General features: G+C 46.4%; 1 protein-coding gene across 1 annotated transcript; it reads left to right on the top strand.

Annotated features, from left to right (window-relative positions):
- The first annotated feature begins 12854 nt into the window (after positions 1-12854).
- Positions 12855-39958, top strand: LOC139266269 (succinate receptor 1-like). The gene is made up of 5 exons (XM_070884100.1): positions 12855-12876; positions 14667-14781; positions 14880-14975; positions 15571-15685; positions 38993-39958. The coding sequence occupies exons 1-5, from the start codon at positions 12855-12857 to the stop codon at positions 39956-39958; spliced, it is 1314 nt and encodes a 437-aa protein (XP_070740201.1).
- The last annotated feature ends 27225 nt before the right edge of the window (positions 39959-67183 follow it).

The following is a 67183-nucleotide window of genomic DNA, read 5'->3' as shown; positions in this document are numbered from 1 at the left end:
AGAAGGCTAACTTTGAAGGTATGAGGCGTGAATTGGCTGAGATGGATTGGCGAATGATACTTAAGGGGTTGACTGTGGATGGGCAATGGCAGACATTTAGAGACCGCATGGATGAATTACAACAATTGTACATTCCTGTCTGGCATAGAAATAAAAAAGGGAAGGTGGCTCAACCGTGGCTATCAAGGGAAATCAGGGATAGTATTAAAGCCAAGGAAGTGGCATACAAATTGGCCAGAAATAGCAGCGAACCTGGGGACTGGGAGAAATTTAGAACTCAGCAGAGGAGGACAAAGGGTTTGATTAGGGCAGGGAAAATGGAGTATGAGAAGAAGCTTGCAGGGAACATTAAGACGGATTGCAAAAGTTTCTATAGATATGTAAAGAGAAAAAGGTTAGTAAAGACAAATGTAGGTCCCCTGCAGTCAGAATCAGGGGAAGTCATAACGGGGAACAAAGAAATGGCGGACCAATTGAACAAGTACTTTGGTTCGGTATTCACGAAGGAGGACACGAACAACCTTCCGGTTATAAAAGGGGTCGGGGGGTCTAGTAAGGAGGAGGAACTGAGGGAAATCCTTATTAGCCGGGAAATTGTGTTGGGGAAATTGATGGGATTGAAGGCCGATAAATCCCCAGGGCCTGATGGACTGCATCCCAGAGTACTTAAGGAGGTGGCCTTGGGAATAGTGGATGCGTTGACAGTCATTTTCCAACATTCCATTGACTCTGGATCAGTTCCTATGGAGTGGAGGGTAGCCAATGTAACCCCACTTTTTAAAAAAGGAGGGAGAGAGAAAACAGGGAATTATAGACCGGTCAGCCTGACATCGGTAGTGGGTAAAATGATGGAATCAATTATTAAGGATGTCATAGCAGTGCATTTGGAAAGAGGTGACATGATAGGTCCAAGTCAGCATGGATTTGTAAAAGGGAAATCATGCTTGACAAATCTTCTGGAATTTTTTGAGGATGTTTCCAGTAGAGTGGATAAGGGAGAACCAGTTGATGTGGTATATTTGGACTTTCAGAAGGCGTTCGACAAGGTCCCACACAAGAGATTGATGTGCAAAGTTAGAGCACATGGGATTGGGGGTAGTGTACTGACATGGATTGAGAACTGGTTGTCAGACAGGAAGCAAAGAGTAGGAGTAAATGGGTACTTTTCAGAATGGCAGGCAGTGACTAGTGGGGTACCGCAAGGTTCTGTGCTGGGGCCCCAGCTGTTTACACTGTACATTAATGATTTAGATGAGGGGATTAAATGTAGTATCTCCAAATTTGCGGATGACACTAAGTTGGGTGGCAGTGTGAGCTGCGAGGAGGATGCTGTGAGGCTGCAGAGCGACTTGGATAGGTTAGGTGAGTGGGCAAATGCATGGCAGATGAAGTATAATGTGGATAAATGTGAGGTTATCCACTTTGGTGGTAAAAACAGAGAGACAGACTATTATCTGAATGGTGACAGATTAGGAAAAGGGGAGGTGCAAAGAGACCTGGGTGTCATGGTACATCAGTCATTGAAGGTTGGCATGCAGGTGCAGCAGGCGGTTAAGAAAGCAAATGGCATGTTGGCCTTCATAGCAAGGGGATTTGAGTACAGGGGCAGGGAGGTGTTGCTACAGTTGTACAGGGCATTGGTGAGGCCACACCTGGAGTATTGTGTACAGTTTTGGTCTCCTAACCTGAGGAAGGACATTCTTGCTATTGAGGGAGTGCAGCGAAAGTTCACCAGACTGATTCCCGGGATGGCGGGACTGACCTATCAAGAAAGACTGGATCAACTGGGCTTGTATTCACTGGAGTTCAGAAGAATGAGAGGGGACCTCATAGAAACATATAAAATTCTGACGGGGTTAGACAGGTTAGATGCAGGAAGAATGTTCCCAATGTTGGGGAAGTCCAGAACCAGGGGTCACAGTCTAAGGATAAGGGGTAAGCCATTTAGGACCGAGATGCGGAGGAACTTCTTCACCCAGAGAGTGGTGAACCTGTGGAATTCTCTACCACAGAAAGTTGTTGAGGCCAATTCACTAAATATATTCAAAAAGGAGTTAGATGAGGTCCTTACTGCTAGGGGGATCAAGGGGTATGGCGAGAAAGCAGGAATGGGGTACTGAAGTTGAATGTTCAGCCATGAACTCATTGAATGGCGGTGCAGGCTAGAAGGGCCGAATGGCCTACTCCTGCACCTATTTTCTATGTTTCTATGTTTCTATGTTTCAATGCCCCAGGAATTTGAATCCCTCCCTGCTGCACCACTGCTCAAGCCACGTATTCATCTGAGCTATCCTGCGATTCCTACTCTGACTAGCTCGTGGCACTGGTAGCAATCCCAAGATTACTACTTTTGAGGTCCTACTTTTTAATTTAGCTTCTAGCTCCTTAAATTCGTCTCGTAGGACCTCATCACTTTTTTTACATATGTCGTTGGTACCAGTATGTACCACGACAACTGGCTGTTCACCCTCCCTTTTCAGAATGTCCTGCACCCACTCTGAGACATCCTTGACCCTTGCACCAAGGAGGCAACATACCATCCTGGAGTCTCGGTTGCGGCCGCAGAAATGCCTGTCTATTCCCCTTATAATTGAATCCGCTATCACTATCGCTCTCCCACTCTTTTTCCTGCCCTCCTGTGCAGCAGAGCCAGCCATGGTGCCACGAACTTGGCTGCTGCTGCCCTCCCCTGAGGAGCCATCCCCCTCAACAGTACTCAAAGCGGTGTATCGGTTTTGCAAGGGGATGACCGCAGGGGACCCCTGCACTACCTTCCTTGCACTGCTCTTCCTGCTGGTCTTCCATTCCCTATCTGGCTGTGGACCCTTCACCTGCGGTAAGACCAACTCGCTACATGTGCTACTCACGTCTTTCTCAGCATCTTGGATGCTCCAGAGTGAATCCACCCTCAGCTCTAATTGCGCAACGCGGTCCGTCAGGAGCTGGAGGCGGATACACTTCCTGCACACGTAGTCGTCAGGGACACCAGAAGTTTCCCTGAGTTCCCACATGGTACAGGAGGAGCATATCACGTGACCGAGCTCTCCTGCCATGATTTAACCCTTAGATACACTTAATTTGGCGACAACAATGTTAACAGGTTACTTACTGATATAAAAAAGAATTGAGTCCGGACCCATTCGATGCGGTGCTGTGTGACCGGCATGCTCACGAAGCGAGAGGTCCGAGGGCAGATGGAGACTGTGCTCGCTGGTGGCACCTGCACAGGTCGCTCTCCCCCAAGTGAAGGCTTCAACTTTGAGCAACCTGCCTCGGAGAGAGGGGCTGTGGAGGGGTGTGGGAGGGGCAGCAGGCTGCAGAGTTAGGCGGCCAATTGTGACTCCTGCAAAGTCGGGGCAGCACTCCTGCACCGCCCACTCTACGGGAACATTTTGTTAAATTTGAAAAAAACATCACTACTCTAGCTCTCTTTGCTGGTTGAGCGCTGGGGCTGCTGAAGATTCCTGAGTGGGTGGGAGGCCTCGACCAGGACAGTTAAAAGTAAACCCCACCACGGATTTAGCAGTGGGACCGACATGCATATAAATCGGGCGCAGGCCGTCTCACTGCTGAATTGTCTGCTTTGGGGAATAAGAATGGGGAGAGCCTGTACTCATTTCACAACGGTCTCGCTGAAGCTTGCATGCGGGCGGCAGCTCCCGCTGCACCATTCTCATGCAGCTGGCCACAGGCAGAGGTAAACCCGTCGGATCCACTAAGACCAGGCATCAGAGATATGGCGACTACAGTCAGTTCTCAGTGCCGATCCACAGGCTACAAAAGACCCGCGTGTCAGCACCCAGCACCATTTATTCCAACATGAGAGGGAGGACATTGATCTCTGCAAACTGAGCTGCATTTGAACGCAAGTGTCTGCCAGTGGCTCAGTGGGGAGCACACTTGCCCCTGAGTCAGGAGGTTGTGGGTTTCAGTCCCACTCCATGAACCTAAGCACATAAATCTAGGCTAACACTCCAGTGCTGAGGGAGGTGCATCACTGTCGGAGGTGCCGTCTTTCAGATGAGATGTTAAACCGAGGCCCCGTCTGTTCTCTCAGGAGGACATAAAAGTCCCATGGCACTATTTCGAAGAAGAGCAGGGGAGTTATCCCCCGTGTTCTAGCCAATATTTAACCCTCAATCAACATCACTGAAACAGATTATCCGTTCATTATCATATTGCTGTTTGTGGGAGCTTGTTGTGTGCAAATTGGCCGCCACATATCCCACATTACAACAGTGACTACACTCCAAAAGTTTTTCATTGGCTTTGAAATGTCCGATAGTCGTGAAAGGCGCTATATAAATGCAGGTCTTTTTTTCTTTCTAAATCTGTAATGTTTCCAGAGGGTGGGCTCACCTAATGTATCACTTTATTACTTAGTAATCTGCCATGCTTAAATCAGTTGTGCAACAATGAATATTGCGCATTGATCTTTCCTACTGACCTATGAAAAGAAAGAAAAAGAAATATCTTGCATTTGTATAGCACCTCAGGATGACCCATTAGCGCTTTACAGCCAATGAAGTACTTTTAAAATGCAGTCACTGATGTGATGTAGGAAAACGCGGCAGACAAATATTCCAACAAATAAAAGCATAATTAATGTTTCTGTATTGAATTTATTATTTACAGAGATCTATATCTCCTTAATAACAACAACAGTTTGCATTCATATAGTGGTGTTTGCATAGAAAAATGTCTCTAAGGACTTCACAGAGGGGTAATCGGACAAAAATGGATGCCGAGACAAAGATGAACCGAGGTGGATTTTAAAGAGGACCTTAAAGCATGGAGAGGGCAGTGGAGAGATAGAAGGATTTAGGGCGGGAATTCCAAAGGGCGGGGTTAGACAGTTGGAAGGCATGGCCATCGATGGCGGCGAAACTGGACTGGGGGATGGACAAGAGGCTAGAGTCAGAGGAACAAAAAGTTCAGGGGTCGGGAGCGGGGGCTCATTGCAGGAGTAACTTAGAGAAAGGTAGGGGCAAGGTTGTGATGGCATTTAAACATGAGGATTTTAAAGTTGAGGTGTTGGGAGACCAGGAACCCATGTAGGTCAGCAAAGACAGGGGTGATGGAATGAGCGGGATAGGATAGGGGGAACTGAAGTTTACAGAGGGTGAAGAATGTGAGGCTGGATTGGAGCGGGTTGGAATACTCAAGACCCGGAGGTTACAAAGGCACGGATGAAGGTTTCAGCAGCAGCTGGGCTGAGACAGGGACAGAGGCTCAGAGTTAGACTTTCCACTTCACATCGCCCATATAAGGCCCATATATCGCCCAAAACGGACCTCTATCGCCCATTTTGAGCAAAAGGTGGAAACTAGGCCAGAAAAATCGCCAGAAAAATAAGCCCCCAAGTTTTGGCTCACTTTGCCGAACTGATCGCCGAGCTGATCGCCCGCACATCGCCCATCCCAACTTTCGGCATGTCGCTGGCACTTTGCCGGGCTGATCGCTCACCAAGAACATCGCTGGGTAATAGTTGCTTTTCCCGGCTTTACTTAAGGAAATGGGCACTACGGACGCCATTTTGAAGATCGGAGGAAGGTGGAGACAGCTAAAAAAATCGTGCTTAGATAGTTGTGAGTTATTTAATGGTCCTGTATAGATAGATCTACTCAGATTATTAATTATATTTAATTTTACTAATAGTAGCCTAATGGATTAGGCATTTTTTAGTGAAAAGTGCATTTATACCAAGTGAAAATAATTATTGAAAGTGTTAGACCGGGGCTGAAATAGAGAACGTATTAGACTGAGATTAGTATACAGTGTTAGACTGGGGCTTGTATAGAGAGGGTAGTTTAATAGATTGAAATTCTTCAGTGAAAAGTGCATTTATAGCAAGTGAAAATAATTATTGATCGTGATGGGGCCTATGCTTTCTGCACCATTCCTCGTAACTCCTCACAAGCTGGTTTCTGAAAGGATCAATTGAAGAGGTGGCAGAGTAATGCGTAGACAAAGACAGAGGAGACAGAGGAGGCGAGTGTACAGCCAACGAAGGTACTTGGAAAAGCAATCTTACCTCACCTTGTCTGAAAATTCGTGTCTTCGGAGGCTGCGCTTCCGGAAGGAGGTCATCGATGAGATTTGCCAACTCGTCAAGGGGGACCTGCAGCCTTCCAGCACCATCAGAACTGCACTGTCCATTGAGGTGAAGGATACTGCAGCCCTAGCCTTCTATGCATCGGGATCCTTTGAGGCTTCAGCTGGCGACATCTGTCATATCTCTCAGCACGCCACACACTGCTCCATTCGACAGGTAACTGAAGCCCTTTACACTCACAGGATGGACTTTATAAGCTTCCCTATGACCAGGGAGGCACAGACCGGGAGGGATTTGGGTTTCTCGAGAATAGTAGACTTCCCCAAGGTGCAGACAGCAATCGCCCTGAAAGCCCCTTTAAAGAACACGGAGGTGTTTCGTAACAGAAAGGGATTCCACTCCCTGAATGTGCAGCTTGTTGTTGACCACAACCAAATAATCATGATAGTAAATGTTACATTTCCTGGCAGCATCCATGATACACACATGCTACTTGAGAGTGCTATCCCTGACCTGTTTGTCAATCAGCCAGAAGGTCACGGTTGGATGCTGGGGGATAAGGGATATGGCCTTGCCAGTTGGCTGATGACCCCTCTGTGTAATCCAGTCACTGAAGCAGAGAAACGTTACAATGAAAGCCACATAGCAACACGCAACATTGTCGAAAAAAACAATTGGATGCCTGGACCATTCTGGTGGCTGCCTACAGTACCACCCTGACCAGGTCGCTGGGTTTATTGTGGTATGTAGCATGCTGCATAGCCTAGCTATAAGGAGAGGATAACTAATGCCAGATGGGGCTGCAGGTCCGCCTCCAGAAGGAGGGATGACGGAAGACCCAGCTGGCGAGGAGCAAGAGGAGCGAGAGGAGGAAGAGGCGGACAAGGCGGAAGAGGAGACTGATGAGGACCTGGGGAGGCAAATCAGCCTGGCGATCTAGCATGGTCCCACCCCCCACCCCCCGAAGACCAGTACCCAGTGACAGTTACACAGCTGCTCAGTGGTTGTGTCAGCAGTTCATTTATGAATGCTTTTCCTGAACTTACATTGTGGATAGTCACATTTACATTCACATTTACAGTTAAGGTTAAGCAAAAGTTGGAATTGCATCGAGTTACATTTTTGCCTTGCCTGGCATTTGCATTAATGCTAGACTTTAGTTAGAATAATAGAATGCACAACTAATGCAGAACAATTGTTAAATGTTATGCTTAACGTAACTATAAGAGAATGCACAACAATTGTTAAACTCAATAAAAAAATGTATTTAACACAACTAATTTTTAAGATTTTTCTTTTAACGGCCTCTCCACCCCCCCACCCTGCCCCATCCCAAACAACAATGAACGTTAAAAAATGTAACATTGATATAGAGAAAACAACCCCCCTCCCACCTGCGGCCGCGTTTCCATCCAGGTCCTTTACCATCCCGTGTTTTAACACCACCCGCCCGTTTTGGTTGCCGCAGACCGAGATGAAGATGGTGTGCAGCGAGCAACGGCAAGACTTCCTGCCGTGGTGAAGATGTCGTCGTGGAAGGCGAATCATGTTGTTCGTCTTCCGAGTCAAGAGGAACTGTATCCTCCGTACTCGCTTGAGTGCTCGGGGTCGCACTTTGAACCAACACGACACCTTGGGGTACAGCGCCGTGTCCATCCAGCAACGCATGCCGAAGGGCATTGGTTGCGGCGGTCTGTTCTCTGATCCCCTCCAAGGTCTGTCGTGCTAACTCCGTTTGCATGACAGACCAGTTGGAGAAGTTCGTGGAGAAGTGGCTCAACCTGTTGGAGAACTGATGGAACCCCTGGATAAACTCGCGACCTATCACGACCATCTCCCTGCACATGGAGATCATGCATGCTGTCTGCCCTTCCAAGGTAGGCGATTGCTCACCTCGCTGACCCAGCCTCCGTGGGGTCGGTGCGTGCAATATGATGCACCTTGGCGTTGCCGGCTGCACATCGCTTGGTCCCGGTGCCTCTTCCCACTCAACAGAGATGACCGCAGGTTCATCTCACCCCCACAACAATGGATGGATCCTGCAGGATCTCAGGTTCGCCGTTCTCCACCTCCTCCTCCTCCTCGAGGTGAGAAAAGTGCTCCTGTTCCTCCTCTGTTCCTGCTCTTCCTCCTCCGAGGTTGTTGGTGCAGCTGCTGGTGCCGGCTGGAGTTGTACGAGCTGTCAGGTTGGCCTGAAAAACACATGACATTTTTACAGAGCTTATTAGAACCTAACGGTGAAGATTAAAAAGAGACGTTTCATATCAATACTTTTCACTACCCCACAAAGCTGTAGCGGCTACATCCCCTGCTTTTTATGCACAAGGGCTGCACAAGGGCTGCATGCATGCATGACATGACATCATTAGTATATCATAAGTAGATCACAAGTATATTGCACATTGCATTATAATTACAGGACATTACATCAGTTACTTATTTAAGTTTTTAATACTGTTTCACACATTACACATCAGTCATGAGACGCATGGCTGGGTTCAGCCAGACCACAGGTGGTGGCCAAATGGCTCTCATGTCCAACCAGCGCAGCCGCACGCTCCTCAATTTCACTTAAAGGCTGCAGCTGAGCCGAGCCGCCCCCCCATTCGCCTTTGCTCGGAATGGTTCATAGATATCTTCTTCTGCAAACGAGAAAACATAGAAACATAGAAACATAGAAAATAGATGCAGGAATAGGCCATTCGGCCCTTCGAGCCTGCACCACTATTCAATAAGATCATGGCTGAGCATTTACCTCAGTACCTCTTTCCTGCTTTCTCTCTATTCCCCTTGATCCCTTTAGCCGTAAGGGCCATATCTAAATATATCCAACGAACTGGCATCAACAACTTTCTGCAGTAGAGAATTCCAACTCTCTGAGTGAAGAAGTTTCTCATCATCTCAGTCCTAAATGGCTTACCACTTATCCTTAGACTGTGACCACTGGTTCTGGACTTCCCCAGTATCCGGAACATTCTTCCTGCCTCTAACCTGTCCAATCCTGTCAGAATTTTATATGTTTCTATGGGATCCCCTCTCATTCTTCTAAACTCCAGTGAATACAGGCCTAAGTCAATCCAGTCTCTCCTCATATGTCAGTCCTGCCATCCCGGGAATCAGTATGGTGAACCTTTGCTGCACTCTCTCAATAGCAAGAACGTCCTTCCTCAGATTCGGAGACCAAAACTGAACACAATATTCCAGGTGAGGCCTTACCAAGGCCCTGTACAACTGCAGTAAGACCTCCCTACTCCTATACTCAAATCCTCTAGCTATGAAGGCCACATGCCATTTGCCTTCTTCAACACCTGCTGTACCTGCATGCCAACTTTCAATGGCTGATGTACCATGACATACAGATCTCATTGCACCTCCCCTTTTCCTAATCTGTCGTCATTCAGATAATATTCTGCCTTCCTGTTTTTGCCACCAAAGTGGATAACTTCACATTTATCCACATTATACTGCATCTGCCATGCATTTGCCTACTCACCTAACCTGTCCAAGTTACCCTGCAGCCTCTTCGCATCCTCCTCAGAGCTCACACCACCACCCAGCTTAATGTCATCTGCAAACTTGGAGATATTACACTCAATTCCTTCTTCTAAATCATTAATGTATATTGTAAATAGCTGGGGTCCCAGGACTGAGCCCTGCGGCACCCCACTAGTCACTGCCTGCCATTCTGAAAAAGACCCGTTTATCCTGACTCTCTGCTTCCTGTCTGCCAACCAGTTCTCTATCCACATCAATACATTACCCCCAATAGCATGTGCTTTAATTTTGCACACTAATCTCTTGTGTGGGACTTTGTTAAAAGCCTTTTGAAAGTTCAAATACACCACATCCACTGGTTCTCCCTTGTCCACTCTACTAGCTACATCCTCAAAAAATTCTAGAAGATGTTGTCAATCATGATATCCCTTTCCCTTTCCATGCTGACTTGGACCGATCCTGTCACTGCTTTCCAAATGCTCTGCTATTTCATCTTTAATAATTGATTCCAACATTTTCCCCACCACCGATAATTTCCTATAATTCCACCATCTATAATTACCCATTTTTTCTTTCCCTCCTTTTTTAAAAAGTGGTGTTACATTAGCTACCCTCCAGTCCATAGGAACTAATCCAGAGTCGATAGATTGTTGGAAAATGATCACCAATGCATCCATTATTTCTAGGGCCACTTCCTTAAGTTCTCTGGGATGCAGACTATCAGGCCCTGGGGATTTATCGGCCTTCAATTCCATCAATTTCCCTAACACAATTTCCTGACTAATAAGGATTTCCTTCAGTTCCTCCTTCTTGCTAGACCCTCGGTCCCCTAGTATTTCCGGAAGGTTATTTGATTCTTCCTTAGTGAAGACAGAACCAAAAGAGTGTGGCATGGCATTAGCTAATGGACTTGGTAGTATCTTAATAAAAATTTGCATGTATCAGTAAAATATTAAATATAAAATTTGAAATAGAAAATGCAACTTAATGTTAACATGGTTAAATTAATTAATGTAATAAAGAATGACAAACTTAAATTCAATGCAGGACACTCATTACACTAATTCATTGCAATAGCAAAAATAAATTATTAAATATAAATTATAAAATATTAAGTGCAACTTACTGTTAACATGGTTTAACTAATACATTTACGAATGACAAACTTAATTTCAATGCAGGAGATTCAATGTTCGAATGAAAAATTGCATGCATCAGTAAAATCTTAAAGTTAAAATATAAAATATAAAATACAAATTACTCTTGCTGCCACGACCAAGCTTTTCCAGTGTTTTCTGCGTTGGTCAGGCCCCCCTTGCCTCATGGGATGCAGACATTACCACGTCTGCACTCTCCCCCAACATTTTTTTGTCGACACAGGGTGGAGATTTCTCATGCACATTCTGTGTCAAGTCAGCCCACCTGGCATCTACCTCATTCACCAAGGCCTTGTTTGCTTCATTGCTTTTCCTCTCTGAGTCAAATTCAGCTGACATTTTAATAGTACTTATATTTCTTATAATACTTAGATTTATTTATTAATATAGTAATTATATTTATAGCACTTATATCTATACTTATAATTGCAATCGATCCAATTCCCTCTCCTCTAAATCACTGGCTTCCCCCACTCTCTATTTCCCCTCTCTCTCTCTTTCTTCTCCACCCTGTACCTTCTGAGCATGTGTGATGACCCCTGACCTCCCAAAACGCAGTAAAACCAGTCGGCCGGAAAAAAAAAATCTCAGCCATGCGCAGAAGGCCGTTGCTAGGGAGGCTTTTGACTTTCTCGTTCAGTGGGTGAACGCGACATTGCCGAAAAATCAGATCGCCCATTCCACATTGCCAGCCTAAGGCCGAGTAGAAAGTCGCAAAAAAAAATGGGCCATGTACCAGCGATCAGTAAGGCTGAGACATCCTACATCGCAGGAACAAGGCCCATTTTCTGGGGCGATGGCCATAGTGGAAAATCTAGCCCTCGGAGTTTAGATGACACTGTTTGAGAGATGGAAGTAGTTCAGCCGACTTTGTCACAATGACTCTTACTAATAGATTTGATAGAGGTGTTCAAAAATCATGAGGGTTCCAGACAGAGAAGATCGAGAGAAACTGTTCCGATTGGCGGAAGTCCCAAGAACCAGAGGACACAGATTTAAGGTGATTGGCAGAAGGTCCAAAGGCAAACTGAGGGAAAACTTTTTTATGCAGGGAAAGGTTAGGATCTGGAATGTGCTACCTGAGAGGGTGGTGGAGGCAGACTCAATCGTGGCTTTCAAAAGGAAATTGGATAAGAACCTGAAGGAAAAAAATTACAAGACTACGGAGAAAGAGCGGGAGACTGGGACTAGCTGAAGTGATCTTGCAGAGAGCCGGCACGGACTCAATGGGCCGAATGGCCTTCTTCCGTGCTGTAACCCTTCTATGATCCTATGATTCTAAATCACATTGAGAGAGATTTCAGCCTCCCTCAACTCTTCAATATGTATATCAGCAAAACAATGTCCTTACCCTGTTGCAAAAGGTCATTTGATGAAGTTATTCAGAAAAGGAACTTCTGCTGGCATTTCAATGATATTCAAAATATCATTTGTGGAAAGTTTTGCATTATATACTTTTTATTAAATGTCATCACCTCCCTGGAGAAGCCATAGTTGTGCCTTTTCTTACAGCAAGCAGACCATAATAATAGGATAGTTCGCCTGCACTGCAGGGCATGCCTAACCTCTGTATTTGTAGCAGAGTTCATGAATGATGCTCACCATTCCAACAAACAGTAATGGGCTGGCTGTAATGTTTTAATGTGCTATAGTGTAATTCAGCACAACTGGTTATAACACTTCAATAGGAGATGGAAACCACTGGATCTATTTTTGTTCCTTATACTTGTTGCTTGCAAGAGCAGGAGCTAAGAGTGATTTTAACCCCAGAGCAGCCTGAGTTCTCAAAAATAAGAAGCGATGTGGGAAGCCATTCAGCTCATCTAACACATCCTTCTACAGCAATCCGACTTTCGGATGAGATGTTAAACTGAGGCCCTGTCTGCCCTCTCAGGTGGATCTAAAAGATCCCATTGTACTATTTTGAAGAAGAGCAGGGGAGTTATCCCCGGTGTCCTGGCCAATATGTATCCCTCAATCAACATAACAAAAACAGATTATCTGATCATTATCACATTGCTGTTGGTGGGAGCTTGCTGTGCGCAAATTGGCTGTCGCGTCTCCCACATTATAACAGTGGAGGAGCAGAGTATAAGGCCTAGGATGTGCAGCTGTTGACTATCACCGAGGGAAAGCAGGACTAGACTATGGAGGGTTATGTAAACAAGGGTAATGACCTTTCAGTTGATATATTGTGTAGCGGGTGATGGGTCTGTCAGCTTGCCTTCCTGACCCAGAGCGGTTGCGAGTCACTCCCACTCCCTGGTTCTCGAGCCTGGATTTATTAATCAGGGTGTGATAAAGTGCAGCAAACATCTGTTTTGTGCAAAGAAGTATGGGTTTTATTCAAGAAAACAAATAACACAAATACACTCCAATAAAACTGTAAAATCTTACAAAAAGGTTCTAAACAATGGGGAATACTTTATTACAGGTAATAAACACAACAGAAATACCTCCCACCTCCCACTCACTCTCTAACTAGGTTAGACTCTAGGGCAACAGGGATAATGCTCACCAGATCCTTTCCTTTGACAGCTAGGGCTGTTTCGCGGTTTCGGGGTTCTTTGGTTATAGCTGCTTTGCCTTGCCATACCCCGGATGTGGTAGAAGACCTCTGTTGTGTATTGAAAGCCAGTTGGGGCAAGTTCTTTTCTCTGATGTCGCGATGTTTCTTCCGGCGTTTTCTCGCCGTGTGCTCTCGATCTTGTTCCGAAGTGCTTGGTCAGAAAAGTTCTTTCTGTGATGGTCAGAACAGGGAGTTTCCTCTTCTCTGTCTTTCTGGTTCCATAGGCCATCAGTTTATACTCTGAGAGGCTCCTTAATCTTTGCACCAAATCTAACGTTTCTTTTGTTTAAGCTTTGCTGCCCAGCTAAATGAAACTTGATTAAGTGTTTTTAATCTGGCGTTGATAAACTTTTCTGAGCTGACGAGCTCTTGTCAATTGTTGAAATTATCCTTTGATTTCTAGTCACAATTGTTAAAGTTAATTTCTGGTGTCGAGTTGTCTGCCTGGGTCCCAGCTTTCTATGCAGGCCGGAAAGGTGATTAGCATTATGCATGTGTTGGATGGGTTCTGTGCTTGGATTGAAATTGTACTTCCTTGGGTCAATTGTTGAAATGTAAATGTCTTCTATGGGGCAGGTTTCGAGGGTAAACAGTTCCCCAGACAATTTGGTTAGCTCCAATGTCCCCAGACAGCTTGATTAGCTCCAATATCCACACTGGCCCTTTAGAGGTTGAACCCACCCCTTTTCTTGCAGCCCTTTACTCACAGACCCAACATTCACCTTTTAAAAATCCCAAACTTGGTTAGAACTCGTAGATTTCTTCCATAAGCATTTTAGGATCCCAAACTTTCTGCTTAATAGTCCCAAATCAAATTTCCTTTTCAGTGAGTCCATACACTGGGGGGTTTCCATGAATTTTGGAATCTTGCAACTGAGAGGCAGGATATTAGCTTGGTATGGACAGAGTGGTGGCTGTACCAAGTGATAATCTGCTGTGGATTAACAGCAAGTATTAGTTATTAGGTAGCATTATGCAAATAAAGGACACATACAGATAATGTAAATATATCGTACAAAAAATAATCCTAGCTATTACAATGACAAACCAATCAGAGCAATTAAGAAAATTGCCTCCACTTCAATGCGGAGTCAAGTCTAGGGTTTGGAGCGTCATGTTTTAGGATTTTTTGACTATTTTTCCACAGAAAGCAGTTGGGAAAAGAGTTACTTTTAAATGTTGGGTTTTTAAAGCAAAGTTCATTCACACAAGTTTAGGGGAAAGAAACACTTTGGGCTAGAATTTGGCCAGCCGAACACGTTTTTTTTTGCGATATTTTGTCTTTATTGTCGTTAAAGACATTTACCAAATTTGGCCAAAGGTTAGGAATGGCGGTTTTGAAATATCGCCGAAAAGCGGGTTGCCAAACGTAGAAATCCTCAAAAAATAGGACCGGCTAAATTTGACCGTTCGGTGAACCCGTACTCGGGTGAAAAATCAACGCGTGAGAAAAGCAGGCGTTGCAGCCCCATAATCATCGGCAGGAATGAGGACCTACTAAAAAAGTAAGTTGAGGTTTTATTTTTTAATTCTTTTTCAGTGAATGTTTACTGATTTTTAATTTTTTAATTTTTGTTTTTTCTTGTGTTTTCTCCTCTCCCAGGCCCTGTATTTGTGGCATTAATCGGCCCAGGCTAAACTTGGTGAGGATCGTGGTTTCCACCACGAATCCTCCAGCAATGCCGATTTTTATCAATAGGTGAGTCTTTGGTCCAAATTTACCCCCTTAAAAAATGTCAAAATTTTAAATTCTTATTTTTTCCCAAAAATGACATTAAAAACCAAGGGCTAGACTCCCCCCTCTGGTCGCTAGGGCCCAAAAAATGGGCGATGTTACAGCCCTTGGCGATGTATCAGCCTTCATGATCGCTGGAACATCGCCAATTTTTGAGATTGCGACTTTTGGCTCAGCGATTGCCCAGTGATGCAAAACGGGCCCAGCGATAGCCCAACGATGTGGAAGGCAAAGCTTCCCTAGCAACGGTCTTCTGCGCATGCGTTTTTTTTTCGGTAAACAGGTTTCCCCGCATTTCAAGCGTCATCCACACATGCACAAAGGGTAAGGAGAGAGAGAGAGAGGGAGAGAGAGAGAGAGAGGAAAGAGAGATTGAACAAACTGACCATATTTAAATTATCAATATGTCCGACCACGAGTCTGCTGAAAGCGGGCAGGAGGTGGAGGGAAGGAGGAGGGCTAAGCCCTTCTCAGACAAAGCAAGTGAGGCCCTCGTCAATGAGGTGCACTCTCGGTGGGCCCAATTAACCCGAGGTAGGCGTGGAAAACCTCCACCCAGGGTCTACCGAAAATTATGGAACGAGATCGCCAATGTGATCTCCGTGGCGTCCAATGAGGCAAGGGGCTCGGACCAGTGCCGCAAACGCTGGAACAGCCTGGTTACTTCAGCCAGAGTAAGTATAGATTGTATATTGTAATGATGGAAATTGTTAATTACAATTATAAATATCCAGGATTGAAATTAAGATTGTTATTCTTAAATATATATTATATATATATTCCCTGCTAAGATCTGGACAGGGCTATGAACCTGCACCCTTTTTAATTCTCTCTGGCTGCTGTCACTTACACAATATCGAAAGCTGGCCAATTTCTTAGAGACAAGAGGTGGTTCGTATGCTAATGAAGATTGTTTCCTCCGCAGATTATAAATAATAAGCAATTTGTTAAGCAGTCTCATTAAATGGTGAATGCCTCACACCCATTCTGTTGGGAAATCTCTGGGCCCAGCCACTCAGCAAGGGTTGTCGAGCAATCCTAATCTTGTGGCTGTGAAGACAGTGAGATTAAAAATAGAGATTACAGACAGAGGGAGAGTCGTGGGCGGGGTATATTTTAATTATCACTGTGAATAGTCATGAATATTGACATAGGTAGTCAGTCAGGCCTTTAAACAGAATTGCAAGTGCATACCTTGGCCAGACTCATCAGCCTTGAATTTATTTGGCGCTGCGCCATTTTACAGGCATAAAACAGGTCCCCGAGTGCCCAACCTGTACTGCTCCTCCTGGCTCCTCTGCAGAAGTTCAGGCCGCATGGCTGGATTATTCAAAGCGATCATTAAAATACGCCACAGACACAACGCTCCTCCTGTCCGTGATGGTCGGCTCGTGCTCTTCCACAGAGGCAAACCCCCAAGCGTAAGCTGTGCGCGGCCTTCTCCTGTAAGAAAGAAAGGAGTTCGTTAGTGACATCCTGGGGAGGTGCTCAGACAATGCACTTGTCATGCTTAAATAATTGTTATGCAGTGTGCAAGATGGTAAACGTGGGGAAGTAAGGTTTGCAGTACTGATGAGCACAGTGGTTATGTTACTGGGTTAGTATTCCAGAGGCCTGGACTAATGATCCAGAGACATGAGTTCAAATCCCACCACGGCAGCTGAATTTTTTAAAATTCAGTTAACAAACAAACCTGGAATGCAAAGCTAGTATCAGTAATAGTGACCGGATTGCTATAAAAACCCATCTGGTTCACCAATGTATTTTAGGTAAGGAAATCTGCTGTTCTTACCCAGTCTGGCCTATGTGTCACTCTCGACCCACAGCATGTGGTTGACTCTTAACTGCTCTCTGAAATGGCCCAGCGAGCCACTCAGTTGTACCAACCCGCTACAAAAAACAATACACGGACTGCAATGGTTCAAGAAGGTGGCTCACAACCACCTTCTCAAGGGCAATTAGGGTTGGGCAATAAATACTGGCCTTGCCAGCGATGCCCACATCCCAGGAATTCATTTTTTTTTTAAATGAGTGTGAGGAGAAGGAGGTAGAGTGATGTGCGTGCAGTGATTGTAGGAGAGTAAAGGGAATTGGGGGTGGAGAATTGTGAGTAGTGAGGCTGAAGGTGGTGAAGATGTGAGGAGTGAGCAAGAGAGCAGCATCCTTAGCAACTCTAGCGAGGTCAGTGAACTTCTTTCACCATTGCAGCCATGTCGTGGGAACTAAGCTCCTGGCATTGACCTCTTCTGCGATGTCTTACCGTTGGTGGTAAAGGTGTTGCCTTGGAGGGGAATCAGGATCTAGCTCCAGCTATCCACCGCATGGTCCAGGGGACTCCAACACAGAATCAGAGAACCTGGAAGCCCTGTCTGGACCTATTGCAGCCAGTGTTCACATTTCCCTGTTATCTGCCACCAGTGTGCACCTCCCCATTAAGAGGTGCTGGCTGCCTTTAAGTGGCATCAATAAAGCCCGATTCCCAGACCCCTCGCCCCAACAGGCATTCAGCCAATGAATATTGAGTACACCTGCACACCTGAATTGTTTCAATGAGGTCACAGCACCGATGAGAAAAATTGAAAGATAGGAAATGATAGCCTAGAAATGTGACCATGCCCTCTACTAACATACTTCCCGCTGCTTTCGGGAGTCCTACTTCACATTTAACAATTTTCACTGATACATAGAAACATAGAAACATAGAAAATAGGTGCAGGAGTAGGCCATTCAGCCCTTCGAGCCTGCACCACCATTCAAAAGATCATGGCTGATCATTCACCTCAGTACCACTTTCCTGCTTTCTCTCCATACCCCTTGATCCCTTTAGCCTTAAAGGACATATCTAACTCCCTCTTGAATATATCTAACAAACTGGCATCAACAACTCGCTGCGGCAGGGAATTCCACAGGTTAACAACTCTCTGAGTGAAGAAGTTTCTCCTCATCTCAGTGCTAAATGGCTTACCCCTTATGTCGCCTGGTTCTGGACTTCCCCAACATCGGGAACATTCTTCCTGCATCTAACCAGTCCTGTCAGAATTTTATATGTTTCTATGAAATCCCCTCTCATCCTTCTAAACTCCAGTGAATACAGGCCCAATCGATCCAGTCTCTCCTCATATATCAGTCCTGCCATCCCAGGAATCAGTCTGGTGAACCTTCGCAGCACTCCCTCAATAGCAAGAACGTCCTTCCTCAGATTCGGAGACCAAAACTGAACACAATATTCCAGGTGAGGCCTCACCAAGGCCCTGTACAACTGCAGTAAGACCTCCCTGCTCCTATACTCAAATCCCCTAACTATGCATCAACAACTCTCTGCGGTCGAGAATTCCGCAGGTTAACAACTCTCTGAGTGAAAAAGTTTCTCATTTCAGTTCTAAATGGCTTACCCCTTATCCTTAGACTATGTCCCCTGGTTCTGAACATCCCCAACATCGGGAACATTCTTCCCACATCTAACCTGTCCAGTCCCGTCAGAATTTTTGATGTTTCGATGACATTTGTAGAATACTTTAGTGCTCTTTTTAATATTTTTGGAGATTTGTCTTCTCATTCTCCCTTCTTGCTTTCCTTATCCCTCTATTAAAATCTTGCCTTATTTTCTTGTATTTTCTCTTATTTTTATAGTTTTTTTTAATCATACTCATTGTCCTTACACATCTTCTTCTTCAATTTTAGTTTGTTTCAAAACTCTATGGGGAAAGGGCGGGAAAGTGGAGTAAGGCGACGAAGATCAGCCGTGATCTTATTGAATGGTGGAGCAGGCTCGAGGGGCTGTGTGGCCTACTCCTGATCCAAATTCTCGTGCTCTTCATTTACCCACGGCATTCTAAATCTTGACGTTATCGTCACAGACTTTTTGCAACAGAAGAATTCTTGTTCCTGATTGGGTTGTCAATTTAATGCCCGTTTGCTGCAGCTTTTCAATGTGAGCTGAATTAAGATTGCCCAAGTTCCTGTCGGAACCAGGAGATAGAAGAGAATTTGATCCAATCCATCTGGGATGGATTTGAAGACAGAACTTGTAGATTATGTTGTCGTGATCTGGGAGGCACGGCCTCAAAGGGTGGTGAAAGCAGCTTCAATAGGAATTTTCAAAAGGGTATTCAAAAGAGAGCACTAACCAAAATATAAAAAATTTGCAGGATACTTTATAATGCACGGATGAAAAAACGAATTCTGCATTTAAACTGAGGAAATGCAAATCAAGAGTAAAATGATGTGAAATGTTCAAGAAAGGAGGGAGAGAGAAAACACTGAACTATAGACCAGTTAGCCTGACATCAGAGGTAGGGAAAATGCAAGAATTTATCATTCGGGAAGTGATACCAGGGCACTTACAAAATCAAAATATGATTGGGTAGACTCAACATGAATTTATGAAAGCGAAATCATGTTTGACAAATCTCTAAGTGGGTGAAATTGCCCCCGTTTGGAGGCAGTAACCTTCCGGGGCCGGGACATTTATCGCCCGGCCCGGAGGTCCCGCCCCGGCGCGGAATTTGGCCATTCCGCTCCTCAATGGAGGCGGAGCATAATCAGAGGTGTTCCACGTCCATGGAGGGCTGCTATCGGAGCGGTAGGGCGGCGCTGAGTCCAACGCCACGTTCTGGAGCCTAGCGTCCCGCCAGCAACATCACAGTACGTGGATGCTCCGCGTAGCACTGATCTGGCAGAAGGTCCTTCCCCTTCAATTAAAGAGGAGGGCCACAGCGTGTTCTGCAGTCCCTTTAGCGACCTCTACTGGGCCACCAGGGATGCCCTTGACCGGGTCGACAGCCCGGCACGCATAATGGAGTACCGGCCTGTGGGATGGCAGCTCGGTCGAGGCGAGGGCCGCCATTGTCAGGCCGACAAATGAGTCGGCCGACAGAAAAATATGGCGGCCCATGCCGCAAACGGCCTCCGCTTTAAGGGGCACCCCAGCAGCGGATGCCATCCTCGCCACCCATGGGGCTATTTCCCCCGCGTGGCGGTGAGGGGTCAGCGTGGGCAGTGAGGGGTTGGTTCACATGGCGATGACGTAATTGCCAAATGTGCATTGGCCCGGGACATAAATCGCGCTAACAACACACCGCTTCCGGGGCAATTTCCCCAGACGCGCTATCGAACCCTTCCCCTCCCCGGCAATAACCTCATTGTGTCCCACTAGCGCCCTCCGGAAGTGCTAATGGAGCTATAAAAAGTACAATTTTGGCCACTTAGAGTTTTTTGCAGTTGTAACTAGCAGGATAGATAAGGGGCAACCAGTAGATGTGGTGTATTTCCATTTTCAAAAAGCATTCGATAAGGTGCCAAACAAGAGATTATTCAACAAAATTAGGGCTCATGGGATTGGGAGTAATAACAGCATGGATTGAGGATTGGTTAACGGACAGAAAACAGAGAGTAGGAATTAACGGGTCACTTTCAGGATGGCAGGGTGTAACTAGTGGTTCCGCAAGGATCGGTGCTTGGGCCTCAGCTATTCAGAATGTATATTAATGGCTTAAATGAGGGGACCGAATGTAATGTATCCAGGTTTGCTGACGGTAAAAGCTAAGTGGAAAAGTAAGTTGTGAGGAGAATGCAAAGAGGTTGCAACGGGATTTAGTCAGACTAAGTGAGTGGGCAGGAACATGGCAGATGGAATATAATGTGGCGAAATGTGAAGTTATCCACTTTGGTAGGAAGAACAGAAAAGCAGAATATGTTTTAAAATGGTAAGAGCTTGAGAAACACTGATATTCAGAGGGACTTGGGTGTCCTTGTGCATGAATCACAGAAAGTTGACATGCAGGTACAGCAAGTAATTAGGGAAACAGATGGTATGTTATGCTTTATTAAAAAAGGATTGGCTTACAAGAGTAAAATAGTCTTACTGCAATTATATGGGGCCTTGGTGAGACCACACCTGGAGTACTGTGTACCGCTTTGGTCTCCTTACCTAAGGAAGGATATACTTGCCTCAGAGGGAATTCAACAAAGGTTCACTGGACTGGTTTCTGGGATGGGAGGGTGATTGTCCTATGAAGATAGATTGAGCAGACTAGGCCTATATTTCCTAGAGTTTAGAAGAATCAGAGGTGATCTCACTGAAATGTATAAAATTCTTAGAGGCTTTGACAGGATGGATGCAGAGACCATGTTTCCCCTGGCTGGAGAGTCTAGAACTCGGATTCACAGTCTCCGAATAAGGGGTCGACTATTTAGGACTGAGATGAGGAGAAATGTCTTCACTCAAAGAGTTGTGACTCTTTGGAATTCTCCAGCCCAGAGCGTTGAGTATATTCAAGACTGAGATCGATAGATTTTTAGATACTGAAGGAACCAAGGCATATGGGATAGTGTGGAAAGGTATAGTTGAGGTAGAAGATCAGCCATGATCTCATTGACTGGCGGAGCAGGTTCAAGGGGTCGTATGGCCTACTCCTGCTCCTATTTCTTATGTTCTTGTGAGATAATTGGTGAGAATGAAATCATATACCAGCAAGAACTCAGCTTTCCTTCACATCTCATTTTCAATCTAATTTGAGTCCTCAAAATTCACAGGTAATTGCAAATTCCAGTTTGAGAATTAACCTTAATACCAGCAGCCAGTGTGGATGTCTCCTTGGACCACCATGGAATATCCTCACCACTACATTGCTTACCTGTACAGTTCCATCAAAAGATTGACGAAAGAAAGACTTGCATTTCTATAATGCCTTTCATGATCTCAGAATGTCCCAAAGTGCTTCACAGCCAATGAAGTACAATTGAAGTGGTGCAGTGTAGGAAATGCAGCAGCCAAGTTCTGTCAAACAGCAATGTGATGATAACCATATAAGCTGTTTTTGTTATGTTGATTGAGGGATAAATATTGGTCAGGACACCGGGGATAACTCCCCTGCACGTCTTCTAAATAGTGCCATGGGATCTTTTACGTCCACCTGAGAGGGGAGCCGGTGCCTCGGTTTAACGTCTCATCTGAAAGACGGCACCTCCGACAGTGCAGCACTCCCTCAGCACTGCACTGGGAGTGTCAGCCTAGATTTATATGTTCAAGTCCCTGGAGTGGGATTTGAACCCATAAACTTCTGACTCAGGGACGAGTGCCCTACCCACCGAGACACAGCTGACACCAAAAGAAAAACACTACCTCCGTGATCGCAATCCCTGCCGCACGTAACTTGGTAGGCCTCAATCAGGCGAGTTGCGCGGGGACGCCCGTTTGATGGCCCGCAGCTTGCCAGCCCAATGTTAATGAGGCCGGCAGCTGAAAGTCGCAGATGGCTTGTTGCCGCGGATATGGGCGATCGTTCGGCACGCTCCGCTTGTCACTGGCCCAAAAGTCAATATCGCGCCGACGAAAATCGGGCGGTGTCTATGCTGCCCGGCAAGTTGAAAATCTACTCTGGGAATTAGACCAAACAAATTGAGACGTTAAATCAAGGCCCCGTTTGAAGAGTTTAGAATCAGCGTTCACAGTCTCATAACAAAGGGTTGGCCATTTAAGACTGAGATGAGGAGAAACTTCTTCACTCAGAGGGTTGTGAATCATTGGAATAGACCTCAAAGGACTGTGGATGCTAGGTCGTTGAGTATATTGAAGGCTGAGATAGATAGATTGTTGGACTCTAGGGGAATCGAGGGATATGGGGATCGGGCAGGAAAGTGGAGGTGAGGTCAAAGATCAACCATGATCTTATTGAATGGCAGAGCAGGCTCGAGGGGCTGTATGCCGTACTCCTGCTCATATTTCTAATCTCTGTCCTCTCAGATGACACTATTTTGAAGAAGAGCAGATGAGTTCTCTTTGGTGCAGCCTGATGTCCTGAAAGGCGATATATGAATACAAATTCTTTCTTTCGTTCCTTTTTACAACAGCTGAGTATTGCTTCCTTGTTCTTTGTTCAAGGGCACAGGTTGCCTCCCTGTATTTGTTAGGTTCATTTATAGAACTATGTTAACAATCCAGGAAACAAATTTCTGGGAAGTGAAAAATACATGATGCATCTCTGCCAATACAAAAGAAAAGTTTTGGTTTGCTTGAGAGAAATCTGGCACTATACAATGTTTTTCATTTGGACAGAATAATTATCGTAATAAGGCTGGCTCTGAATCAGCACCAGAATAAACAGTAATTGGCAGTTCATTCAAAACATGCACAACTACAGGTAGCATCACAACCTCAAAAGCCTCCAAACACGGATACGAATCTTAAACGGTAAGTGTGCGCCTCTCTCTCGGATAAAATCATTAATTATAATAAATCAAGTGAAAGCACCCTTGATCTAGATAGCAATAGGTTTGAAACTGTCATGAGACACTGTGGATTATTTTTTAACACATAACACATATGTGTATGGGGGTGCGTTGGCAATGCGAGGCTTCTGGAAGGTTGCAAGCGACAGAAAATAAGGGTTGTAAATGTTGTCGTGCCATCTCCATTACTGCACTCACCACGAGTGAGAATGGCAGTGGGGCTGGTTTATCAGAAAATTACTCGTTACTGATCGCTCCAATATTGTGAGACTGTGGTCCCGGGGCAGAATCCTTTATGATGGGAGTGTAGATTGGCAAATCAGGGGTCAGCTCGCCTAATTGATGGCACTCGCGATTTTCTGGCTGGCAATTAAGCCTCAGAATTTACGTGCTTATAGTGTGATTCCATATACCATAGGCTTGCACAGATTCCTACCTGCATTATCATAGGGCAGACTGTTAACCCATAAATACGCAGACAGGACATTATGTGAACTCATTAACTGGTGTACTAATATTTCAGGCAGAGGCAATTATACCCGAGGCGTTTACTCAATTTGTATATTATAATTTAATTGAAACAACCAATGGAATACATTTAAAAGATATTGTAGATGGGTGGAATGTAGAATGTTTCAGTGTAAGGGGTGTCACAGTTGTGTGGGGCGGACTGGTTGGTCTTTATCTTTCCGCTATTGTTCATTGTTCATAGGTTTATATTTAACCTTCAGGGCTGCTGACCGAGGGCCATGCGGCTCTTTGTCGGCTGGCACGGACACGATGGGCCGAAATGGCCTCCTTCTGCGCTGTAAATTTCTAAGTTTCTTCTATGTTTCTATTCATTACTATTTGTCAGGGAGTTAGAAAGCAAATTTTTCAGAATGCTGGCCAGTTAATACATTGGGGTCAAATTTCCTGAGTCCGGAGAACTAGGAATACAAATACCCTGCCTAAACCTCTCTACCTCTCCACCTCTCTTTCCTCCTTCAAGACGTTCCTTTAAACTTACCTCTTTGATCAAGCTTCTAGTCATCTGTCCTAATATCTCCTTATGCGGCCAGGTGTCAAATTCTTTCCAGTAACACTCCCGTGAAGCAGCTTGGGACATTTTACTATGCTAAAGGTGCTATATGAATGCGAGTTGTTGTTATATACCCAGTTGCTAAGCAGAGGAAATGGGAGGCCTGTTTCTTGCGCAGCTCAACAAACAACTGACAAGAGAGTGGAAATGTGAGTTGGCACCAATTACAGAGAAGGCGATCTAGTTAGAGGTAATAAAGAAAATAGACAATTATTGCACAACTTTCATGTTTCCTGAGCCGATTACTGAGCAGTTTCACTGTAAGCACAGTCATGCTATTCTTGCTGGGTCATGTGTCCAAGAATGCCCCAGATAACCATTTACACTTGAACAGTTTCTACATAGCAGGCAGCTCAAACTAGTTTGATGAGCGACATTACTTATTAATTTTCAAAATTTTAAGTTGCATAATTTATATTCCAGCTACATAAAAGTGCTGTATAAATCCTCCACATTCATTTTATAGCTTCAGTGGCAGTAACCTTAGGACATTAGCACAGTTGTAGATTGAACGAAAAATGATTGCTAAATCTCGAGATGCTACTACCATATGCTGACAAAGATTCTCGCCTGCTGTTATGCTATTTATTACAGGAGTGTATTTTACTTCAAAGTTCTTTTTCAACTTTCCATTATGGTACTTGTTGACTCTCGGTCTTGTGCCAATATTTAGCCTTAGATGGAGTTTACCAGTTGCTTTCGGCTGCATTCACAAGCAACCCGACTCCAAGAAAACTCTCAATGCAATTAGGGATGGGCAATAAATGCCAGCCTTGCCAGCCAGGCTCACATCCCATGAATGAATAAATAAAAATGTTTAAAGTTACTGTTGATTTTGCCTTGTCTGCAATAAGCTTCCTCTCTTGTACAATGCCCCAAAGTGGAGATGAGAGGATAGCTTTACTCTACCATTTTACCTGATTTTGGGTGAATCTGAGAATCAGGCTCGACAAGGTGCTCGACAAGGTGGATGCAGAAAGGATATTTCTACTCATAGGTGAAACTAGGGGACATAGTCTCAGAATAAGGGGCTGCCCATTTAAAACTGAGATGAGGAGGAATTTCTTCTCTCAGAGCATTGTAAATATATGGAATTCTCTGTCCCAAAGAGCTGTGGAGGCTGGTCATTGAATATATTTAAGGCGGAGATAGACAGAATTTTGAGCGATAAGGGAATAAAGGTTTATGGGGAGCGGGCAGGGAAGTGGAGCTGAGTCCATGATCAGATCAGCCATGATCTTATTGAATGGCAGAGCAGGCTCAAGGGGCCAAATGGCCTACTCCTGCTCCTATTTCTTATGTTCTTATGTTCTTATCATAACATCGTAAAATCATACAGCAGAGAAGGAGGCCATTCGGCCCATCGTGCCTGTGCCAGCTCTTTGAAAGAGCGATCCGATTAGTCCCATTCGCCTGCTCTTTCCCCAGAGCCCTGCAATTTTCCCCTTCAAGTACACATCCAATTCCCTTTTGAAAGTTACTATTGAATCTGCTACCAGCACCCATTCAGGCCGTGCATTCTAGATCATATCAACTCTCTGCATATCATGTCTTTTCCTCATGTCGCCTCAGTTTTTTTGCCAATCACTTTAAGAATATAACATAATAAATAGGAGCAGGAGTCGGCCATTTGGCCCCTCGAGCCCGCTCCGCCATTGAATAAGATCATGGCTGATCTGATCATGGGCTCAGCTCCACTTTCCTGCCCACTTAAAACTCCTCTGGTGTCCTCTGGTTACCAATTCTTCTGTCATTGAAAATGGGTTCTCCTTATTTACTCCATCAAAACCATTCAAGATTTTGAACACCTCCATCAAATCTCCTCTTAACCCCCAAAGACTTGTGTACGTACAGCATCAGTTCTCTCTGTTCCTGTGCCCCCTTTAAAATTGTAGCATTTAGTTTATATTGCCTCTCCTACCAAAGTCAATCACTTCACACTTCCCTGCGTTAAATTTAATCTGCTGAGTGTCTGTCCATTTCATCAGTCTCTCTATGCCCTCCTGAAGTCTGTCACTGTTCCTCCTCATTGTTTACTACATAGAAACATAGAAACGTAGGTGCAGGAGTAGGCCATTCAGCCCTTCGAGCTTGCACCACCATTCAATATGATCATGGCTGATCATGCAACTTCAGTACCCCATTCCTGCTTTCTCTCCATACCCCTTGATCCCTTTAGCCATAAGGGCCACATCGAACTTCCTTTTGAATATATCTAATGAACTGGCCTCAACAACTTTCTGCAGTAGAGAATTCCACAGGTTCACAATTCTCTGAGTGAAGAGAATTTCTGAGTTTCATGTCTTTGAAATTATGGCTTCTTTACCCAAGTCCAGGTCATTAATATATATCAGAAAGAGCAGTGGTCCCAACATTGACATCTGGGGCACACTACTTCACACTTCCCTACAGTCTGAAAATCAACTATTCACCACTACTCTCTGCTTTCTGTCCCTTAGCCAACTTCGTAACCATGCCTCCAAAGCCCCCTTAATCCCTTGGGCTTCAATTCTGCTAAGTCCACATACATAACATCACCCGCATTACTTTCATCCACCTTCTGATATTTCACCAAATAACTCAATCAAGTTAATCAGACACTATTTGCCTTTAACAAATTCATGCTGGCTTTAATTTAGTAATCCGTATTTTTCAAAGTGCTAATTAATTTTGTCCCAGATTGATGTCTCAAAAAGTTTCCCCACTACTGATGTTAGGCTGACTGGTCTTGAATTAACGCTTTATCTCTCTCTGTTTTTTTGAACAGGGGTGTACCATTTGAAATCTTCCAGTCCTCTGGGACACCACCCCCATATCTAAGGATGATTTGACGATTGTGGCTAGAGCCTCTGCAATTTCCACCCTTGCTTTGCTCAGCACCCCCTCTAGACAGGACGACTTTTCTACTTTGAGCGCTGCCAATCTTTTAAGTACCTCCACTTTATGTATTTTTATCCTAGCGTGGAAGAGGAAAATCATCCGGAAAGCGTTCACTTCGAGGATTTCCAGTGGGAAAATACAAAAGATTGTGGCTATCGGGAACGCTCACCCCACCTGCAATGTATGCACCTGTGAGTATGCTCTCGGGTTTGTGTGTGGCTTAGCCAGTCATGTGATGTTCAAAAGACTCAATAACATCCCAGCCAGTTGGGTCTAGCATATGTAGTTGTCAGCCTAGTGGATGAACTAAACATGTGTAGAGTGATTGTTAAACCTTTGTTAATAAACAAACTAGTTTTTAATAGTAATGTGTTTATTGTGTTCCTAACATAGATGAGACTGCACACAGGGACGTTAAAGTAACAGTGACCTCAGTCTTTATTAACACACTCCAGAGTGAGGAACAGGCCTTAGGGGCCAGCTTATATAAAGTGCTCTCAAGGGATGCTGGGATCCCTTGGGACTTCAGGGGATGCACTCCCTGGTGGCGGAACATGGGAGTTGCATGCTTTACAGGTACACAACACCACTCCACCCGCAAAGTCAAAGTGAAAACTATGTACAAGGTGAGGCGGTCGGGAGCCTTTCTTTCCATGGTGGACCGCCTCGGTACAAATGTCTGTTCTGGTGTGTTGGCTGTGCCCTCGCTGGGCTGGCGTGTTGTTGGCCATGCAGGGCTGCTAGGTGAGCCTGGTCTTGCTGGGCTGTTGGGCGTGATGGGTTCAATTTCCTAATCCGGGGTGGTGTCGGTGATCCTTTGGGTGCGTGTTGTGGGCTCGAAAATGGTGGTGTCTACTGTGGGTTGTTCAGGGCAGCCTGTGAACCACTGCCTCATTGTCTAGTTTGACTACAATCACTCTACTCCCTTCTTTAGCTATCACCATGCCCGTGATCCACTTGGGATCATGTCCATAGTTTAGCACATACACAGGGTTATTCTGATCAATTTCCCGCGACACAGTGACGTGACCATCGTTTACATTTTGTTGCTGCTGCCTGCTCTCTACCTGATCATGCAGGTTGAGGTGAACCAGCGAGAGTCTGGTTTTAAGTATCCTTTTCATGAGTAGCTCAGCCGGGGGCACCCCTGTGAGCGAGTGGGGTCTCATGCGGTAGCTGAGCAGTACTCGGGACAGGCGGGTTTGGAGTGAGCCTTCTGTGATTCGTTTGAGGCTCTAAATGATTGTTTGAACTGCCCGCTCTGCCTGCCCATTGGAGGTTGGTTTAAACGGGTCATGAATTCTTTAAATTCTGCACTGGTGAAACATGGGCAATTGTCACTGACCAGTATGTCAGGCAGGCCGTGGGTAGCAAACATGGCCCTCAGACTTTCAATGGTGGCGGTGGCGGTGCTTCCCGACATTATTTCATATTCAATCCATTTTGAAAAAGCATCCACCACCACCAGGAACATTTTACCGAGAAGCGGGCCCGCATAGTCGACATGGATCCTCGACCATGGTCTGGAGGGCCAGGACCACAAACTTAGTGGTGCCTCTCTGGGCGCATTGCTCAACGAGCACACTGCATTACGTACACAGGACTCTAAATCAGAGGCGATACCAGGCCACCACACATGGAATCTGACTATCGCTTTCATCATTACTATACCCGGGTGTGTGCTGTGGAGATCCGAGATGAACGTCTACCTGCCGTTTTGGGTAACACTACGGGGTTACCCCACAACAGGCAGTCTGCGTGAATGGACAGCTCATCCTTTCGCCGCTGGAATGGCTAGATTCGCTCTTGCATTTCAACGGGGATGCTGGCCAAGCTCCCATGCAGTGCACAGTTTTTTACACAGGACAGCAGAGGATCTTGGCTGGTCCAAGTTCTAATCTAGCGGGCCATGACAGGTGATTTATCATTCCATGACCATCAACAAATCTGCAGGCTGTGCCACCATCAACAAGTTTGCAGGCTGCGCCATTTCCACCCCCGTGGTGGGCAATGGTAGCCGACTGAGAGCATCCGCACAGTTCTCGGTGCCTGGCCTGTGGCGGATGGTATAGTTATATGCTGATAGCGCGAGTGCCCACCTTTTTATGCGAGCTGAGGCATTAGTATTTTATCCCCTTGTTTTCAGTGAACAGGGATATGAGGGGCTTGTGATCGGTTTCCAGCTCAAATTTGAGGCCAAACAGGTACTGATGCATTTTCTTTACCCTGAACACACACGCTAATGCCTCTTTCTCAATCATGCTACAGGCCTTCTCGGCCTTGGACAAGCTCCCGGAGGCATAGGCAACAGGTTGCAACTTTCCCGCAACGTTAGCTAGTTGTAATACACACCCAACTCCGTACGACGACGCGTCACTTGCTAGCACAAGTCTTTTACACGGGTTATACAATACAAGCAGCTTGTTGGAGCATAAAATGTTTCTGGCTTTCTCAAAAGCAATTACTTGGTTTTTTCCCCATACCCAGTTCTCACTTTTAAGCAATAACACATGTAGGGGCTCTAATAGGGTGCTTAACCCCGGTAGGAAGTTATCAAATAGTTGAGGAGTCCCAGGAACGACTGCAGCTCCGTGACGTTCTGTGGCTTGGGTGCGTTCCTGATAACCTCTGTCTTGGCGTCTGTGGGCCGAATGCTGTCCGCCGCGATCTTTCTCCCCAAAAACTCCACTTCTGCTGCCACGAAGATGCATTTCGGCCTCTTCAGCCGCAGCCCTACGCAATCCAATCGCTGGAGGACCTCCTCCAGGTTTTTTAGGTGCTCGACGGTGTCCCGACCCGTGACCAATATGTCATCCTAAAAAACCACCATGCATGGTACCGACTTGAATAGGCCCTCCATGTTTCTCTGGAAGATCGCTGCAGCCGACCCAATTCCAAACGGGCATCTGTTGTAGATGAACAGTCCCTTGTGCGTGTTGATATAGGTGAAGCCCTTCGAAGACTGCTCAGCTCCTGCGTCATGTAGACCGAAGTCAAGTCAAGCTTGGTAAATGTCTTGCCTCCTGCCAGCGTCGCAAATAGGTCATCTGCCTTAGGTAGCAGGTATTGGTCCTGTAGCGAGAAACGATTAATAGTTACTTTATAATCGCCGCAAATCCTGACCGTGCCATCACCTTTGAGTACTGGAATAATCGGGCTGGCCCACTCACTGACTTCCACTGGGGAGATGATGACCTCGCGTTCCAGCCTGTCCAGCTCGATTTCCACTCTCTCCCTCATCATGTGAGGTACCCCTCACGTCTTGTGGTGAATGGGTTGTGCCTCTGGGACCAAGTGGATCTGCATCTTCGCCCCGGAAAAGTTTCCAATGCCTGGCTCAAAAAGGGAAGAAAATTTGTTCAGAAGCTGGGTACGAGGCCTCATCGACATGTGATCGCGCTCGGATGTCATCCCAGTTCCAGCGGATTTTGCCCAGCCAGCTCCTTCCAAGCAGTTTGGGGCCATCGCCCGGGACAATCCAGAGTTGCAGTTCGTGCACCGTGCCCTCGTATGTGACCTTGACCATGGCGCTGCCCAGGTCAGTGATAAACTCTTTGGTGTACATTCACAGTTTCGTGTGGATGGGGCTCAGGGCTGGTCTGAGTGCCTTGTTGCACCACAGTCTTTTTTTACTCATGATGGATTGGCTAGCGCCAGTGTCCAGTTCCATGGCCAAGGGTAAGCTATTCAATTTTATATTTAGCACTATAGGTGGACATTCCGTCGAAAATGTGTGCAACCCATGTACTTCAGCATCTGCCTCCTCTTTCTGAGGCTCGAAATTGCTTTGATCCACCATGGACCGATCTTCCTCTGCCACGTGGTGGTTAGCAGGTTTTTCAGAGCTTGCAGCTCATCTGCAAGCTCGTTGGAGGTGCCCCATTGTTCCACAGCTCTTGCAAACTTAGCCTTTGAAGCGGCATGAACAGGCTGAATGGAAGCCTCCACAACACCAACAAGGTGTGAATTGCCTTGCATTCATCCTTTGTTGCGGACGCTGAGTCATCTGACTCATGGTTTCTGCCCTGTACATTTCTGCTCGCAAACACAGTTCCAGTTAATTTATGAACATTGCTAGCACTTGTGCGCTGAGAGATTTGTTTGGTGTTATCACTGGTGGACATAAACGCCTGTACTATTGCAATGGCCTTACTGAGGGTCGGTGTCTCTACAGTTAAAAGTTTTCGTAGGATGGTCTCGTGGCCAATGCCCAGTACAAAAAAGTCTCTGAGCATTTGCTCCAGGTAGCCATCAAACTCACATTGTCCTGCGAGTCGGCTTAGCTCGACAACGTAGCTCGCCACTTCCTGCCCTTCAGATCGCTGGCACGTGTAGAACCGATACCTCGTCATCAGCATGCTCTCCCTTGGGTTAAGATACTCCTGAACCAGTGTACACAGCTCCTCATATGACTTATCTGTGGGTTTCACCAGAGCCAGAAGATTCTTCATGAGACTGTAGGTTGGTGCCCCGCAGACTTTGAGGAGGACCGCTCTCCTTTTTGCAGTGCTTCCTTCTCCGTCCAGATCATTAGCTACAAAGTACTGGCCTAGCCTTTCAACATAGGCTTCCCAGTCTTCACCCTCTGAGAACTTCTCCAGGATGCCCACAGTTTGCTGCATCTTTGTGTTGGATTCGTATATTCGTCGCCAGTTATTGTGTTCCTAACACAGATGAGACTGCACACAGGGAGGTTAAAGTAACAGTGACCTCAGTCTTTATTAAGACACTCAGATAAATTTGACACCGAGCCAAAAAAGAAGAAATTAAGGCAGATGACCAAAAGCTTGGTCAAAAAGGTAGGTTTTAAGGAGCATCTTAACGGAGGAAAGAGAGGTAGCGAGACGGAGAAGTTTAGGGAGAGAGTTCCAGAGCTTGGGGCCCAAACAGCTGAAGGCATGCGCCCACCGATGGTTGAGCAGTGAAAATGAGGGATGTTCAAGAGGCCAGAACTTGAGGAGCGCAGACATCTTGTGGGGTTGTGAGGCTGAAAAGATTACAGAGATATGGAGGCGTGCCATGGAGTGATTTGTAAACAAGGATGAGAATTTTGAACTTGTATTTATATAGCGCCTTTAACATAGTGAAACATCCCAAGGCGCTTCACAGGAGTATTATGAGACAAAAAAATTGACACCAAGCCACATAATGAGAAATTAGGGCAGGTGACCAAAAGCTTGGTCATAGTGGTAGGTTTTGAAGAATGAAACATGTAAGATTCTGAGGGGGCTTGAGGGGGTGGATGCTGAGAGGCTACAGAGTCGAGAACACAGTTTCCCGTGGCTGCAGAGTCTAGAACTAGGGAGCATAGTCTCAGGATAAGGGATCAGCCATTGACGACTGAAATGAGGAGAGATGTTTTTACTCAGAGAATTGTGAATTTTTCAAATTCTCTACCGCAGAGATCTGTGGATGCTCAGTCGTTGAGTACACTCAAGGCCGAGATCAATAGATTTTTGCACACGAAGGGAATCAAGGAATAGGGATCAGGTGGGAAAGTGGAGTTGAGGTCGAAAACCAATCATCATCATCATCATAGGCAGTCCCTTAGAAATCGAGGAAGACTTGCTTCCACTCTAAAAGTGAGTTCTCAGGTGACTGAACAGTCCAATACGGGAATTACAGTCTCTGTCACAGGTCGGACAGACAGTGGTTGAAGGAAAGGGTGGGTGGGGAGTCTGGTTTGCCGCACGCTCCTTCCGCTGCCTGCGCTTGATTTCTGCATGCTCTCGGCGATGGGACACGAGGTGCTCAGCGCCCTCCCGGATGCTCTTCCTCCACTTAGGGTGGTCTTTGGCCAGGCACTCCCAGGTGCCAGTGATGATGTTGCCTTTTATCAAGGAGGCTTTGAGGGTGTCCTTGAAACGTTTCCTCTGCCTACCTGGTGCTCGCTTATCGTGTAGGAGTTCCGAGTCTCATGTCGGGCATGCGAACAATGTGGCTTGCCCAACAGAGCTGGTCGAATGTGGTCAGTGCATCAATGCTGGGAGGATCAACCATGATCTTATTGAATGGCGGAGCAGGCTCCAGGGGCCGGTTAGCCTACTCCTGATCTTATTTCTTACGTTCTTATGTTCTTAACTTGCATTTATATATAATGCCTTTCAGGAAGTCCCAAAGCGCTTTATAGCCAACAATGTATTTATGAAATGTAGTCACTGTTATAGAGAGCAAGCTCCCACAACAGCTGTGTGAAAATGATCAGACAATCTGGCTCTTTTTGGTGATGTTGATTGAGTAATCAATATTGGCCAGCTTTATGCCAGGGAGGCTCAGTGAAATTCTAACTCTATTATGTGACAGGAAAGTCCCTGGCTTCTGTATGTGGATCACAGGTTGCTAATGTTTCCAACAAATTACCCTTCCAGAGCAGGAAGATTTATTTTGTGGCCATCAGACCATCCAATCGCGTCTGCACGGGCAGAAATCCCCCAAGTCCCTGACCTAAAGATGCCCCCAATTAGATTTTAGGCCATCCAATGTAAACCTGCCTTTCATTGAATTGTGATGCCCAATCGTTCTGTAACCAGGCCATCAAATTTGCTGTGAAATCCAAATGCTGGAAATAGAAGGAATGAAATTGCTGCCAGAATTGGCACTAATCGCCTATTATGGGAATTAGTTTAATCCTTTTAAAATATGAAAACTAATATTGTGTCACAGAGCTAATCCCTCGATCAGCTATTCAAGTGCATTGAGAGGAAGCATTTTGTTCTGCTGGTAAAGGCCATGTGATGAGGAAAGTAGTAGAAAGCACTGAAAAGATATCTTTAAAAAGGCATTTCTGCTGTCACTTTGCATCTCGTTTCACTGATTAAAAAAGGCAGGAAAGCAAATAATGTAAAGAAAGACAATAAATACTTAGATAAGGACTTTTTCAAAGACACTGCAGAGATTCTGGCCAAAGGGTGGGAGAGGGGCAGAACATGAACTCTGAACTCCCACACAAGCCTACAGCTAGTTGTATGAATGGATGGTTCCATTTCAACACAACCAGAAACAAGGGAGCATTTAGGTGATCAAAAGGTTGGTCAAAGAGGTAGGTTTTGAGGAATGTCTTCCAGGAGGAGAGAGAGGTGGCGAGGCGGAGAGATTTAGGGAGGGAATTCCAGAGCTTCGGACCCAGGCTGATGAAGGCACGGCCGCCAATGGTGGAGCGATGACAATCGGGGATGCCCAAGAGGCCAGAATTGGAAGAGAGCAGAGATCTTGGAGGGATGTGAGGCTGTCGGAGGTTACAGAAATAGGGAGGGGCGAGCGAGGCCAAGGAGGGATTTGAAAACAGGGAGGAGATTTTTTAAATCGAGGCATTGACAGACCAGGAGATAATATAGGTCAGCGAGCACGGGGTGATGTGTGAATGGGACTTATATTGACCCATGTTTTAATTGTGGACATTTGACGGGTTTAGTTTAAATATATCTAGCGATGCTCATAGAAACATAGAAACATATAAAATAGGTGCAGGAGTAGGCCATTCGGCCTTTCGAGCCTGCACCGCCATGCAACAAGATCATGGCTGATCACCCACCCCAGCACCTCCCCCCCACGCCCCCTCCACACCCCCCTGACCCCCCCAGCCGCAAAGACCACATCCAACTCCCTCCCGAACACATCCAATGAACTGACATCAACAACTCTCAGCTGCAGGGAGCCCCACAGGCCAACAACTCCCCGAGTGAAGAAGTCTCTTCCCAATCCCAGCCCCAATTAGCCCACCCCCCATCCCAAGAGCGTGCCACCCCCCCGGCTCCGGACTCACCCAACATCGGGAACACTCCCCCCGCACCCAACCTGCCCCGTCCCGTCAGAATCCTTCCCAAATGCCGAACACCTCCGGATGTCGAGCCCCCAGCCCCGGCCACCCCGGAGCCACGCCCCCGCGACGCCAACCACACCACATCCACCAACCGCCATCTGCGCAGTCAACCCGTCCACCCCACTCCGAACACTCCCCGCACCGAGGCACAGAGCCCCCAGGCCCGCCCCTCCAACACACTTCGCCCCCCCAAGACCTCCGCTGCAATGTGGCCCCTCCTGTTCCCCGCCCTGGGTTTCTCCGCCCCCCACCTCCACCACTCTCCCCTCCATCCCCCACCCCCGTCTCCCCTCATCTTCCTTCTGCCTCCCCGCACAGGCTCCCATCTTGGGGGCGGTAACCTTCTGGGGCAGGGAATTTTAACCCCCAGCGTGGAAGTCCTGCTCCCGCCGCAGAATTGGCCTTACCACCCCTCAATGGAAGCGGAGTGCAATTTCCCACACTCCACTTCCTTTGGGGGCAGTTACCGGGGCACGACTGGATGCTCCTGTGACAGTTGGAACTTGTGCTCTCTACTCTCCCGTCCTGTGACAGTTGGAACTGGTGCTCTCCACTCTCCCATCCTGTGACAGTCTGAACTGGTGCTCTCCACTCTCCCTGTGACAGTTGGACAACCATGGTCTCTTTTATTGCTTTCAGCAGTCGGAGAGGAATTTCCCTGAGTTTTTCCTAAAATTGGCAATTACATTTTTGCCTCCCTCAGGAGTTAGCATTACTAGTGGTTGGTGATGGAAGTGCACAAGGTGACACGGACACTAGAGGTGTATATGGGGCAGTTGAATCGATAGCTCCCATTTTGCTCTGTCGCCTAAAGTCACGTATTGTATTCTATCTGATTTATTATATTTGCTGACATTTATTATATTTCTCTGACATTTCCCGTCTTCCGGATGAGATGTTAAACTGAGGCCCCGTCTGCTCTCTCAGGTGAACGTAAAAGATCCCGTGGCACTATTTCGAAGAAGAGCAGGGGTTTTGTCCCCGGTGCCCTGGCCAATATTTATCCCTCAATTAACATCACTAAAAACAGATTATCTGGTCATTATCTCATTAGTTGTTTGTGGGAGCTTGCTGTGCGCAAATTGGCTGCAGTGTTTCCTATATTTCAACAGTGACTACACTTCAAATGACTTAATTGGCTGTAAAGTGCTTTGGGACGTCCTGAGGTCGTGAAAGGCGCTATCGAAATGCACGTCTTTCTTTTCTGTGATTCTGTGTCGCCGTCACCCGGTGAAGCAGGTAATTGGGCCATGGCTGGTTTCTGTTCCTCATTTGTTTTGGTTCGTCTTTTTGCAGTTCCTCAAAGAAATTAAAGGCAAAAATAAAAGCCATGTAATGTAACAAAAATGGGGATCAAATTACCATGTTCCAGGGTAGGACACATTGCTTCTCACTGAGGATCATCCACGGACCAAACTCTTGATAACTTTCCGTCAAGAGGTACCAGACAGAAGACCCTTGCCCCACTGCATGTTGCTTCAGCTGATAGCTCAGTCACTTAAAGCAATAGCTAAAAACACTCAGATTTAGGGCGAACAGACAGTTCAATCCCAGGCCTTGCCCTAAGGTAGTTGATCATAGCCAGGATAGTGATAAGGATACAAAACTGAAGCAAGTCACTCCACAGGTTGGCTGAAAAGCACGCAAGTGCAGACCAGGAATAGGGTTATTCCTTCTTCGGCAGTCCCTCGGAGTTGAGAATGACTTGCTTCCACACTAGTATGAGTCCTTGGATGACTGAAGAGTCCAATGCGGGACCTGTTGACTCTGTCCATGAGGATCCGGATATTCCAGGTCCCGAACTTCATTTTAAAGTGTGGAAGATGCCTGTGCATGAATTATTTTAACGTGAGGTGGCTGTTGCACACCAGCCATCACACGGGCTTGGCAGAGCTAGGTCTTGGTCCAGTGGCAAGGGGATCCAAGACGACTGGAGACCTGGCTCGCTGCATGGGCCTAGTACACACACACACACACACATCGGGTTATTCACACGATTAAACAGCGTGCCAAGAATAGAGAAAATTCTTTTAAAGTCTCACCATCAAACTGTTAAGGGAACAAATCTTTGAAGTTTGCTTTATGGTGCAATTTGATTATAATTGTTTCTCTGAACATCCACTTGCTCTCCATAAAATAAAAGTTTTTTGTTTATTCATTCATGAGATGTGGGCATCACTGGCCAGGCCAGCATTTATTGTCCATCCTTAATTGCCCTTGATAAGGTGGTTAATAACCGCCATCTTAACAACTGAGTGGCTTGCTGGGCCAGGTCAGAGGACAGTTAAGAGTCAACCACATTGCTGTGGTCTGGAGTCACATATAGGTCGGACCAGGTAAGGGCGGCAGATTTCCCTCCCTAAAGGGCAGTAGTGAACCAGATAGGTTTTTACGACAATCCAGTAGTTACATGGTCACTGATACTAGCTTTTAATTCCAGATTTTTATTTAATTAACGGAATTTGAATACACCAGCTGTATGGTGAGATTTGAACTCTGATCTTCGGATCATTAATCCAGACCAAGGGCTCAATTTCCCCCAGTGATTTGCGCGTTTTTTTGGAGCAGGCTGCTCTTTTTGGCCGAAGTTGAAAAACCACAGCTTCCTCATCAATTTGCACCAGCGTAACTCAGTTAGTTATGATTTTTTTAGGTCAGTTTTTTTTCAGCCACAGTGGGTGTAACCTGCCACCTGCGCGAATTCTGGCCATTTAGAGAAGTTTGGCCAGCTGAGAGTTACTTCAGTTCTGCTTAGGCCAGTGTATGTGACCTCTGCAGAAAAACCTTACGGATAGTTAAGGAAATCGGCACAGCAGCTGCCTGGACACATTAAAAGAATTGAAAAATACAAAGCAGCAACTTACCTCCAACCCTGCCCAAAGACTATCCGGTCCCATTCTCAGGAGAGAGAGAAAGAGAGAGGAGAGAGAAAGAGTCCGGGGACCGAGAATGGGACCAGACCGGGAGAATGGGGACTGAGAATGGGACTGGGGGTTGGAGGTATGTTGCTGTTATGTGCTTTTCAATTCTTTTAATGTGTTGGGAGCTGGCTGTATGCTTCACTTTGCAGCCTCAACTCGCATTGTGTCCCTGGTTATCATGGAAGCCCAATCTTTTTGGCGCAGATCAAGGCTCCACCCCCAAAACTAAAGGTCGGGTTATGCCACGCCAAAATGAAGAAATCCAACTGGAAACTGAGAATTTTTTTTTTACGTACTTAGGCCCCAAAAAATTGGGCGTAACTCTTCAAGTACTCCTAAAAAAAATGCTTTGGGGAAAATGGAGCCCCAAGTTTCTAAACTGAAACAGACTATTTGAAGCATTGTATACGTGTTTAGGAGGAAAGATTGAGTAGGTTGGGCCTCTACTCATTGGAATTCAGAAGAATGAGAGGTGATCTTATCGAAACGTATAAGATTATGAGGAGGCTTGACAAGGTGGATGCAGAGAGCTTTCCACTGATGGGGGAGACTAGAACTAGAGGGCATGATCTTAGAATAAGGGGCCGCCCATTTAAAACTGAGATGAGGAGGAATTTCTTCTCTCAGAGGGTTGTAAATCTGTGGAATTCGCTGCCTCAGAGAGCTATGGAAGCCGGACATTGAATAAATTTAAGACAGAAATAGACAATTTCTTGAATGATAAAGGGATAAGCGGTTAGGGAGAGCGGGCGGGGAAGTGGACCTGAGTCTATGATCAGATCAACCATGATCTTATTGAATGGCGGAGCAGGCTCGAGGGCCCGCATGGCCTACTCCTGCTCCTATTTCTTATGTTCTTATGTTCTTATATGCTAGTTCTCTCAGCTGACATAACTGCTCTAATCCCACTTCCCCGCTCTTTCCTGTACTTAGTGCTGTTTAGGCTTAAATACTTATAAGCTGCCATTGTTTTATGTTAATATTTCTAGATTGTGATATTTTTCATTACCTTACGATATTCCTATTCACCTCTTTTTGTTTGAATTTCTAGGAAATAAATGAAACTTGCTCAAACATTAATCAGATCCTGGAAACCTACTACCTCACAACAATGTACAGCATTGAGTTCATCTTAGGCTTGATTGGGAACACCATTGTGATATGTGGCTACATATTCTGCCTGAAAGAGTGGAAGTGTAGCAATATTTATCTCTTCAATCTTTCCATTTCGGATCTGATCTTTATCTGCACACTTCCAATGTTTGTGGTCTATTACGCCAACAACAAAAGATGGGTATTTGGCAATTTTCTCTGCAAGCTGAACAGATACATCCTCTACACCAACATGTACTTAAGCATACTGTTCTTGGTCTGCATTAGCATTGATCGATATTTGCTGGTGAGCAACCCACTGAGGTTCCACATCTTTCAGAGGAGGAGGACTGCCATCTTCATCTGCATCGCTCTGTGGATTTTTGTCACCTTGGAAATAGTCCCCACGTTGACGTTCATTGGTGCAGACGGTGTCACGGCCGCTGATAACAGTACCTTCATTAAGTGCGTCGATTATGCGAGCTCCGGGAATCCGAGTCATAATCTGATTTACAATATGTGTCTCACCTTTTTCGGGTTCCTGCTCCCGATGTGCATCATGGGAGTTTTCTGTGTGCAAACCGCACGAAAGTTAAATAAAATAAATCAAGAGCGAATTCGGAATGTTACGTTGGAGAAACCTCTCACGTTAGTTATATTGGCAATTGTTATTTTTTCTGCACTTTTCACTCCTTATCATATCTTGCGAACTGCCCGAATGGTGTCCAGATTGGAAGTTATCAACCTTTCAGATTGCACTATTGAGGGGATAAAGGCTGCTTATGCTATTGCAAGGCCTATAGCATTTCTTAGTACTATTACAAACCCAATATTCTACTTCCTTGCTGGAGACAAATTCAGGGAAACAATTACAAGCAGTATAAAGTCTCTCTGTTCCAGAAATGCCCCGCAGCATTCAAGATAAGGCAGCACTCACAACAGAGGCCTGTAACTTTGGGAAAGGGCAGGAGTTTGCAGCCTTAGTTTGGAGAGTGGCGGCCCCCTTTAATTACTCAAGAAAATTCAAAGTTTCATTATTCAGCCACATAGATAACCTGGCAGTAACTGAGGAGATCACAATTGTTCTGCAGATAGGTTTTCTAGCTCACCCTATCCGGGTCGAAAACTTGTTGTTTAACTACAAAACTTTAAAACCGGTCGTCACGGAAACCGGTCGAGCCAAGAAAGTAAAAGGGGCCTAACTCTCGACTCTACTTTGGAGGCTGTTTCCGAGCTAGTGTCAGTCGCTTGAGTTATGAGGAAAGAGTGGAGAAAGCAAGACGAGGAATTGCCCTGCCGCGTTTCACTCATTACAACAGTGACTACACTCCAAAAGTACTTCATTAGCTGAAAAGCACTTTGAGACGTCTGGTGGTCATGAAAGGTGCTATATAAATCCTTTCTTTCAATTCTTTCAACCGGAATTGCGACGGGAATCACGGAGGCTTTTCCATTGACTGAGCGTATCAGGAAGTCACCCCACAATCAGTAGATGGCAAATCAGGGGCAGGGTGACAGTGATTTCCTGATATACACAGCATCTGCTGACAGCACTAACTCAGAAAAATAGATGCAAATATATCAGTATTATTATGGATTATGGTAATTACAGAGCATTTGACTCTCATTCCAAACATTTCCTGTTTGATCCTTTGGTACTGCATTACTAAGGAAGAGGTCCAACATTATTCATGGTGGGTTTGGTTGATCCTGCCATTTACTTATCATGACATTGGAACTGTTTTATTTTGGCATTTGTTGCAAATATTTTTACTATAGTTCGATTAGGCGCTGTCAAAGGCTGTTTCACTTTTTAAAGGGAGAATCTGGCTGTATTTGTTTGTTCAGAGCACGTCACTTCGAAAAGTGTGTTCCCAACATCAAGCTCATAGCATTAGCTATTTTAATCTTTGTATTATTTAAATCTTTCCTACATGTATTAATGGAAAATATATGTTTTTTTTTCTCTGAAATTCTCTGTCTGGAGGTGTATTTTGTCCTTTGTTTTGTCTGTAATTTTGCCTTATTCTTTGTTGAACTGGGTTGAGTGGGTAGGCACAGGTTTTGTCACTGGCTACTGTCAGTTCTCCACCCTCCCACCCCCCACTCCCCACTCCCTACCCCCACCCCCACCTGCAGACAACAGGCGGAGATGCCAAGGACCACCCAAAGGGTGATTCCTCCTCACTGCAGAACACTTTCCTGATTCTAGGTTGTGAAGCCTACCCTAGAGTGTAATGCGCTCCATCATGTGACATTGCAACCCTGCAGAGGATTAATTCACCAATCTCAAAAGTGAGAAGAATTCTAAATACTAAAATTTTTACTGGGCTTGACAGGGTTAATGCTGGGAAAATGTTTTCCCTGGCTGGGGAGTCCAGCACATGGGGGTCACAGTCTCAGAATAAGGGGTCGGCCATTTAGGACTGAGATAAGGAGAAATTTCTTCACTCAGAGGGTTGTGAATCTTTTGGAATTCTCGCGCAATCTATCGATCAAAAATCTATTGACCTTTGTCTTGAATATACTCAACGACTGAGCCTCCACAGCCCTCTGGGGTAGAGAATTCCAAAAATTCACCACTCTCTGAGTGAAGAAATTTCTCCTCATCTCAGTCCTAAATGGCCGACCCCTTATTCTGAGGCTGTGACTCCTGGTTCTAGACTCCCCAGCCAGGGAAAACATCCTCCCTGCATCTACCCTGTCAAGCCCTGTAAGATTTTTATATGTTTCGATGAGATCACCTCTCATTCTTCTAAACTCTAGAGAATATAGGCATAGTCTACTCAATTAAGAAAGGTGAGAGAGAAAAAGTGGGAAATGAAATACCTGTAAGTCTAACATCTGTTGTGGGGAAGTTATTGGAATCTATAATTAAGGATAGAGTGACTGAGCACTTAGAGAAATTTGAGCTGATTAGTGTGCCAACATGGATTTGTAAAGGTAGGTCATATCTAACAAACATAATTGCATTTTTTGAGGAAGTGACTGATGTAGACAGGGGAATGTCCATGGATATAGCTTAGAATATTTTCCAAATGGTGTATGATAAGAGACTGTGGGGCCGAAATTCCCCTGTCCTGCACCTCTCGTTAGCACCTCCGGGGGGGGGGCGCAAACTGTTTGCACCAGGGGGCGGGCAGCAAGAGAGGGCGCTACCAGCTCCCTGGAAATTTCATGGGAGTAAGCGAAGGCACGAAAACGGTAGCACCCCGGGCTGCTACGCCTCTGGCGTTGACATCATCGCGTACGCAGCGACCTCATTCCACCCCGCGGCGGAAATTGCCCATCGCCCCGTGAGGCCGCCGTGGGCGATGCCCGTGCCAGCCTCGTGGGTCATGAACCGGGTCGTTCACCCATCGTGGGGCAAGCCTTACAGGGAAGGTGCACTGCACCGCGCCGCCATCTTTTATTTCTCCCCCTCCTTTACCGTTCGGGCCGTTCACCGCTCCTTCCGCGGGCTCTGGGGTGCCATCGTACAGCCAAGGTAATTAAGGGATATGGAGCCAAGATGGGTAGATGGAGTTATGCTATAGATCAACCACGATCTCAGTTAATGGCAGAACAGGCTCGAGTGGCGAAATGGCCTACTCCTGTTCCTATGTTACGAACAAACACTTGCATCTGAGCAAACAACCACCAAGCACACCCAAATACTAAAAGCAACTAATGCGTATCCCCGAAATAAGCAGCGACATAATCTAATCGGGATAGCCTAGCCTAGACATGGGCCCCAATTTTAACTCCAGGTGGAGTCCCCACACAGGCCTGAGTTAAAATTACAGTCGGGTCTCAACGATGTCATTGGGCCACAACATATTTGAAGAAGGACCCTGTTTGATCTGCGCACGTGGCCTTGCTGCCTGCTCAGGAGAGCAGGTTAAAATTGTAGATGTTGCGATCATGGCGGCTTTCAGAGAAGCAAAAGCCAGGGTGATTTTAATTACCCACCTGCCAGGTTTCCGCTGAGCGAGTCGGATAAAAATCGCCCCCAAGTACCACGAGTGGCTATCTCAAGTTCAAGTCCCACTCCAGGGACGTGAGCACAAAAAATCTAGGCTGACACTCCCAGTGCAGTGCTGAGAGAGCGCTGCACTGTCGGAGGTGCCGTCTTTCAGATGTGATGTTAAACCGAAGCCCCATCTGCTCTCTCAAGTGGACGTAAAAAATCCCACGGCACTATTTCAAAGAAGAGCAGGGGAGTTATCCCCGGTGTCCTGGCCAATATTTATCCCTCAATCAACATAACAAAAAAACAGATTATGGTGTTTGTGGGAGCTTGCTTGTATGCAAATTGGCTGCTGCATTTTGCACATTACAACAGTGACTACACTCACCAAAAAAGTGCTTCACTGGCTGTAAAGTGCTTTGTGACGTCCAGTGGTCGTGAAAGGCGCTATATAAATCCAAGTCTTTCTTTATTTTCTTTTATTGTCTTGCTACCCTCTGCCAAAACCATGCATTATTCTGGGACCAACATGGAAAGCAAAGACAGCCATCAGCTTTTTTTTCGCATTGCTTCCTTAACCCATCTCTGCTGCCCCCTCCACCCTCACTTCTAACAAGTGAAAGGAGCCCATGGAATTCTTCATCCCCACCATCCATTCAGTTGTTTCTGCAACCTCCATCTCCTACCTCTTGGTTACCAACACAAACTGCCTCCAAAAATCTTTAATATTTGATTCCAGCATTTTCCCCACTACCGAAGTCAGGCTAACCGGTCTATAATTCCCTGTTTTCTCTCTCCCTCTTTTTTTTAAAAAGTGGGGTTACATTAGCTATCCTCCAATCCATAGGAACTGATCCAGAGTCCATGGAATGTTGGAAAATGACCACCAATGCATCCACTATTTGTGGTCAAGGAAGCAGGAGGTACTCTAGCCCTAAACCCCTGATGTTCCCATGTTTCTCCCCATCTCCCTCCATGCCCTCTCTAAAGCTCATCTGGTCCATGAGACCCACCTCCTGCTTCCTTGACCACAAATAGTGGATGCATTGATGGTCATTTTCCAACATTCCATGGACTCAGGATCAGTTCCTATGTATTGGAGGGTAGCTAATGTAACCCCACTTTTTAAAAAAAGAGTGAGAGAGAAAACAGGGAATTATAGACCGGTTAGCCTGACGTCAGTAGTGGGGAAAATGCTGGAATCAATTATTAAAGATGAAATAACAGCATATTTGGAAAGCAGTGACAGGATCGGTCCAAGTCAGCATGGATTTATGAAAGGGAAATCATGCTTGACAAATCTTCTAGAATTTTTTCAGGATATAACTAGTAGAGTGGACAAGGGAGAACCAGTGGATGTGGTGTATTTGGACTTTCAAAAGGCTTTTGACAAGGTCCCACACAAGAGATTAGTGTGCAAAATTAAAGCACATGGTATTGGGTGTAATGTATTGACGTGGATAGAGAACTGGTTGGTAGATAGGAAGCAAAGAGTCGGGAATAAAGAGGTCCTTTTCAGAATGGCAGGCAGTGACTAGTGGGGTACCACAGGGCTCAGTGCTGGGACCCCAGCTATTTACAATATACATTAATGATTTAGACGAAGGAATTGAATGTAATATCTCCATGTTTGCAGATGACACTAAGCTGGGTAGCAGTGTGAGCTGTGAGGAGGATGCTAAGAGGCTGCAGAGTGACTTGGTCAGGTTAGGTGAGTGGGCAAATGCATGGAAGATGCAGTATAATGTGGATAAATGTGAGGTTATCCAATTTGGTGGCAAAAACAGGAAGGCAAATTATTATCTGAATGGTAAGAGATTAGTAAAAGGGGAGGTGCAAGGAGACCTGGGTGTCATGTACATCAGTCATTGAAAGTTGGCATGCAATTACAGCAGCAGTAAAGAAAGCAAATGGTATGTTGGCCTTCATAGCGAGAGGATTTGAGTATAGGATCAGGTAGGTCTTACTGCAATTGTACAGGGTCTTGGTGAGACCACACCTTGAGAATTGTGTGCAGTTTTGGTCACCTAATCTGAGGAAGGACATTCTTGCTATTGAGGGAATGCGGCGAAGATACACCAGACTGATTCCCGGGGTGGCAGGACTGATATATGAAGAAAGACTGGATCGACTCGGCTTATATTCACTGGAATTTAGAAGAATGAGAAGGGATCTCATAGAAGCATATAAAATTCTGATTGGATTGGACAGGTTAGATGTAGGAAGAATGTTCCCGATGTTGGGGAAGTCCAGAACCAGGGGTCACGGTCTAAGGATAAAGGGAAAGCCATTTAGGACCGAAATGAGGAGAAACTTTTTCACCCAGAGAATTGTGAACCTGTGGAATTTTCTACCACAGAAAGTTGTTGAGTCCAGTTTGTTGGATATATTCAAAAGGGAGTTAACTGTGGCCCTTACGGCTAAAGGGATCAGCGGGTATGGAGAGAAGGCAGGAGTGGGGTATTGAAGTTGCATGATCAGCCATGATCTTATTGAATGGTGGTGCAGGCTCGAAGGGCCGAATGGCCTGCTCCTGCACCTATTTTCTATGTTTCTATGTTTCCCACTGAACTGCTGACCACCCAGCTTCCCTTGCTGGCTCCCTCACCCCCCCATGCTAGCTGACATTATAAATGGTTTGCTGTCCTGATGTGCCACTCCTCCCTTTCAAATCTGCCCTCTTCATGCCTCTCCCCAACTAAAACCTAATTTCAATCTACCCTTGCAAACATTTCCTACCTTCCTTTCCTCTCCCGATTCCTCAAACATTTGTCGCCTCCCAGACTCATGCCCATCTCTGCCACAACTCCCTGTTTGAATCCCGACCATCAGTTTAAAACTTACATTTCTATAGCGCCTTTGCGGACCTCGGGATGCCCCGAAGCGTTTTACAGCCAATGAAGTACTGCTTGAAGTGTGGTCACTGTTGTAATGTAGGAAACACAGCAGCCAATTTGTGCACAGAAAGAGCCCACAAACAGCAATGTGATCGTGGTGAAATAGTGCCATGGGATCTTTCACATCCACCTGAGAGGGCAGATAAGTCCCGGTTTAATGTCTCATCTGAGTTAATGTTGATGATACAGGGTATTGGTGAGGCCACACCTGGAGTACTGCGGACAGTTTTGGTCTCTGTATTTAAGGAAGGATATACTTGTATTGGAGACTGTTCAAAGAAGGTTCACTAGGTTGATTCCGGAGATGAGGGGGTTGACTTATGAGGAAAGGTTGAGTAGGTTGGGCCTATACACATTGGAGTGCAGAAGAATGAAAGGTGATCTTATCGAAACTTATAAGATAATGAGGGGGCTCGACAAGGTGGATGCAGAGAGGATATTTCCACTCATAGGGGAAACTAAAACTAAGGGACATAGTCTTAGAATAAGAGGCCGCCCATTTAAAACTGAGATGAGGAGAAATTTCTTCTCTCAGAGGGTTTTAATCTATGGAATTCTCTGCCACAGAAAGCTGTGGAGGCTGGGTCATTGAATATATTTAAGGCAGAGATAGACTGATTTTTGAGCGATAAGGGAATAAAGGGTTATGGGGAGCGGGCAGGGAAGTGGAGCTGAGTCCATGATCCGATCAGCCATGATCTTATTAAATGGCGGAGCAGGCTCGAGGGGCCAGGTGGCCTACTCCTGCTCCTATTTCTTATGTTCTTATGTTCTTACGTGATATAATCAAGATGACCACTAGATGGAAGCCAAGCAAAACATTTTTCTCCATTCCTACCTTAAGGGCTTAGGATCGAATGTACTGAAATGGGCCATGAATTCCTCAACAATTACAGTTGCGATTTAGGGACATCTCTATTAACAACTGCCCAGGCTGGTATGATGGCAATCTGTTGACAGATTCATTATAGCCCAGGAATGAGCAGTATAATTAGAAAAGGTGCAGAATTAGCGCCCGGCGCTAATGCTTTAGACTGCACGCAAAATTCGTGCTCACTGCTCAAAGAAATGATTGGAGTCCTGATTCAAGCCAACTGTTTAAAATAAGTTGGGGATTCGATAGGGCAGACATAGAGAAAGTATTTCCTCTGGAGACAGAATCCAAAATAAAGGGGCATATTCTTAAAATTAGGGCTGGGCCATTCAGGAGTGAAATCAAGGAGCAGTTTTTCATACAAAGGGTAGCAGAAGTCTGGAACTCTCTCCTCCAAAAGGCCATGGATGCTGGGGGTCAATTGCAGCTTTCAAGACTGAGATCGATAGATTTCTGTGAGGTAAGTAGTATAAAGGGATACGGAACAAGGGGGTGGAAATCGAGTTAAGATGCAGATCAGCCATGATCTAATTGAATGGCGGTACAGGCTCGAGGGGCTGAATGGCCTCCTCCTTTTCCTATGAAATAAGACAGGGCAGTTTTAACAGTTTCATTCTGAACACAGTTCTTGTAGGAGGTGTGTCCACAGCACAATAATGCTCCTACTATGTGACACAAATTGTCACTCTCAGAGAAGCTGAGAAGCTGATGTGGAAATGGAAAATGTCACACAGTAGGAGGTCACCCTGATTAACCTAGGGCAGAGTAGAGCAAACTTAACACTGCATTCGACCTGGGTTTTCATAACCCAAGAGTACATGATGCTGACGCCGGACATCAAAGGAGATGAATCAGTCAGTGTCTCGGCTTCTGATTATTAAGCAGTGACCTCTGCTGGAAGTGCGTGTGTGAGGATGTCAGCTGAAAACATTGCATCATATGTACAGCACATAAACAGGCCATTCATCCCAACTGATCCATTCTGACATTTATGTTCCACACAAGCCTCCTCCCACCACTCTTCATCTAACCCTATCAGCATAACCTTCTAGGCCATAATCAGCTAAGACACCCATTCTGTTGGAATCGTTATCATGAACTATGAAGATCAATCACTTGCTCAAGGTATTGGCGATCTTCCAATGCATATGAAGCGTACCTTAATATGAGATATCTTCTTCAAAAAGAAAAGAAATATTTATATTAATGTAACACCTTATCACGTCGGTCAGAAAGATCTATAAGAACATAAGAACATAAGAACTAGGAGCAGGAGTAGGCCATATGGCCCCTCAAGCCTGCTCCGCCATTCAATAATGCCATGGCTGATCTGATCTTGGCCTCAACTCCACTTTCCTGCCTGTTCCCCATAACCCTTGACTCCCCCTATCTGAAATCACTTCATAGACATCTAGGAGCTAGGCTTTCAGTTTATATCCGCCCATTTACCATCCATTTAATGCCCATATAATCACCGAGTTTCAGTTTATTGCCGATATTTAATGATAAATGAAACTACCGCCCGATTAGTGCCCATTCATCGCCGGTGAAACTTTCGGCACACAGGAATGAGCTAAATCGCCCGTCCATTTTTTTTTTAATATAAAGTCTGACATCATCACTCGTGCAAGGCCCAGTATACTGTTTATTATGGAAACTAGCGCCTGATTATCGCCCAGATTATCGGCGAGCGCTACTTTTGGAATTTCGCCCATATTGTGCCCAAATGATCGCCCGCCCAAAAAGACGCTGAAGAAAAGCTGCACTCACCTGACCTTAACCCGGCAGTCTGGACACCATTTTGTAAATCGGAGGAAGTTTAATAAAAGGCTGCTTCAAGTTGATGGGAGCATTGAAGTAATTAGTGAGTGATTTTAAGGGTGTTTTAGAATCTTGCCAATCATCTAATCACATTGTGGTCAATTTCGAGTTTATATTGTGTTTGTTGAGGACGATTTAAGAATGTTGATGACAGATTAGGGCATTTATAGTGATTTATAGTGATGGGGCCTGTCATTTCTCAACCAGTATTGATGACTACTCGCATACTGCAGAATAGAGATGGGAGAAGGTCCATTGAAGAGCATTATGTGCCCAATCAAAGAGTGGGAAACGACTGAGGAGGAGGAGACCTTACACCCAATGCACTAACAGGGATAAGTGATCATACCTGGACTTGTGACTTCAGTAACAAGAATAAAGACCCCCCCTTCCAACCAAGTGAATATCCCCCTAGCTGCGGCAATGCTTCCCTCTACCGCTTCGGTTCCCTCTTAACCCACCCTCGTCGTAACCCCGCCTTTCCCACTTACGCTTGTGGGGGCGAAAGCCCGTATTTCTGAAACGCTTCAACGCAGTCTGGAGAAAACGAAGGGGATGAAGGTTGAAGATTGAGGTCTGGATCAAAACAGGATGTTTGGATTGAAACAGGCTGCTAGACAATATGGAGCCAGTTAGCTATTCAAATGTATTTATATGATCAACTGTGTGTTTACAGTACTCATGGTGGGAGTCGAGTTATAGCACTGAGACTTGACTTCAGGATAATGAGTAGCTGGTCATTTATCTGTAAGGATCACGGCCTGCATGTCATCGTGGAGCAGGCAGAGGATGGTGATGAACTTTTGGGGGATGCTCCATAGACCCTCACGGTTGACAGTGTCAAAGGCCTTTGTAAGATTGACGAAGGCCATGTATAAGGGTTGGCGCTGCTCCGTGCATTTTTCCTGCAGCTGTTGCGCTGCAAAAATCATATCTGTTGTGCCCCGTAGGGGACGAAATCCACACTGCGACTCCGGGAGGAGCTCCTCGGCCACAGGGAGAAGACGGTTGAGGAGGACTCTAGTGACGACTTTCCTCGTGGCAGATAGCAGGGCTATTCTTCTGTCGTTGCCGTAGTCGGAGTTGTCCTATTTTTTAAAGATGGTCACAATCACTGCATCTCTAAGATCTCCCAGCATGCTCTCCTCCCTCCAGATGAGAGAGATAAGGTCATGTATTTGCGTCAGCAGTGCCTCACCGCCATACTTCAATGCCTCAGCGGGGATTCCAGCCGCTCCCGCAGCCTTGTCATTTTTAAGCTGTCTTATGGCTTTTTCTACCTTGTGTAGTGTTGGAGTTTTGCCGAGATGGTGGCGGGTGGCATGCTGCGGGATGAGTCGAGAACACTCGGGTCAAAGGCAGAGTCTCGATTGAGGAGATCTTCGAAGTGCTCCTTCCAGCGGGCCCTGACTGCCTCGGACCATGTACAGCAGACATCTCAAGTCACTGAAGAGATACCACCAACGATGTCGCCGCAAGATCCTACAAATCCCTTGGGAGGACAGATGCATCAACATCAGTGTCCTCGGCCAGGCCAACATCCCCAGCATTGAAGCACTGACCACACTTTATCAGCTCCGCTGGGCAGGCCACATAGTTCGCATGCCAGACACGAGACTCGCAAAGCAAGCGCTCTACTCGAAACTCCTTCACGGCAAATGAGCCAAAGGCGGGCAGAGGAAGCATTTCAAGGACACCCTCAAAGCTTCCCTGATAAAGTGCAACATCCCCACTGACACCTGCGAGTCCCTGGCCAAAGACCACCTGAAGTGGAGGAAGTACATACGGGAGGGCGCTGAGCACCTCGAGTTTTGTAGCCGAGAGCATGCAGAAATCAAGCATAGGCAGCGGAAGGAGCGTGCGTCAAACCTGTCCCACCCATCCTTTCTTTCAACGACTGTCTGTCCCACTTGTGACAGGGACTGTGGCCTCATATTGGACTATTCAGCCACCTAAGAACTCATGTTAAGAGAATGGAAGCAAGTCCTCCTCGATTCCGATGGACTGCCTATGATTTGTCTGTATGTTAACTATCTGTATGTATCATCAATACTATCTATGCATTGATTTACATGTACTTATGTATTTATATAATTTGATTTTTAACAGTCATGAGTGACTATCAGCAGATGTGAGGTCTTGCACTTTTACTGGGAATGTTTTACTCAAAGCCTGCAGTCATGGTGTACGTCTTTAGGTAAAGAATGATAATAATCATAATAATCAATATTACATCTGTCGGTTATGTGTTGCATCAGTCTTTGTGACAGTACCTAGCAATGCTATCACGCAATGATCTCTTGCCATGTCATCCTGTCACCTTTTACAAAAGAAGTTATCGACGATAAGGTCCATGCAGAGGCGAACGGGTGAGGGGCCACCAGTCCCCAGCGACATCACTGACATGGAGGAGTGAGTGTTCGCACTCTTGGGGAAGCACCCCCGGACAGCCACGGATGCATCTGCAGACCCTGAAGTAATGCCACGTGAGTAAAGTTTACACCATTGCGTGATGTAATGTCAATAGATGCCACACCAATTCATATCCGAACAATCATATATGATAGATGATTTCTAAAAGTGTGTAGAATTTACCAATATTTCGCAAAAATTCCTGGTACCTCTCCCCTGCAGAGGAGAAGAACCCCTTTCTGGACTTTTAAAATGCATTCATGGAGACCCCCCCCCCCCCGCAGTGTTTGGACTCATAGGAAAGGGAATTTAATTTGGAACAAGCGAGCAGAAAGTTTGAAATCCTAAAGTGCACATGGAAGAAACTACGAACTTTAATCAAATTTAGGATTTTTAAAAGATGGATGTTGGGTCGGTAAGAAAAGGGGTGGGGTCCATCTCTAAAGAGCCAGTTTGGACATTGGAGCTAATCAAATTGTCTGGGATCTGTTTACTCTCGAAAACTTGCCCCTAGAAAACATTAGCATTCAAACAATCGGCCATGGAAGAAACAGTATCACCCCACCCAGAGGATCCAAATGTCACATACATATTCCAACACCTTTTCAACAGGCATAGAAATATCTGGCTCAGGCCAGATGAGCACAATGGACGAGAGCTGATCAACTTCGAAAAGCCTATTAACGCCAGATTAAAACCACTTAATCAAGTTTCAGTTAGCTGGGCTGGACAATCGAAACAAAGAGCTGGGTAAGATTCGGGGGGGGGAGATAAGAAAGCCTTTTTGGGATATATCTATCCCCCAGTTTTACAAGAAAAAACTAACAGAACACAGACTCGAACTCACACAGACTCGAACAAGGACACAGATTGGAACACAGACACAGACACAAGCAGCCTGCTTCCTATACAGTGACGAAATGGAGTAGTGGAGGAAACTGCAAGAAGTCATCAAGGACCGACCAAGCACGAGGCCCACGAAATGGAAGGTTGTCAGCAACCAAATTGACAAACTCGGGCCACCACAACCAGCGAAACGACCAACCGAAACCAACTCAGCAAAAAACCGAAGAATCGACATTTATTTCCACTCTACAATCTACTTCTGAACAACCGATGGGTGAAAAATTACCAAAAAGGACTAACTGAAACTATTCCTAACTAAAGAAAGTGGGTACTTACCCCATACATCCAAAATGCAACTTACCGCATCAACGGACGCACCCCAACTGAAGATACGCAGTCCGAAGTCCTCTCCTCCGTCCGGGATACAGCTCGCCAAGAAGGCCAAGTGCAGCGAATCCCGAAACCATGATTCACCGGCAACTGTCAAAAGGGATTGGTGAGCATAGCCCCTGAACCCCCAGAGCTATAACTTAGTTAGTTAGGGGAATTGGGAGGGGGGAGGCTGGGATAACTTGTGTAAATGTATCTGCATTCTCCTCTTTACCCCATTTAGAGTTTAAGCTGTATTCTTTTCCCCACAGTCTGTAATTTGACATTTTATTCAATGTGTTGTACCCCTCAGTGTGTATTGGTCTGTGTGTGTTATTAAAGGTGTGCCTTTGACTTCCTTTTAATCACAATAAAGCCATACCTGCTTCCTACCTTGAAACCGATTGTCTGTCCAAGTCTGTCAGTCCCTTCATAATTCCAGTGTCTAGAACCAAGGGTGTGGGAGCGATTCGGAACTGCTCATATAAGGTCAGAAGGGAAAGCTGACCCTCTGCACACCACCCCTTACAAGTGTCATAGAAATAATGTTGGCCTAATGAAAATCATTGCAATGCACAATGTGTTGATGGTCTTGAAATGCGATGCCTGCAATGATTTTGAGAGCGGTGGTGCTTTTGTCGTGCGGGGTCAAACAGGGCTGCGACATTGCCCCAATCCTCTTCTCAATCTTCCTTGCTGCCATGCTCCACCTCATAGTTGACAAGCTCCCCGCTGGAGTGGAACTAAACTACAGAACCAGTGGGAAGCTGTTCAACCTTCGCCGTCTTCAGGCCAGGTCCAACACCACTCCAACCTCTGTCGTCGAGCTACAGTATGCGTATGACGCCTGTGTCTGTGCACACACAGAGGTTGAACTCCAGGACATAGTCGACGTATTTATCGAGGTGTATGAAAACATGGGCCTTACGCGAAACATCAGTAAGACAAAGGTCCTCCACCAGCCTGTCCTCGCCGCACAGCACTGCCCCCCCCAGAAATCAAGATCCATGGCGTGTTCCTGGACAATGTGGACCACTTCCCTTGTCTCGGGAGCCTCCTATCAAAAAGAGCAGGCATTGACGACGCGATCCAACACCGCCTCCAGTGCACCAGTGCAGCCTTCGGCCACCTGAGGAAAAGATTGTTTGAAGACCCGGCCCTCAAAACTATCACCAAGCTCATGGTCAACAGGGCCATAGTAATACCCGCCCTCCTGTATGGCTCAGAGACCATGCAGAAACCAAGCACAGGCAGCGGAAGGAGCGCGCGGCAAACCAGGCTCCCTGCCTACTCTTTCCCTCAATGACTATCTGTCCCACCTGTGACAGAGACTGTGGTTCTCGTATTGGACTGTTCAGCCACCTAAGAACTCATGCTAAGAGTGGAAGCAAGTCTTCCTCGATTCCGAGCGACTGCCTATGATGATGATGGCTGTGTGTAGCGCTGGACTCACCTTGTCACCCTAGCAACCCCCTCTCCTCTAATAACCTCATTTGTGTCTTGCAGCTCAGCCAGCAGTACAGCCCCAGGCAAGGCCACAGAGGCCAGAAGGTGGGGGCGCAGGGCTGGACTCGCCAGACGATCCTACATCTGGTGCTGAGGAGCTCTGATTGTCGCCCGTCAAACCACTGGGTCTGTTCTCGACGGATGAGAGCGCGGACTTCGAAGAACCTGCTTTGCCACGCTCCAGAACCCATTCCACCCCAAGGCCATCTATTGGTCCTCCGGTCATTCCCGCCTCCACTCTGGAGGTGCCGGCCCCAAGCACTTCTCCACAGGGCACCCCATTTGTCCCCAGGACGGTGCTGACCCCGCGGAGGCCTCGTGAACGTAGCAGGTCTGTTCCACGAGAGTGACATGACAGCGGAGAGATGGTACAGTTGTCCAGGAGGACTGTAGACATTGGAGACCAGCTCATCGAAGCTTTGGGGACATATCCCAATAACTGGCCACCATGACCGAGTACATTCCATGCATGGCGGAGTCCCTGGATGCGATAGCCAGGAAAACTGCTGCCACAGCCCTCCTAGTGGTCCCAGAGTGCAGCACTTCACCCCTAGGTCGCGCACCACCACTACCAAAGACAGATGAGAACAAGGACCAAGGTCCTGCTTCTGCATCAGAGAATGTTGCCCCTCGGCACCACCCACTCCATACCCATCCAACCAATGCATCTGCCTTCATCCCCCCCAATGAGGCACTGCCTGAAGAGCTCCTCGGCCAGGCGCCATAGAGTGAGGAGGGGAAGGGTTAGAAGTGGGGAGAAGAAGGAGAGAAGGGAAGGAAAGTGAGGTGCATCTGCGCAGGTGATGGCTGTGTTATATCTCCATCTGGGTGTATGCAATTTTTTGCAATGTATGGGGGGCTGGGGACCATGCTCCTGCTTTGCCCTTGTATTCTGTGTTGCTGGACATGTTGAACATGGAATTTATGTCAGTGGTGGAAAAAGTGGGATGTGGGCGGGTGTTGGGTGTTATTGGCTGTGATACTTATGATTTCAGACCAATGTTGGTATTAAACTTTTGTTATTGAACATAACCTTGTTGAGCATTGTCTCACATAGCTGGACCATTACACACTGGTGATTCCTTACCATTGAAGGGTTAAATACTGTTATATATGTGGACTTATTTACTCTGTACAGCCACCAAAGGGCTCATTCCCCGGAGTCCCAAGGGATTCCATAATCCCTTGGGAGCACAGATATTTAAGGAGGATTCACAGGTTGGAGAGGCACTCTGGAGAGCTGCAATAAAAGACTAAGGCCACACTTTACTTTGAGCTCACAGTGTTCAGTCTGACTCTTTCTCCATACACTACAAGTGGCGATGAGACACAAATAGCGAACCCAAAGATGCAGAGAACAGTGGGCATCCTGGAGAAATTTTCAGAGGGAGATGATTGGGAAACTTTTGTGGACCGACTCGACCAATATTTCGTGGCCAACGAGCTGGATGGGGAAGAGAGCGCTGCCAAACAAAGGGCGATCCTCCTCACCATCTGTGGGGCACCAACGTATGGCGTCATGAAGAATCTGCTCACTCCAGCAAAACCCACGGAGAAATCATACGACGATTTGTGCACACTGGTCCGAGAGCAATTGAACCGGAAGGAAAGTGTTCTGATGGTGAGGTACCGGTTCTACACGTACAAAAGATCTGAAGACCAGGAAGTCGCCGAGCTAAGATGCCTTGCAGGACATTGCGAATTTGAAGTACATTTGGAGCAGATGCTCAGAGACTTTTTCGTACTTGGCATTGGCCACGAAACCATACTTCGCAAATTTTTGACTGTAGAGACCCCAACCTTGAGTAAGGCCATAGCGATAGCCCAGGCGTTCATTGCCACCAGTGACAATACTAAGCAAATCTCTCAGTACACAAGTGCTGCTACAAGTACTGTGAACAAAGTGATGTTGTTTTCAAATCGTAACGTACAGGGCAGGTCACACATACTTGCAGCTACATGTCCGCAGATATCTGAGAGTCCACCATCAAAGGTGATGAATGCAAGGCCATTAACACCTTGTTGGTGCTGCGGGTGTGATCATCGTTTCCATTCATGCCGATTCAAAGGATACATTTGCAAGGGCTGTGGAACAATGGGAGACCTCCAACGAGTATGCAGGCAAGCTGCTAAGCCTGTTAAACCTGCAAACCACCAGGTTGCAGAGGAGGATCACGACGAAACAGAGCCTCAGATAGAGGAGGCAGAGGTACATGGGGTACACACATTCACCACGAATTGTCCCCCGATAATGCTGAATGTTGAACTAAATGGACTCCCGGTGTCAATGGAGCTGGACACGGGCACAAGCCAGTCCATCATGGGCAAAAAGACTTTCGAAAGGCTGTGGTGCAACAAGGCCTCAAGGCCAGTCTTAACTCCAATTCGCACGAAACTAAGAACTTACACAAAATAACTGATTCCTGTAATCGGCAGTGCTACCATAAAGGTCTCCTACAATGGGGCGGTGCACAAGCTACCACTCTGGGTGGTATCGGGCGATGGTGCCACGCTGCTCGGCAGGAGCTGGCTGGGAAAGATACGCTGGAACTGGGATGACATCCGAGCACTATCGCCCACTGACGACACTTCGTGTGCCCAGGTCTTAAACAAATTTCCTTCGCTGTTCGAACCAGGCATCGGGAAATTCCAAGGAGCAAAAGTGCAGATCCACCTAATTCCGGGGGGCTTGACCCATCCATCACAAGGCGAGAGCTGTACCGTACATGATGAGAGAAAGGGTAGAGATTGAGCTAGACCGGCTACAAAGAGAGGGCATCATTTCACCGATCGAGTTCAGCATGTGGGCCAGTCCTATTGTCACAGCCCTCAAGGGAGACGGCACCATCAGAATCTGTGGCGATTACAAAGTAACTATCAATCGTTTCTCCCCGCAGGACCAATACCCACTACCAAAAGCCGACGACCTCTTTGCAAAGCTGTCAGGAGGAAAGACGTTCACGAAGCTGGATCTGACTTCAGCCTACATGACGCAGGAACTGGAGGAATCATCGAAGGCCCTCATCTGCATCAACACGCACAAAGGTCTTTTTGTTTATAATAGATGTCTGTTTGGAATCCGATCAGCAGCGGCGATATTCCAGAAAAACATGGAAAGCTTACTGAAGTCAGTTCCGCACACAGTGGTCTTCCAGGACGACATCTTGTTCACAGGTCGGAACACAGCCGAGCACCTGCAGAACCTGGAGTAGGTTCTTAGTTGACTCTACCATGTGGGGCTCAGGTTAAAATGCTCGAAGTGCATTTTCCTGGCACCTGAAGTGGAGTTCCTGGGAAGGAGAATTGTGGTGGACGGCATCAGGCCCACCAACGCGAAGACGGAGGCAATCGAAAATGCACCGAGGCCACAGAACGTGACGGAGATGCGGTCGTTTCTGGGACTCTTGAACTACTTTGGTAACTTCTTACCGGGTCTCAGCACCCTGCTAGAATCACTACATGTCTTACTGCGAAAAGGGGGTGAATGGGTTTGGGGCAAAAGCCAAGAAAATGCCTTTGTAAAAGCGAGAAAATTGTTCTGCTCAAACAAATTGCTTGTGTTGTATGATCCATGTAAGCGTTTGGTACTAGCATGTGATATGTCGTCATATGGCTTCGGGTGTGTATTGCAACAAGCTAATGATTTCGGGAAACTGCAATCGGTTGCTTATGCATCCAGGCGTCTGTCTAAGGCTGAGAGAGCCGACAGCATGATTGAAAAAGATGCGTTAGCGTGTGTCTATAGGATAAAGAAAATGCATCAATACCTGTTTGGGCTAAAATTCGAATTGGAAACTGACCATAAGCCACTTATATTCCTGTTTTCTGAGAGTAAAGGGATAAATACCAATGCAGAGATGGGCGCTCACGTTGTCCCCATACAACTACGCCATCCACCACAGGACAGGCATAGAAAAAGGTGCCGATGCTCTCAGTAGCCTGCCATTGCCCACCATGGCGGTGGAAATGGCGCAGTCCGCAGATCTAGCCATGGTTATGGAAGCATTTGAGAGTGAGCAATCACCCGTCACTGCCGGGCAGATCAAAACCTGGATAAGCCAGGACCCCTTATTATCTCTAGTCAAAAGCTGTGTGCTTCACGACAGCTGGTCCAATGTCCCAGTGGAAATGCAAGAAGAGATAAAGCCGTTCCAGCGGCGCAAAGATTTAATGTCTATCCAGGCAGACTGCCTTCTGTGGGGCAATCGAGTAGTGGTCCCCAAGAAGGACAGAGATACCTTCATCAATGACCTCCACAGTACCCACCCAGGCATCGTAATGATGAAAGCGATAGCCAGATCCCACGTGTGGTGGCTTGGTATCGATGCGGACTTAGAGTCCTGTGTTCACAGATGTAATACATGCTCGCAATTAAGCAATGTACCCAGGGAGGCGCCGCTAAGTTTATGGTCTTGGCCCTCCAAACGTGGTCTAGGATACACGTCGACCATGCAGGCCCGTTCTTGGGTAAAATGTTCCTTGTGGTTCCAGACGCGTACTCCAAGTGGATTGAATGTGAGATAATGTCGGCTAGCACGATGTTCTGCTGAGCGACAACGGGCCACGTTTTACCAGTGCTGAGTTCAAAGAATTCATGACTCGTAAGGTGATCAAACATATCACATCTGCCCCGTTTAAAACAGCATCCAATGTTCAGGCAGAGAGAGCAGTGCAAACCATCAAGCAAGGCTTGAAGAGGGTAACTGAAGGCTCACTGCAGAGTCGCCTATCCCGAATCCTGCTTAGCTACCCACTCGCTCACTGGGATCCCACCTGCTGAACTGCTCATGAAAAGAGCTCTTAAGACAAGACTCTCGTTAGTTCACCCTGATCTACATGAACAGATAGAGAGCAGGCGGTTTCAACAAAGTGTATACCATGATAGCGCAAATGTGTCACGCGAGATTGAAGTCAATGATCCTGTATTTGTATTAAATTATGGACAAGGTCCCAAGTGGCTTCCCGGCACTGTCGTGGCCAAAGAGTGTTTTGGGTCAAACTTTCAAATGGACTCATTCACCGGAAACACTTGGACCAGATCAAACTCAGATTCACGGACTACCCTGAGCAACCCACCTTGGACCCTACCTTTTTTGATCCCGCAACACACACACCAGTGGCAACTGACACCACGGTTGACCACGAAGCAGAACCCATCATCCACAGCAGCCCTGCAAGGCCCAACACACCAGGCAGCCCAACAAGGCCAAATGCACAGCACCCCAGCGAGGGCCCAACAAATGATTCAACACCACCAGCTTTCACACCGAGACGATCAACCAGGGCAAGAAGGGCCCCAGATCGACTCACATTATAAATAGTTACACTATTGACATTGGGGGGGAATGTTGTTATATATGTGGACTTGTATTTACTCTGTACAGCCACCAGAGGGCTCATCCCCTGGAGTCCCAAGGGATCCCATAATCCCTTGGGAGCACAGGTATTTAAGAAGGCTTCACAGGTTGGAGAGGCACTCTGGAGACCTGCAATAAAAGACTGTCAGACTTTACTTTGAGCTCATAGTGTTCAGTCTGACTCTTTCTCCATACACTACAAATACAACTTAACATCAATCAACGTAAATTTTAACTGGCACCAAGGTGATGGGCACCATTGCTGCACACACACAGCAGTATGTCAACGTTATCACTCACATCAGCGCTCTTTCAGTCAAATCTTTCCGATATCAGCTCCTCAAGTAAGAGTGGAATTTAACAAATGCCAGCCACACTGCTGCCGTTCGTTCCAGTTAGTTCCACTTTTTGTGGCCGTTTTTTTGAGCAAGCGATATTGTGGGCGATATGTGTGCAAGGTGGTGAAATTGACGATGTACGATCTCCATGGCTGCTAGTTTGGGTAAATATGCTCTTTACGACAAAAAACAGTCGCCGGGCGTTAATATTGAATCTCGGCATTAATTCCAGTCGGAAAGCAATGCTGGGCGATACAATGGCCATTGAATTAGTTCATTCTGATGATTCCGCCCCAAAAAAGTGGGCGGTGATATTTTCTCTCGGCGTTAAGCCCATTGGGAAAATAACGCTCAGCGATAAGTTTCCTGAAAAAGCCTGTCAGTTTCTATTTTTGCCAGAATGGGCGATATATGGGCGTTGTACGTCATTTCCGCGATAAAATGGGCATTAAGTGGGCCTTAAACATGCAAAAAAAGTCAAGGTTCTAGCCCCTGATCCTGCCATTACTACACCTGAGTGTGTGTGTAATTTGATGTTGAAAGCAACAAAGTGAAAAGAGCAAGAAAGCTGTACAACAACGCTCCCCCTTCTACCCCACACTAACCCTAAGTCGTCTTGCGGCAGGGCACCTAGAGCGCTGCTGCTGTGGGAGGGAGGGAGGGGGGTTGTTGTTGGCAGATTCAATTCTTGGGCCCCAGGTGAAGACGTTTCCGAAGGGACGTCTTCCGAGTCAGAAGCAACTGCTTCCTCCTGACTCGCATCTGTCAACGTTGGTGGTGCGGCACCTTGGGGTGCAGTGCCGTATCCCGAAACCATCGCCTGCCACATGGCATCGACGGAGTCAGCCATCTGCCCCATGTCCTCTGAGATTCGCGCAGATATTGCGGCAATGCTGTCGATCAACCCACCTATCGCTAGGAGGAGCTCTCGACCAATGTCGACGCTCGTCCTCCACAGAGACACCATGTCCTGGTTTACATCTGCCTGTCGCTGTGCAGGATTACCTCGCCGACCCAACCTCCGCGGGGTCGGCGTGGGCACTGGACCAATCGGAGTACCCTGCTGCAAGCCGCTTGGCCCCGCTACTTCATCCGTTGAAGACGACGTGGCCGCAGGTACCATCGACCCTTCAGTTGATGCCTCAACCAGCACGGAGCAGCACAGTTGAGGCTCATCATCCTCCTCAGTTGTGTCTTCCCCCGTGGTCAGCACAACCTGTAGCAAGTGGGGTGATGCTCCAGGGGCCTCCAGGGCCTACGTTGCACCTGGGGAGCTGGAAAACATAATTGAGGTTCGTAGAACAGAAGGGGAGGCATGAGAATGCTGATGTTGCGCAGGCATATGTACGAGGAGCAACACTACTGCAATAAATGTGAACGACAGATGTTACATATATTTAACATGAGAGTTCAGAAGAGTATAGAAGCTGCATGTATAACATTGCATCATTCGTATATTATAATCAAATGGCATTAAATTACATTAAATGACCACAGGTTTACACACATTATTAACATGGCGCAACAACGGGATTGCACCACCAGGCGGCAGAATGATTATGCATGTCTACAAGGGCTGAGACACACACCTTCAGGGTCGGTTAACTGAATAAGAATAAGATCCGCAGGCCCTCCTCCAGTCCGCCTGCACTCCACCTGATTCTGCAAACGTGACAAGAGCATGGCATAAGCTAATTGCCTAGGTACTACTACGGAAACACACAGATATTGTAATCCACAATTAGTCGTCCCACATGCTATTCATCGTTAACGTTATATGCTAATACAGTTGTATGCAATTGATGCATGGTTATAACATTTACGTTCAGAGAAAATATTTAATAAGATCGTGGCTAGGAACTAATGCTTGACACCAGCCCTCTCGCGTACAATCTCCAGGAAAGGCCCCATCCATGGGCCGTGCCATTCGCCGCCTGAAGGGAGGGAGCCGGGTTATTGCCATCGATGGAGGTCCCCGAGGAGGGGGTGGAATCAGGACCACTGGTGCGCTCGGCAATGACAGGAGTGTAATGGGAGGGGGCGCCATGTCCCTGGGCTGTGCTCGGAGACCTCCGTGTAGCCGGAGCTAATGTCCCAAAGTATCCCAGGGCAGACAGTGAGCCAGGGCAGCTCTCCCCCAGTCCAGGCTGGTTCACTGTGTGAGTGACAGCAGCCGGAGAGACTCACACAGTCTGGGTAAATGTGACCGGACCCCTCAGTGCTCAGTCATGCCCCATCCACCAAAGAAACCAAAAAGGAGACGGTGCCCAAGTTAAAGAGTTGGTCACAGCACACAAGCAGTGATATAATTGAATAATTCTCCTTCTGAACTCAAGTGGTCGAAATGCCGAATGTTTGCGGTCTGTCTGTTTTCAGTCATTCTTGGGCCCCAATTTTCGATCAAAGCGTTTAAATAATAATTAATACTGTCGATTCAGTTTAAGGCATCTCAGCCAGATTACGAATGCACATTTGCATGGAATGGTTCCTGGGACGCCTGTCCTCCCAGGGTTAGAGTCCTGGGCCCTGCCCTCCCAGGGTTAGAGGCCTGGGCCCTACCCTTCCAGGGTTAGAGTCCAAGGCCCTGCCCTCCCAGGGTTAGAGGCCTGGGCCCTGCCCTCCCAGGGTTAGAGTCCTGGGCCCTACCCTTCCAGGGTTAGAGTCCAAGGCCCTGCCCTCCCAGGGTTAGAGGCCTGGGTCCTGCACTCCCAGGGTTAGAGTCCAAGGCCTTGCCCTCCCAGGGTTAGAGGCCTGGGCCCTGCCCTCCCAGGGTTAGAGTCCTGGGCCCTGCCCTCCCAGGGTTAGAGTCCTGGAGGCACAGATTCCAACCACAGAACAAATCTTAACAGGGATGCTACACAAGATTACCCAACGTAATTACAATCTGGCAGATTTACATTCTAATTAATGAGTCAGTGCATCATTACAATTATAAATGTAATAATTTAATACTTAGTCTTGCAGATGCCACCAGACTGTTCCAGCGCTTGTGGCACTGGTTTGCCTCTCTCACGACGTAGGCTGCCGAAGTTACTACTTCGGCGTTGTCCACCCATATTCGCTGATATATCCGGGAGGGGGGGGGTGTTTCCCAAACCCACCCTAGGTTAATTGGCCCAACCGAGTCGCCACCTCATGGACTAGAGCTTCATTGGCTTCATCAGGAAAGGCTTTCGCTCTCCTTCTCCCTGCAACCTCTGCAGCACTCTCTCCCGACTCCTCATATTCCATTTTCATTTCCTCAACACAACCTTCCTTCACTCTCTCCCTCCCTTGGTCTTCTGAGCATGTGCAGATGACCCCTGACCTCCCAAATCACGGGAAAAGTTAATTGACTGAAAAAAAACTGCGCATGCGCAGAATGGCCGTTGCTACGGAGGCTGGCCTTGCACAACTGAATACATTGCTAAGGCCCATTTCACATCGCTAAGGCTATCACCCAAATTAAAAAGGTAAAATTAGCGGTTTTCAAAATGGGGGATATTCCGGCGATCCTGAAAAATAAACCAACGCCGGAAATATCATCCATTTTTCGACGATAGCGATAATAGTGGAAAATCTAGCCCCTTTTATGGGCTGAATTTTCAGCTCATTTGAGTCTCAGTTCGTGCCCTGGCGGGGTGTTAAATGCTGTTTTTGGACGTTATGCCGGGCGTCCAGGATTTACCGCCCGGGTGGAAGATTGGGCTATTGGTTTGGTGTCGGCACAAAAACTTATCGCTCCGCCCACCGTTTTTAACGTGATAATGATATCAATCGTCGTGTGATGCTGTGCTACAGCCCCGGATGGAATATTTGGCCTTAACGCCTCATTTAACACCCACCCCAGGAAACGCCTGAAGAAACCAGGTGGTCTCAGTGTGCAGCAGGCGGTATTGGCAGCGTATTTTAATGGAGGGAGGAGGATCCCACATTGCAGGTCATATTGACTACAATGGTCATGCACATCACGCAGCGTGAAGCTTCCACTTGCAAACTTCACTTTTATCTGCCATTACAGTGCCCTTAAAACTTCAGTGAGAGAACTTAATGGGGGGCATTACTAGTTCGCCAGCATATCATGCTCCATGCTATTGCCAGGTGGTGTTCTAAGCAGGGAACCAATGCATTGAGAGAGAGGGAAATAAAATGGGGGAAGAAGCAAAAGATAGTAAGGAGAATAGTAAAAGTGGAGGGCAGAGCAACCCAAGGCAAAAATCAAAAAGGGCCACATTACAGCAAAATTCTAAAGGGACAATGAGTGTGAAAAAGACAAGCCTGAAGGCTCTGTGCCTGAATGCGAGGAGTATTCGGAATAAGGTGCACGAATTAACTGCGCAGATAGCAGTTAACGGATATGATGTAATTGGCATCACGGAAACATGGCTCCAGGGTGAGCAAGGCTGAGAATTCAACATCCAAGGGTATTCAACATTTAGGAAGGATAGACAGAAAGGAAAAGGAGGTGGGGTGGTGTTGCTGGTTAAAGAGGAAATTAACGTAATAGTAAGGAAGGACATTAGCTTGGATGATGTGGAATCAGTATGGGTGGAGGTACGGAATGCCAAAGGGTAGAAAACGCTAGTGGGAGTTGTGTACAGACAGTAGTTGTGTACAAACAGTAGTAGTGAGGTTGGGGATGGCATCAAACAAGGAATTAGGGATGCGTGCAATAAAGGTACAGCAGTTATCATGGGCGACTTTAATCTACATATTGATTGGGCTAACCAAACTGGTAGCAATGCGGTGAAGGACTTCCTGGAGTGTATGAGGGATGGTTTTCTCGACCAATATGTCGAGGAACCAACTGGAGGGCTGGCCATCCTAGACTGGGTGATGTGTAATGAGAAAGGACTACTTAACAATCTTGTTGTGCGAGGCCCCTTGGGGAGGAGTGACCATAATATGGTAGAATTCTTTATTAAGATGGAGAGTGACACAGTTAATTCAGAGACTAGGGTGCTGAACTTAAGGAAAGGTAACATCGATGATATGAGACGTGAACTGGCTAGGATAGACTGGCGAGTGATACTTTACGGGTTGACGGTGGATAAGCAATGGCAAACATTTAAAGATCACATGGATGAACTTCAACAATTGTACATCCCTGTCTGGAGTAAAAATACCATGGGGAAGGTGGCTCAACCGTGGCTAACAAGGGAAATTAAGGATAGTGTTAAATCCAAGGAAGAAGCATATAAATTGGCCAGAAAAAGCAGCAAACCTGAGGACTGCGAGAATTTTGTAATGCAAAGGATTTAATTAAAAGGGGGAAAATATAATATGAGAGGAAGCTTGCTGGGAATATAAAAACTGACTGAAAAAGCTTCTATATATATGTGAAGAGAAAAAGGTTAGTGAAAACAAACGTAGAACCCTTGCAGTCAGATTCAGGTGAATTTATAATGGGGAACAAAGAAATGGTGGACCAGTTAAACAAATACTTTGGTTCTGTCTTCATGAAGGAAGACACAAATAACCTTCCAAATACTAGGGGACCCAGGGTCTAGTGAGAAGGAGGAACTGAATAAAATCTTTATTAGGCGGAAAATTGTGTTAGGGAATTTGATGGGATTGAAGGCCGATAAATCCCCGGGGCCTGATAATCTGCATCCTAGAGTATTTAAGGAAATAGCCCTAGAAATAGTGGATACATTGGTGATCATTTTCCAACTGTCATGTATTCAAATGTCATTGTAACCCATGTATTAGCTGACCTAAGTTGTACACCTTGAGAACACTGACCACAGGGGGCGAATTTATGGGAGACACTCCTAACCTGGACTTTCCGGTACAAAAGGGAAAGCTCCACCCACCATCTGTCTCTTGAGGTTTGTCTTGGTAATCAAGGTAACTGGTCACAGATTGATCTTCTCTCAAGTATGGGCCTTGTGTGCATTTATACTGTAGAGGAAGAACATATTACCAACAGTCTAATGACTCTGGATCAGTTCCTATGGACTGGAGGGTAGCTAATGTGACACCACTTTTTAAGAAAGGAGGGAGAGAGAAAACAGTGAATTATAGACCAGTTAGCCTGACATCAGTAGTGGGAAAAATGTTGGAATCAATTATTAAAATGAAATAACAGCACATTTGGAAAGCAGTGACAGGATTGGTCCAAGTCAGCGTGGATTTATGAAAGGGAAATAATGCTTGACAAATCTTCTGGAAATTTTTCAGGATGTAACTGGTAAAGTGGACAAGGGGGAACCAGTGGATGTGGTGTATTTGGACTTTCAAAAGACTTTTGACAAGGTCCCACACAAGAGATTGTTGTGCAAAATTAAAGCACATGGTATTGGGGACTAATGTGCTGACGTGGATTGAGAACTGGTTGGCAGACAGGAAGCAGAGAGTCGGGATAAATGGGTCCTTTTCTGAATGGCAGGCAGCGACTAGTGGGGTGCCACAGGGCTCAGTGCTGGGACCCCAGCTCTTTACAATATACATTAGTGATGTGGATGAGGAAATTGAGTGTAATATCTCCAAATTTGCAGATGACACTAAGTTGGGTGGCGGCGTGAGCTGTGAGGAGGATGCCAAAAGGCTGCAGGGTGACTTGGACAGGTTAGGTGAGTGGGCAAACGCGTGGTAGATGCAGTATAATGTGGATAAATGTGAGGTTATCCACTTTGGGGGCAAAAACACGAAGCCAGAATATTATCTGAATGGTGGCAGATTAGGAAAAGGGGAGGTGCAACGAGACCTGCGTGTCATGGTTCATCAGTCATTGTAAGTTGGCATGCAGGTACAACAGACGGTGAAGAAGGCAAATGGTATTTTGGCCTTCATAGCTAGGGGATTTGAGTATAGGAGCAGGGAGATCTTAGTGCAGTTGTACAGGGCCTTAATGAGGCCTCACCTGGAATATTGTGTTCAGTTTTGGTCTCCTAATCTGAGGAAGGATGTTCTTGCTATTGAGGGAGTGCAGCGAAGGTTGACCAGACTGATTCCAGGGATGGCAGGACTGACATATGCGGAGTGACTGGATCGACTGGGCCTGTATTCACTGGAGTTTAGAAAGATGAGAGGGGATCTCATAGAAACATATAAAATTCTGACGGGACTGGACAGGTTAGATGCAGGAAGAATGTTCCCAATGTTGGGGAAGTCCAGAACCAGTGGACACAGTCTAAGGATAAGGGGTAAGCCATTTAGGACTGAGCTGAGGAGAAACTTCTTCACTCAGAGAGTTGTTAGCCTGTGGAATTCCCGACTGTAGAGAGTTGTTGATGCCAGTTCATTGGATATATTCAAGAGGGAGTTGGATATGGCCCTTACGGCTAAAGGGATCAAGAGGTATGGAGAGAAAGCAGGAAAGGGGTACTGAGGTGAATGATCAGCCATGATCTTATTGAATGGTGGTGCAGGCTTGAAGGGCCGAATGGCCTACTCCTGCACCTATTTTCTATGTTTCTATGTTTACCGCCCAGGTGGAAGATTGGGCTATTGGTTTGGTGCTGGCGCAAAAGCTTATCGCTCCGCCCACCGTTTTTAGCGTGATGATGATATCAATTGTCGTGTGATGCTGCGCTAGTGCCCCGGATGGAACATTTGGCCGAAACGCCTCATTTAACACCCATCCCAGGAAACGCCTGAAGAAACCAGGCGGTCCCAGTGTGCAGCAGACGGTATTGGCAGCGTATTTTAATGGAGGGAGGAGGATCCCACATTGCAGGTCATATTGACCGCAATGGTCATGCACATCAAGCTGCGTGAAGCTCCCACTTGCAAACTTCACTTTTATCTGCCATTACAGGGCCCTTAAAACTTCAGTGAGAGAACTTAATGGCGGCATT

This window comes from Pristiophorus japonicus, chromosome 6 (assembly GCF_044704955.1).
Source record: "Pristiophorus japonicus isolate sPriJap1 chromosome 6, sPriJap1.hap1, whole genome shotgun sequence".
Taxonomy (NCBI): domain Eukaryota; kingdom Metazoa; phylum Chordata; class Chondrichthyes; family Pristiophoridae; genus Pristiophorus; species Pristiophorus japonicus.
Note: the sequence above shows the minus strand (reverse complement) of the source record. Positions and strands in the feature narration are given on the sequence as shown.

Coding starts and splice junctions, on each gene's coding strand:
- LOC139266269 (XM_070884100.1), top strand. CDS start 12,855: ATGGAGGGTTATGTAAACAAGG. Junction 14,976..15,570: donor ATGCCGATTTTTATCAATAG/GTGAGTCTTTGG, acceptor ACCTCCACCCAG/GGTCTACCGAAAATTATGGA. Junction 15,686..38,992: donor GCCTGGTTACTTCAGCCAGA/GTAAGTATAGAT, acceptor TTGAATTTCTAG/GAAATAAATGAAACTTGCTC.